Here is a 72,089-nt window from a genome sequence, read left to right on the forward strand (position 1 = left end):
GGACTTTAACTCTAAATCAAAATCACTCCAACCAAAAAAAGACAGCAAGGAGGCAAAAACAAAACCGACAATCGATTGGGACGATCGGGACTGGGGGCTGGCGTTGGGGAGCCGGGACTGGCATCGGGGCTGGGGTCGTGGGTCTTGGAGCCGGTGGGGCTGGGGTCGTGGGTCTTGGAGCCGGGGGAGGTGGGGGCGTGGGTCTTGGAGCCGGGGGAGGTGGGGGCGTGGGTCTTGGAGCCGGGGTAGGTGGGGGCGTGGGTCTTGGAGCCGGGGGAGGTGGGGGCGTGGGTCTTGGAGCCGGGGGGGGTGGGGGCTAGGGTCTTGGAGCCGGTGTCGATTAAAGTCCTTTTATTTTTCAACAAATACTCCGCATCTGAGTCCTCCCTCCTTGCCCTCGCACCCCGCGTACTGACAGAATGACCTCACCTCGGCAGGACTCAGCGGAGTGGGGTCCCCAGGACCCGTTCTGGCGGCCCTCCCCGGATGTCGACCCCTACATTGAACGTCTCCTGATGGCCACTGCTCGACCACGTGCCGTCCTCCAACACCCCCGGCCACAAGACCCACGCCCCCGGCTCCAAGACCCCCGTTCACAGTCCCGATCGTGACCCCTCCCTCCCGCCCTCTTGAGACCGCATGGAAGTCGGTCCTTGAAGGGGGGGTAGGGTCAGGGATTGGGCTTCCCCCCCCCCCCCCTGCCACGACACTGCAGAGGCCCGGCTCGCCCCGCCACAAAACCGCAGAGGCCGGCAACCCCCGCCATGACGCCGCAGAGGCCGGCAACCCACGCCACGACGCCCCTCGCCATGATGTCTGTCAATGCTGTCAATGCGGGGGGCTCGTAGGCAAGGAGGGAGGACTCAGACGCGGAGAATACAAAAATAAAAGGACTTTAATAGTCAAAAACTCTAAATCAAAATCACTCCAACCAAAAAAAGACAGCAAGCCCCAAGACCCACGCCCCCGGCCCCAAGACCCACGCCCCCGGCCCCAAGACCCACGCCCCCGGCCCCAAGACCCACGCCCCCGGCTCCAAGACCCACGCCCCCGAACCCGGCTCCAACACCCCCGGCCCCAAGACCCACGCCCCCGGCTCCAAGACCCCCGTTCCCAGTCCCGATCGTGACCCCTCCCTCCCGCCCTCTTGGGACCGCCTGGAAGTCAGTCCTTGAAGGGGGGGTGGGGTCAGGGGTTGGGCCAGTGCCCCCCGCCACAACACCGCAGAGGCCGCCAACCCCCGCCACGACGCCCCTCGCCACGACGCCGCAGAGGCCGGCAACCTACACCACGACGCCCCTCGCCACGACGTCTGTCAATGCTGTCAATGCGGGGGGCTCGTAGGCAAGGAGGGTGGACTCAGACGCGGAGAATACAAAAATAAAAGGACTTTAATAATCAAAAACTCTAAATCAAAATCACTCCAACCAAAAAAGACAGCAAGGAGACAAAAACAAAACCGACAATCGATCGGGACGATCGGGACTGGGGGCGGGCGTTGGGGTGCCGGGACTGGCATCGGGGCTGGGGTCGTGGGTCTTGGAGCCGGTGGGGATGGGGGCGTGGGTCTTGGAGCCGGGGGAGGTGGGGGTGTGGGTCTTGGAGCCAGGGGGGGTGGGGCGTGGGTCTCGGAGCTGGTGTCGATTAAAGTCCTTTTATTTTTAAACAAATACTCCGCATCTGAGTCCTCCCTCTTTGCCCTCGCTCCAAGACCCCCGTTCCCAGTCCCGATCGTGACCCCGCCCTCTTGAGACCGCCTGGAAGTCGGTCCAAGACCCACGCCCCCGGCTCCAAGACCCCCGCCCCCGAACCCGGCTCCAACACCCCCGGCCCCAAGACCCACGCCCCCGGCTCCAAGACCCCCGTTCCCAGTCCCCCGCTCCCGCCCTCTTGGGACCGCCTGGAAGTCGGTCCTTGAAGGGGGGGTGGGGTCAGGGGTTGGGGCGGCGCCCCCCGCCACGACACCGCAGAGGCCGGACTGCAGAGGGAGGACTCAGACGCGGAGAATACAAAAATAAAAGGACTTTAATAATCAAAAACTCTAAATCAAAATCACTCCAACCAAAAAAGACAGCAAGGAGGCAAAAACAAAACCGACAATCGATCGGGACGATCGGGACTGGGGGCGGGCGTTGGGGAGCCGGGACTGGCATCGGGGCTGGGGTCGTGGGTCTTGGAGCCGGTGGGGCTGGGGGCGTGGGTCTTGGAGCCGGGGGAGGTGGGGGCGTGGGTCTTGGAGCCGGTGGGGCTGGGGGCGTGGGTCTCGGAGCCGGGGGAGGTGGGGGCGTGGGTCTTGGAGCTGGTGTCGATTAAAGTCCTTTTATTTTTAAACAAATACTCCGCATCTGAGTCCTCCCTCCTTGCCCTCGCTCCAAGACCCCCGTTCCCAGTCCCGATCGTAACCCCGCCCTCTTGAGACCGCCTGGAAGTCGGTCCTTGAAGGTGGGGGCGTGGGTCTTGGAGCCGGGGGGGCTAGGGTCTTGGAGCCGGTGTCGATTAAAGTCCTTTTATTTTTCAACAAATACTCCGCATCTGAGTCCTCCCTCCTTGCCTTCGCACCCCGCGTACTGACAGAATGACCTCACCTCGGCAGGACTCAGCGGAGTGGGGTCTCCAGGACCCGTTCTGGCGGCCCTCCCCGGATGTCGACCCCTACATTGAACGTCTCCTGATGGCCACTGCTCGACCACGTGCCGTCCTCCAACACCCCCGGCCACAAGACCCACGCCCCCGGCTCCAAGACCCCCGTTCACAGTCCCGATCGTGACCCCTCCCTCCCGCCCTCTTGAGACCGCATGGAAGTCGGTCCTTGAAGGGGGGGTGGGGTCAGGGGTTGCCCCCCGCCACAACACCGCAGAGGCCGGCGCCCCCCGCCACGACGCCGCAGAGGCCGCCAACCCCCGCCACGACGCCCCTCGCCACGACGCCGCAGAGGCCGCCAACCTACACCACGACGCCCCTCGCCACGACGTCTGTCAATGCTGTCAAAGCGGGGGGCTCGTAGGCAAGGAGGGAGGACTCAGACGCGGAGAATACAAAAATAAAAGGACTTTAATAATCAAAAACTCTAAATCAAAATCACTCCAACCAAAAAAAGACAGCAAGGAGGCAAAAACAAAACCGACAATCGATCGGGACGATCGGGACTGGGGGCGGGCATCGGGGCTGGGGTCGTGGGTCTTGGAGCCGGGGGAGGTGGGGGCGTTGGTCTTGGAGCCGGTGGGGCTGGGGGCGTGGGTCTCGGAGCTGGTGTCGATTAAAGTCCTTTTATTTTTAAACAAATACTCCGCATCTGAGTCCTCCCTCCTTGCCCTCGCTCCAAGACCCCCGTTCCCAGTCCCGATCGTGACCCCGCCCTCTTGAGACCGCCTGGAAGTCGGTCCTTGAAGGGGGGGTGGGGTCAGGGGTTGGGCCGGCGCCCCCCGCCACGACACCGCAGAGGCCGGCGCATTACCAGGCAACCGGTGGTGTTGATTTAGAAGACAATGACATTCGATCCGTTTCGGCGATTAAGTACGAGAACAAGTCGCAACAACAATTAAAACTAACGAAGAGTTGTCATAGAAACAGAACACAGAGGATTGCTTTGGAGGACGAGGTGCAGAAATGTATCTGCGTTTGTGATTAGATGTTTCCGGCTATTTTTAACCGTGTGTTTTCCATCTCATTGTCTTCTATTACTTACAATTTGGACAGAAATCACACTCAAGATAAAAGACGAGAGGGTTTACAAAATGCATAAAGCACTCAGACCTGGAAGAAGCTCTCTCTAATCTTAGTTTAAAGCAGCACAAAACCCTCGCAGAGGTGAGGGATACGCTGCTCCAGGAGGAAGAGGAGGGAAAAACAACAACACAGACGCACAGATTAGAAGACACCCACAGACGGGCGTTTCGATTGAGAGAAAGACGCTGGGAGGGGGGGAGGCGGGAGGAGGGGGGCTTTCAGCCGGGGAAACGGGAAGACGAGGCGCAATAGAGGCACAGGTAGTGAGTAAGTGGGCGAGAGCGCTGGAGGAAAGTTAGGAGAGAGAGAGAGGGGGAGGGAGGGGGAGGGGGGGAGTCCGATTGCATTCCTGTTGCATCAGTTCAGTGTAACAAGATTTGGAGATGTGGGCTCAGACATACTAATAGATTTTGCACTGACGCCCCCCCCCCCCCCCGACCCCCCGCACACACACACGCACACACGCACACACACACAGAGCCACCATAATAGACAGTTCTGCACAGCAACATGGTTTCGCTCACCACTCACATTCAGCCATTGTGACTGTGTGTGTGTGTGTGTGTGTTTGCTTGTGCGAGAGACCGATGAAGACGAGTGACCTGCCCCCCCCCCCCTCCCTACCCTCTGCCCCCCACCATCGCTATCGAGAAAACACCGAGTAATCCCCCCGCGATGGAGGCAGATAAAGGCGGTGACCTTGAGCCGCTGTGAGTGGAACCAATCGGTGGAGGGAATAAACACCGAGACAAGAACACGCGAAAACATCTGCCCGATGGAATCTGATCAAGTCTTCTTCATCTTCTTCTTCATCACCATCATCTCCTTCTTCTTCTTCTCAGCGGGGCCCTTTTTCGCGGTAACGCCGTGGGCCCGCCATTGTTTACGTCCCACAATCTGTTTTGTTAATGGCGAGCAGGAAAAAAAAGAAAAGAAAAGAAAAACAAGCCCCACACGGACGAAAATGCGTTTTAATCCCGGCGTTAAAAGAGATTGTCGAGCAGTTTGTTGTTGTCGAGCGAGTTCTTTCAGGAACGGGGGAGGGGGGTGCCTGCCGATGGCTTTAAGCTCCTAACCCGGACGGCTTCCACAACACATGACTGAAGGGGGGGGGGGGGAAGAGACGTGCTGACGTCCGGTCAGTTTTTCTTTCCCAGGATTGAGGTGCTTGCTTTCAGATGGGGGGGGGTGGGCAGATGCGAGAGCTGCACTGCGGGGGGGGCTTAAAACCGCCGTTCCAAAGCACCGCGTTGAGTTGCCGTCGTGTTGCAGCATCCTGTGTATTTTTAGCTTCGACCCGTAAAAAAGAAAAGAAAAACAGCACATTCTTCCTCATCTTTTGGCACAACACATTATGTAAATCCACAAAACACAACAAACCAGGGACAAACACGGACTTTTACCACCTCTTCAGACGCGGATCGTGTCTCTGAAGAAATTACCCTGCGCTTTTAACAAAATAACAGAATTACTCCAATTCAAAGACATGAATAATTTTTCTTTTTTTCTTTTTAAATCCTAGAGCTACAGAAGCTTTAGGTTGCTCTGTTGTCTTCGTCCCGTACTGAACAGTTAGATTTCATTTCAGCTCGGGTTTAACTCCCCCAACATGTGTTTCCCTCCCAGGACTCGCCCCCTTTCTTCTTTTCTTTTTTTTTTTTTAAGCCTGCAAGTTCTTTCAGGTCGAAACGGAACCTCGTGTGTGAAGAAGAAGAAGGAGAAGAAGAAGAAGAAGAAGAGAGAGACGGTGAATCAATAATCAAAGCTGTGTCTTTATGCCCGAAGGCGAGTGGATCCTCGAGCATCATCCACAGAGAGACGCCTCCTCGTCTTGTGAGGAGAAACACCAGCACCACAAGAAAGGCGGGGGGGGGGGGGGGGGGGTCGATGGCGCGTTGTGGGTTTTGTTCATTTGCCTCACAGAGCGCGGCGAGGGACGGGCCCCCCGCACCCCCCCCCCCCCCCCCGGCTGAAACAGGTAGCGCTTCAGATCTCCTTAAAGCGCAATCTGGTAGCGCTGCGACGATGAGAGCGTTGAGTGTTTGGAAGGGTTCACTGTGGGACACACACACACACACACACACAGACCAAACAGGCCTCCATCACGACTTAAAGAATGATCAGCACTAACGGCACATATTGATTGCTGGAGGCTGACGTAATGGCAGAAGCTAATCGCGGCGCCTGCAAACTGAACTTAAAGTGGTTAAAGGCTCCCTGGGTTGTTTGTCCGGAGCGTTGCGCCTCCTGGACGGCGGCTTTCCAACCCACGGCTTTGAAAATACCATTTTTACTCTTCAAACTTACTCCCAGAGTGTTAGCATGCGTGGCTTAGCGTCGCCTACTGGCACAGTGAACCTTCAGCAGCATGACTCACACTTCATGGAGGTCACTTTGACGCAGTGTCCCTGCTCTCCAACCTTCTTCCTACAGTGTCACACTTTTGTCTGAAGAGGCGCTTGATGGGGTTGCTAAGCAATCGTCCTGTCTCGGCGTCCGTGAACGTACGGTGCACCTGAGGCTCTCTCTGGGTGAAATAAAATAAAACATGGCCGCCATGCATCAACAAGCGTTAAGCTAAAAGCCCGTTTAAGGAGTAAAAACACTGTTAATCATGAACAAAAAGGCCCACATCTGATCCCTGTTTTGCGGTTTTGTGTATTCACCTCAACACCAAAACTCTATGTTGGGTTGCATGATCTTATCGTACTCGGAACTCTATGAGTAATTCATTTAAATAATCAAATCAAATCTCTCTCTTTCCCCCGACGTGAAAGCTAGCGTTAAACTTAAACCCAAACACAAAGCTCCAGCTGTTCCCGCCAGCTGTTGACACAACACAACAACGCCGCGTTTGCTCCAACGGGAGCTGACAAAAACCAACGCCTCTTTGAAGAGAGGCATCGCGCCCCGAACCCTTTGATGCTGCCGAGCGGCCCGTCTGGCCTTTTCCTCCCCCCCCCGCGACCCCAGAGCGCGCGAGTGAGCCGCGACCTTTCACAGCATCCAGGTCATGGGGTCGCTCATGATCTGCCCGTCACCATTCCTGTCATAACCCGTTTGACATTTCGCCGGCTCCGGCCGCTAAATGTCAAGCCATAATCGGCGAGGGGCGAGTGGCCCCTCCCCCCCCCGTTGGCTGCACCGCTTTTCTTGCGCTTTCGGGGTTTTCATGCGCCTTTCGGTTTCCATAAACAGGCTGCGTGTGTTTATGAGATCAAGGTCTGCTCGGGATCGGAAGCCGTCCACCGCCTTCAGAAGAGTTATTTCACGTCCTCAGTAGCTGAGTGAGGGGGGAAGGGGGGGGGGGGGGCGGTCAATGGGCAAATGAGTATTGTTTCTGGAAAGATGGAGGGATGGTGGCTTGGTGGCCGTGTCCCCACTAAGTGGGGGAAGTGGATTGTGAGAGGAGGGAGAGTGGATCTCCCCCCCCCCCTTCGACTCTCTGTTTATTTTGCCTCACACGCGGCGGCCTGCCAAATCCCTGCAGGTGTGTGCACGAGTCACTTTGATCGCTGGAAGATTTGCACGCTCATCTAACTGTCGCAGCAGTGGGATTTAGCTTCGGATGAGCTCATTTGCCGGTTTTAGAGGCCGGGGGTGCGTTTAACCTTGTCGTTGGACTTTGTTTACGATCTCAAATGTTTGACCCCCCCCCCCCCCGCCAAACTCCGCATTGTACGTGTGCTGTGCGTTTTGACCGTAACCTTTGGGGGCGGGATTTTGAAATACTTCCAGTGTAGCAGAACCTAGTTCCCACATCTCCTCGACGATGATATCTGTAAACGTTTCTGACCTTGATGATCGTCGTGTTCTCTGACAGTAATTCTTGGCTCTTTACTCGTCCTCCGTGCAGAGCTTCCAGTGCTGATTCAACAGAACTTTTCTAACAATAATAGTGCTTTGTTATTTCGATGTTTAAAAGCTTTCATCACGTCAGAGCTATGCTGGCGCACGCCTCCCTGAGATACAAACCCAACGCCGCCAGTTTACACTTGACTAACGAAACACTTCCAGTGCTGATTAACTAAAATCACCAATAGCGGAAACAAGCCGCGATGAAACAATCCTTTGCTGCAGCCTCGATGCATCTTTCATTCAAAAGGATCTCTTTAAAATGCAAATAACGTGCGTTGCACACAAAGAATTATCGAGGTACAGCGAAAACAGACGTGGAAATCCCGAATGACAAAGAGTGAGGACTCAGAGCGCCGATCCACTTCAAACGAGCCCTTCCTTCAGAGCCAGCTGACCTCGTTAGGCTTGTGTTCGTTACCCAAACCTCCAAATCCAGACACCACTGAAGAAAGTGGCTCTACGCTACGTCTCGGTGGATTAGGTCAACTGAACCTTTGTAGAAAGCGGTAAAAAGTCATCCTTATGTTGGGAAAAGTCAGCTTTGCCTTAGAAAATGATTCATTTTACGCTTCCGGCCCATCTTCATGTAACACCCATGTGACACTGACACCACTTTTCCTTACTGTTAATGCCTCTCACTTTGATGTATGGCATGAATTTAGGTCATGACGTTTCATGGCAACACTTTAAAAGGTTGGTAAAATCTACCCCTGCAAATAAAAATAAAAAAAACCCGAAGTAAACCCAGTTATTTTTCTGGGTTTGTCCTCCCTCCGCATGCCGTTCCCATTCTTTCATCAATCCGCCAACACCCACCGCTTGTCGAGTGCACGTCACGGCTGTAGACGCCAAATCCGACGTTTATTGAGACACCTGAAGCGCTCTGAGACACTTCAGATCCCTCCCACAGCCCAAGCGGGATGTGCATCTTCCCGGCCCCGAGGCTTCCGCGTCATCTCCGGCGAGGGGGGGGGGGGGGGGGCAGGAGAGAGGGCCTGGGACACCTCGGCTGTGGATCCACGGCACCCCCTTGGCCGCTCTGTACGTGACGATGCACACCCCACCCGGGGCCACCAGCTTGCTTAAGAGCACTGTGACACAAAGAGGTCACTGTGTGTTTAATGGGGTGTGCGTTAGTAAGACATGGTACTGGCTCGGGGGGGGGCGGGGGGGGGGGGCATGTAGATGCGTTTGTGTCAATCATGGAGACACACACATAGATTACGATTCACTTCCCCTCAATTACACTTTCGTGAAAAGAGAGGAGGAGAGTTGAGCGGGAAAAGGGGGAAGGAAAGATCTCAATTATGAAAAAGAAACTTGTCTCAGAGCCTCGAGGGCGCGCGTCGCATTTCGCCCATTTCATTTTCAGATGGTGGAAGATTACAGTCGCATATCTCACGCGTGGTTCCACCAAGACGGCCGCTAACGCTCCGTTGGCACGCGTTCCGCACAGAAGAAGCGGATATCAGCCGGCACGGCTACATTTATTACTCTCCTCCATAATACGACTTTATTGCATCATCTGTCCACCCAACATTTCTCGAGCCCTAAGGCACTCGTAACTGAAGTGACAGACGGCGACTGTTTGTGTGCGTGTGTGTGCTTGCACGCCTGCGTGCACGCCCATATGTGTGCGCAGGCCCCCCCGTGTACGAGCTGGAAGGGTTGCGCAGGTTGTGTTTGAGTTGATGGCCAATGGTTGCGAGTTTGCATGTCCATATGTTTCAACCCGCAGCCACACGCACCATCTGTCCCAGCGTGGCGCAAAACTTAGCTCCCCTGTCACATGCCGCTCTTTCTGCTGCCGCCTGCCGCGATGCCCGCCGGCCGCCTCCTGGGAGCGGGGCTGGTGGTCGGGACGAGGAGCCCTGAGGGTGGCCTGCGTGTTGTGGAGGGAAGGTATACTGGGAGGGAGGCATGTCAGGATGTTCTCCGGATAATCACTCAAGGACGGTTGTTTACCCGTTACTCTGAGCGGAGGGGGGGAATGGGGGGGGCGGTTGACCTACGGAGTAGTTTGCTCAGGAGGTCAAGAGGGTGACGGCTGAGAGAATGCATGTGTGTGTGTGTGTGTGTGTGTGTTCGCACTAGATGTTTGTGCCATTTTGTTACAGGTGAGGGAGCGTAAGCCACAAACCTTTATTTTGAAAAGACACCATGCATGAGTCTGTTGGTCCCTGAGTGACGCTGCTTATCTTCTAAACCCACTCAGAGGGTATTATTGAGTTTAAAAGAAATGTCTTACTACACAACAGAGTGCTGATAGTTGCTGCTGCAGTTAAAGGTTATTGACATCTGTGAAGAAAAGGAAAAAGCCACAAACACCTCAAACTCCCTGCAAGCAGTAAAACAGAAGTTCTGCTTTCGGTCATTTTCGTGACTGGCAGAGCGATCGCCATCATCGTCACTGTATTTCTTACTACAAGTCCACCATCTGTGCAGCACAACTGTCAGGACTGTGTGACGTGCCTGAGGGGACAGATATTGGCGTGAGGCATCAAAGGGGGGAAGGGGGGGGTGTTGAACGTGTCAGCACAGCGCTGGCTCTCATCTACAAAGCTCTCATGCAACCAGAGCTGCGTCGGACACGAACGCAGGTTTGTGTGTGTGTGTGTGTGTGTGTGTGTGTGTGTGCCATGCGGTGAACACACACACACACACACACACTGGTAGAGCAAGAAAGATGAAGACAGAAGGCAGAGGCAGAGGATCAGGTTATTGAGACAAAAGCAGACGCGGGGAGAGTCCAGTGTGACCGGGGGGAGCGCTGAGGCCCGTCTGCCAGCTAACACGTGCTAATGCTCTGGCTCGGCCGCACGGCCACCACCTCGCGCGTTGTCCAAATCGCAGTTAGCGGAACACGGGAGCGCAGCCAGTCGTGGCATCGGTGGGCCCCAATTCCCCTGCAGCCGGTCATCGGGGGGCGGTGCGAGACGCTTCGGCTCTTCCAATCTCTGCTCTCCCCGTCAATCACACATGCAAACAAGTGGACCAAATGAAGGTTCCAGCGGGCTGCGGTCGTGGTGCTATGACGGGCGTTTCATCTTCAAATCCGTCTCAGCTGTGCAAACGTCGTGCGGAACCCCAATGGGTCGGACTCGGTCGCATTCATGGCGGGTCTGCAGCCCGTCCATCAAAACGCTGGCCCGGCTTTTCTTCTTCTTCTTCTTCTTCTTCTTCTCTTTGTTCCTCGAACCGCGACGCGCGCACGCCGCTGGCGCCCCCCGAATAACGTTTCACCCCCTGCTTTCTACCCGTTGACGCGTGTGTGGAGGGACGGTCCGTCACAGGTGATTTCCAACAGGCTTAAATCCCCCAGCGGTTTGACACCCACTGAGGCGTGCTATTGCCTTTTGATTTTGTGTTTAGTTTGTTGTTTTTTTTCACGTGTGTGTGTGTGTGTGTGAGTGCGTGTGAGTGTGAGAGTGGTGTCAGCGGTGTAAACAGTGAATGTCCCCCCCCCCCCCCCCCCCGTGTCTGGAGGTATTACACTGAAGCGCAGCCATGCATACGGGCCTGGGAGGGTCTTTCTGAATCAGTGGACACGAGCGGCGCGACCTTTTCAACACGCATTAAAGCGGGGTCACCTCACCGAGATGCAGGTTGGTGGCAGAGCGACATGCTGAGGGGAGGAAGAGGAGTAGGGAGATGAAGAGGTGGTGGTGGGGGGAGGGGTGTAGCATGTGAGTGCCCTCTTCACTATACCTTGTAAAAATGATGCCCTTTCATCACTGTATTCCCTGCGCGCGTCCCTCCGCGTGTCGCCGCGGCGACGTGCTGTCACGCACATCACCGGGTTGTATTTGTCCGGAGAGCGGCATCGATCAGAGTAGTCCCGCAGACGCCCGTGTTGTCCTTTCAGATTTTCGACTTGTGTACCCCCCCCCCCCCTCCTTATAGGCCTAAATAACACACACGCATGGGTGCGCTTCTCCTACCTCAGCAACAATCTGGACCAAAATGTCTCCACATATCAAACTTGTTTGTGTGTCGTGTGTGTGTGTGTGTGTGTGTGTGTGTGTGTGTGTGTGTGTGTGTGTGTGTGTGTGTGTGTGTGTGTGTGTGTGTGTGTGTGCGCGCGCAAGTGCGTGTGTGTCTCAGTGCATCAGACCGGTGAGGAGAAGAATAACCCAATTATAGAGACAGTCTGCCTCACAGACATACAGTATGTACACGGCTAGAGGAGCGCGTGTGTGCGTGTGTGTGCGTGCGCGCGTGTGCGTGTGAGACAAACAAAGAGGAGCACAGCCAAGCAGACTGATTCTTGATGAAAAGAAGGCAGCAGGAAAAGGGGGAGAACGAGAGGAGAGAACAAAGGTGAGCTGCTGAAGGAACATCCAGCCGGGAGGTTTTCATTCGTCAGGTTTTATTCAAATGAGAGATCCCGCACGCCTCGCTTCGTGTACAAAGTAGCTTCCCCTCCTGCAATTTGCTTCTTTAGGAAAGGGGGGGGGGGGGGGACGAGGAGGGGAGGAGGAGGGGGGGGGGGGAATGTGGCCCTGAACCTGACAATTTGGAGGATGCGGTTGCATAGCAACAGACAGCAGCCGACGTACCTAAAAAAAAAAAAAAAACGCGAGGCTATTTGGCTCGTCGGATATTCTCCGCCTGCCAGGACGGCGCTCAAAGCCAACCGGGTTCACAAATGCAGCGGACAAAACGCGTCTGGATTCACCCACCGTTTCCTCTCCGAAATCTCATTTTTTTCTTCATCCGCCGAACATCAAAGGAGCAACGGCACATCCTTCACTTGCAGAAAAGCACAGTGACACCCGCTTTCCGAGATGGCCGTTTGCTTTTAATATGTGATATAAAGTCATTGTCCACATGGGAAGCCCATGTTGCGTTCACATATTAACTAATAAGCCCTCACACAATAGGGAATTAGCATCTGAAATACCGTGTTTGTGAGCTTATAAGGGTTTTTTTCTTTATATTACAGATAAACACGAAGCAATTTCCCCTTTGAATTTATTAACATTTCACACGTGAATCCTCGATCCTGCGGGGGGGCACACGGAGGCATGCACGTGCACGCGTGCACGTGCATGCCTCCGTGTGCCCCCCCGCAGGCCGGCGGATTTCAATAAAGCAATAAGCTGCGGAAGTTGTTTGTTATCTGTAGATTATGGACAACACCAATTAAAAAAACAAGAGAATCCCCCAAAGGAGCAACAAGCAACGCAACTCGCCTCACCTGAACAACACATACAAAACACATGACGACTTTTTTTTTTGTTAATTGAGTTTGCCTAATCGAATCCGTACCAGCCCTGGATATCAAAAGGGCCCCCTCGTCCGGCGTCTATTTTGCCCGACTTTCGGGTGGCCCCCTCCGCCGCCGGGGTCATCAGGGTTCCTGCTGCCGCCGCCCGGTGACGTGCGTCCATCTCTGCCTCCAGCGACTCGGGACAGCGGTGGAGAAAAGCCGAGCGGAGGTGATGCTGAGGACGCGGCCCCCCCGGCGCAGGCGACGTCTGCAGGAACGCCAACGAGCAGGGTGTGTTTTTTATTATTTCTTTTTCACCTCCATCTCTTGTTATTTTTTTGCAGAGCCGCAGAATGTTCCTTCTTCTCCGTTGGCTCTCATGCATTTATTAATACCAGAGTTCCTTTCAAAACATCTCCTCTGGATAAGATGGATAACACGTTCCTTTTATCGTACTCCCTCACACACACACACACACACACACACACACACACACACAAGCGCGGTACCTCGTCCTGACAGTGATGAGCTGTGAAATCGGATGGGAGGGCTGCAGCGCGGTTTTGTAGCCTTTCGACACATACATTTGGGTCACAGAATAGATTACCGCCCCACACGTGTCACTCTGGCGCTGATAGATGCGCTCGGTCCCCCCCCTCCCCGCTCAAAAACTCCATGTTTCATTGAAAGTGATCATCGTGTGGACTCCTACGGTGTTTCCCTTTCTTCTGCTTTAATATTCAACGCTCACTAACGAGAGGACAGCTTGTTTTTGTGTTTAAAGTACGCTTTCGAATCCGGAGGAAGACCAAGATGGCGCCGGCTGAGAAGGTTCAAGAACAGCAGCTAATGGATTTCACAGTGTTTGCTTGGTGTACAAACTCGAGCCCCAAATAGTTGAAAGACTGTTGTAAGAAAACGGGCTTCGCAGAGACCTTTTGCTCCGTTTTGAACCCGGGAAAACGACCCTGAAGTCAGAGGCCCAGCGATGCTCCTCCATATTCTCGCCACAATGCCTTAAAGCTCACGTGGTGTCATTATTATCTGCCCCCCCCCCCCCCCCCCCCCCCCTCACCTCCTTTTGGGATCAGCCTCTCAGTGCTCAGGTGAAACAGGCCACATCCATGGGGGTCCCGGAGAAAGCTCGCCCCGGTGTGGAAGCATAAACCTGCTGTGAGTTAAACTCTTTGACACCCATCGATCGGCGCTTCCCCCCGCTCACCTCCCCCCACCCCCCCCCTGCGCAAAGAGGGGATTTAGCCTCCCCTTGATGGGTTTAATTGTGTGGAGGAAAAAGATGCAGGGAAGGTGGAAGGAGGAAAGAGGAGGAAAGGAGGGAAAGTGAGCATGACGGCTTCCTCCCACTGGGTTTGGCTGCAGCTGGTGGGAGGAAAAGTGAAGGATCTAAAGAAATGTGTTTCCTGCTGAATGTCTCTCTTCATTCTTTATTCCTTCCTCCCTTTGCTTATTCTCATTACCTTACCTGCTTATTCTTATTTACACCTCCTTCCTTCTTTGTTTCCTCCTTGGATTCCTTCCTCCCTGCTTTTTACCCGTCTTTATCCTTTCCATCTGTCTTCTTGTGTCCTACCCCCCCCCCCCCCGTCTCGTTTTCCACTTGTCTTTCTTGTCCTCCTCCCCTTTCTCACCGTCCTTATCTTAATCCCTTCTTTGCTTTCTGTAAACAAGGTTCCGCAGTTGAGGTCAATAAAGCATCGCCCCCCCTGCTCGTTAGCATCCAACTGTCATGACCATTAGAAGTGCAGGTCGGGAAAAAAAAGCTTTATCAGTGTTTACCCCTGTTCCTGCTGGTATCATCAGCCCCCCCCCCCTCCTCCTTCCACAACACACACACACACACACACACACGCACCTACACACACACACGCACACGCACACACGCACCTATACACCTACTGTTATCTCTGCTATCTGGTGTTTAGCCAACTCAGAGCTAATCCGGTATGAACCCAGGCCCTGGCTTGTACTCAGCAGTTTGCAAACAGATTTGATGAACACACACACACACAAACACACACACACACACACACACACACACCGTTTGGCCCCCGGAGCAGAGAACATCATGCTCCAGTAATGTGAATCTGAGCCAACACTGGTACAGTAGTGTCGCATTAACATGAACGTGCCTCTCTCTGTCTGACTGGTCCTCACGGCCTCACTCTGCGTAGTGCTGCCATCCTAAAGGGAGATAATCTTAGTGAGGGTGCTGGTGAGCGGGGGGGGGGGGGGGGGAAGGGGGGGGGTTACAAGCTCCTCAGGAGTAATAATATAATATAGTAGAGCAGCTCTCTGCCCGTTTGTCCTTGGCGCTTGATAGTTGATTTAGTTGATCTAGCACAAAGCACGAGGGTGACACTACAAGGTGTCCGGTTCCAGCGCATGCTTCCATGGAACATGAAGAACAACCCCCCAATAAGTGATGCATGCATGTGGGCGAGCGATGCGGACGAAGCGGGTTGAGGCGGCGTGGCATTTGATTGGCTGGAGAACCTGTCACATGTTAAACAGGCAGATCCACTTGTGACTGGTTTAAAGGGGGGAAGAAACATCTCGTCGCAGTGTGTGATTGTGCGGAAGCTTTTGCTAGTGTGATGCACAAGAAGTTCTTGTTTAGAGCAGATGTTGCCAAACGCAGCCTTCGGGATCCTTCCGAGGGTTCAAAAGTAAACATGTGTCGTCACAAGATACAGAAACAGTCCGGCTCTGTTTAAACTACCACATCTACACACACACACACACACACACACACACATGTTTATCAGTGCGTTCAGTCTGCATAATAGATCACACATTTCTATGCAAACCCTTTAAATATAATGTGGTGAAGGAGTGTAATTTGCATTTTGGGCCATAACTGGTGTATTATTCTGCACTACATGCGACGGGGTCACCACAGAGGTCACAGACCGAGGAGATTACCAATCACCTCACGCGTTTATGGGTCGGGGCCTCGTGGGTCGGGGCAGTGTGGGTCGGGCCGCGTGGGTCGGGGCCGCGTGGGTCGGGGCCGTGTGGGTCGGGGCCTCGTGGGTCGGGGCCGCGTGGGTCGGGGCCGTGTGGGTCGGGGCCTCGTGGGTCGGGGCCGTGTGGGTCGGGGCCGTGTGGGTCGAGGCCAGCTGGACGTTGGACCAGGAGTCGGCTGTTTGTGTTACAAACCGCGACCACATCACAGTTAAAACGTGATCATACGGTTAAAAAAGAAAAAGAAAGCGATTCGAAGAGTTGACCCGGGGGTTCCCCGTCGTTTGGGCCTCCCTGAACGCGCCGGGCCTTCGGGCCTGGAAGCGTGTTGCGAGACTTCCTCTCTGGCGTCGCAGAATTCCCCTATGCTGAAACGCACGGCCGGGGGTTGGCTCATTTGACCTTCGAACCTGCTTCCACTCGTTTCGCTTCCTCCCTAAATGTTCTCCAAACAAGCGTTTAAAAATAAATAAATAATAAATGTGGCCTTTAAGGGCGGCTTCGCTGGATGAGTTGCTGCTTCCTCTTAGAGTGAAATGATATTCTGAGACTCACGGCAGACGATCTGACTCATTAGCTACTCTGGTGATGTGTTCTCTCTCTCTCTCTCTGTGTCTCTGTGTCTCTGTCTTTCTCATGAGACGTGGTTAGATAAGACCCGCTGAGCTATAAAAGCAACAAAGAGCTCGGGGAGACGAGTCTGACACGCAGAAACACTCAGCGAGGTGTAAAGTACGGAGACTCGAGAAAACACAATGTGCTGTTCAGAGGCAAGGACACACACACACACACACACACACACACACACACACACACAGACAGACAGACACGTGGGTGACGAACACAGACGACACGTTTTCTAATCCTTCTTCCTGCTGCCTCCTCCTCTTCCTGCCTTGTTGAAAGCATCTATTCGTGGACTCCCCCCTGAGGCCTCTGCGTCGTGATGGAATTATTCTAATAGTCTGTGTGGGGTCAGTCTGGGCCGACGTGAACCGCCCGATCCTTCACACACGCACACACACACACGCACACTGTCAATTCCACCTGTTGTGTCCGTGGGCCGGCACTCTGCTGCGTGTTGCGTAACAAACAGACCGACTCGTGTTCCCGCTTCGTTCCAGCAGAAATCCATCTTTTAGACTTTAAAAACAAGTTCAAAGTATCTCACTGTAGCTCCACCTTTATGACACCAGCAACAATGTAAAATAATACACATATGAATAATTAGTACTCTAACTTTTAACAACTGAACTGTATTTTGATGCTTTTACATAAGTAAGAGTCTGAATGCTTCCCTTCCAGTGGCGTGTGTAGTTGTGTAGATATTATCCCGTCTAAGCTCCACTTACCGCAGGGGGGGTAAGTGGAGGGCCTGCAGCTAATATCATCACAGGTTTAAAGGGTCTTTATTTGATATCCTTATGCATCAAATTAGGGAACAAGCTCTTTTATGGTACAGAGCACTAATGACATGATGGGGAAAAAATACCAGAATGAGGCCCTAGTTGTAATAAACCAGAATTACTGTACTGTACTGATACTGTATGACAGGAAAGACTTACAAACATGTCGGTGAACGCACAAACACACACTCAGGGATGGCGGTGGCGGGGGGGGGGGGTGTGACAACAACAACACAACAGGTCAGACTCTGCGAGGGTTCTCTCTTCGTGGCAGTAACGCCGACTCAAGAGACGCTAATCAAAGCAATGCACCCTGGGCACCGCATGTGTGTGTGTGTGTGTGTGGGTGGGAGGGAGGAGGTGGGGGGGCAGTGTGACATGCAGACACACACACACACACACCTCCAAAGACAGCCGACCGACTACGCATCATAACACAGCTGAGCTGCCCGCTGGGTTGACACTGGCTGTCCAGTCGGATCATACGAGGGGGGCGGGCGCCCCCCCCCCCCCCCCCCTCCTTCGTGGGGCTTCCGTCTGTCTGCGCCCGAGTGTCGAGCTTCGTCCAGACGCCGCTGTTGTTTCCGCGGCGCTTTCGGCTGCGCCATTTGTCACAACTCGTAAAGTGTTCAGCCATGAAAAGGAGGGAGGAACGCTGAGGGCAGCAGAATGGCGGAGAAGAAAAAAAAAGTGCGTCATTGATTTTCAGCGTTTTATTTTCCCGAGGTCACTCTGGGAAATACTTGGAAAAAGAACCTCTTGACCTTGAATGCACTGATGCTCACAAACAGCAGTGCGGCCTGAGGCTGTTTGAGGCCGTTCGGGCCAAGGCCCCCGCGGCTCGCTTCTCAAGCCTTTCACATTCAGACCCCCCCCCCGTTCCCTCCCCCCCCCCCCCCCCCCCGCTCCCCACCACGCCAGAAATGGAGCTGGATGCATCCCAGCAGATTCCCGGGTGACCTCTGCAGTACAGAAAAAAGAAACAACAACAATTACTGGCCGAACCTCCCTCCTCCACCGCTGCCTGAATTCCTGTCGTCTGTGATGGGGCAGACGGGGCATAAGAGAAGGGGGTCGGGGGGGTCGGGGGGGGGGGGGGGGTTTAGGGCAGCTACTAGTTTGGATGTCATATGAGAAAGACATTAAGACAAAAGGCCGCAGGGGGAAATTGAAAAGCTTGAAGGATGTGAAACACACCCTGTAGTTATGATCAAATGGTGGGATTTTAGTGTCGGGGGTGGGGGGAGGGGAGGGGGGGGGGGGGGGGGAGCCGGGGTTTATGTGCAGATGTGAGATAGAAGCCAGATGGAACCAGACAGACACGCACAAACACACACTCAGGCCGCGCTGGGCTATTTCGGGAGACGGGGGAAAGAAAAAACGGTCTGACTTGGCAAGTGTGCGTCCGCGCGCCGGTGTCAGCGGCGGGTCCCCGTGCGCACGGGGAAGTGGAGGCTCTGGCACGCGTTGAGTGCCGCGACCCACTTTGCATCTGGACCTGATAACCCCCCGTCTCCGTCTTGACCGGCTTCGGACGGGGGAGTTTGAGCGTCGATCGCGGCTTCATGCTGCCATGAGGGCTTTTTTTTAACCTCTTAAAGGTACAGTGAATTCTGCCGATAACTTCTCTCTGTTGCACAATTCTGAACTGAAAAGCCTCGCTTCCTCCCAGCAGGTTCAGTTCAGTAAGTTACACTTTATCCGCTTCATTCACATTATTAAACCTGATGGCACTTCCATTGAAATGAAAATACTGTTAGCTTAGCACAAAATGCTAAGCAGCCTTCCTCTTTAGTGAGAAATTAGGCTAACGCCACCTCAAGCATATCTCTTGACAAGTTTTTTTTTGGGGGGGGGGGCGGGATTTTTATGCCGTATCTATTTCTTACCGTGTCCAATGATTTCCTTTAGCCAGCGGTGCTGGTTGCCTGGCAACCTCACCTTTCACATTCCCTCAAAACCACACCGCGTCGTTTTTTTTAACATTTCCATCTGTAGTTTCCAGAAAATGACTTTGAAGAAGAAAGAAAGATTTGATTTAGGACCGATAATAGCCACAAATAGCTTTTTTTATTTTTCCTGTTGTAAGTGGTTTATTTGAAGAGAAGCTATTTGGAGGATTCCCGTGTGTGTCAGAGGCAACAGTTTAGCGGACGGGACCGGAGGATTTTCACCAGCAAAGTTGGGCTTGATTGCCTCTGGTCTTTTCAATCTGGGCCGACCAATTTTCCAGATGCCTCCACGGCCGTGACGCACGGAGGTGAGTCCTCCGCAGACCAACTGCGAAGACTGACAGCTTCAAATACATGGGAAGGGCTTCAGAGGAAAATAAAATGAACCAGCCCTTTAAAAAAACGTGGTCATTTTTCAAATGACTTCACCAGGTTCTGACCCGGCTGGACTTCTATGTGCTCGCATTCCTTTTCTCCGGGCTCCCGGGGTCCTTTGTTCGCCTCAGGATGAATGCATTGTTAGTTGAGGTGTGTTGCTCTAGAGACTGACTCCCGGGCCACATGGGGGCCCGGAAGGGAGGGGGGGGGGCCCGGCCCTTGCTAATGCTGGCCCCATCCATCTGCCTCTCTGCCGGTATTGATCCGCGTTTAGTGTCGATGGCGGCACTGGGGAGTAATGATCGCACATCGTCCCTCGGACACACACCGCCGCAGCACTGCAGGGACGGACGCAATCAGTCTAAGCGAGGACGGAGATGGACGCACACACACACACACACACACACATGCCTGAACACAGTAAGAATGTTGTCTTTATACTCCTGCCGCACTGCAGAGACTCTGCTGCTGCATTCCGGTAATAGAAAACACACACTCGCAATAAGCTGAGACGAGCTGATACAGCCGCAAACAACTGAGCAGGCGATGCCAGACCCTCCCCTCCATGCACGCACACACACACACACACACACACACACACACACCACCGCCTCCTCTCCCTCTGCAGCCCACAGCCAGAGCAGGCAGATAAGCGGGCAGCCAGCGACGGACTAATCCTCCCGCAGTGAGCGGCGTTTGTCGGCTGCTGTGTGATGAGAGTCACGCTAAGCAGAAGGAGAGGCAGGGGGAGGCTGCTCGGGGGGCGGGGGGGGGGGGGGGGGGTGCAAATTAGCATGACGATGAGGACATGACGGGATTTTTAAGTGTTCTTAGTTTAAAAGGATGAGAGTTGGTTTTTATTCCTGCCCCCCCCCCTCTCTCCCCATTCTCCCCTCCTCACATCCTGCATCCTGCAAATGTTTCTATTTTGCAAAAGCTCGCCAGTCTCTCAATCACTCTCTCCCATCCTCTCTCTCTCTCTCTCTCTCTCTCTCTCTGCACCCCCCACGCCCCCGCCTCATCCTCCTCTCCCTCTCTCTCCCAGTCTGACGGAGGCTGATGTAGGTCAGTGCGTCTGGAGCCTGTCTGGAGTTGCAGAGAGCCTCAGAGCTCCACGCCCGGTCCTCATCGCCCCCTCTAGCTGCCGCTGCCGCAGCCGCAGCCGCTGCCGCAGCCGCCGCCAAGGACAGCGCTCCCTGGGCTACGCGAGGAGGACACCACCACCAGCAGCAGCAGCAGCAGCAGCAGCAGCAGCCTGCCTCACCTGCCCGCAGGAGGATGTGGCAGCAACACAAGAGGAGGAGTAGGAGGAGGAGGAGGAGGAGGAGGGCGAGGGGGGAGGGAGGAAGGGCGTTCGGGGTGATATGAGGCGCCTGTGTAGCATCGCGAGCTTAGTCAGCGTATGTCGTTTGCATGCACGTCGAGACGTAGACGCGCACACAGACGGGAAAGGCAGAGCGAAAGGAAGAAGTGCAGGAGATGGAGGGGAGAGGGGGGAGATGGGGGGGGGGGGGCGGCGGACGGACATTTTAATGCAATGTTGCCTCTGCATTCCCCTTCCTGCAAACACACACACACACTCCGTACTCCGTCCTCCACTCGCTACCTAACGTCGTCATGATGCTTTGTGTCTCTTTCCCAGATCCGACTCTTCCGTGGCTGCAGCCGCCGTCGACGCTGCTGCAGAAAAACGCGGCCGCTCAGTAGACTCCAAACTCTGATGCGACTTCCCCCCCCCCTCCCCCCCCAAAAAATCACCCAAATCTTCTACTGTTGCAGTAAATCCGTTACCGCGCCACCGCGAAAGGATCCAGGTCTGAGACGACGTCCTCCACCGATGGAGCTATCGAAAAGCGTCCGTCCTCCGACTCGTCTCGCGATGCCCCCTCTGACGCAGGGCGTCGGTTGCGAGGACCACGACTTGTGACGACTCCTGTGTCTCCTGATTCCCCTTCTCCTCTCCTCTCCTTTCCTTTCCTTTCCTCCCCCTCTGCGTCCCCTTTTCCTCTGCTCCCACTCTCCCCTCCTTCTCACTCCTCTCGCTTTTAGACAATGCCTCCCCCCCCCCCCCAAAAAAAAACGATCGTTGTATCAGAGAGTCGGAGTGTAGTGGAGTGCAGCTGTGAGAGCGGCTGAGTGTGTGTGTTTGGTGTGTGTGTGTGTGCTCTGGTTTTTTACTCTGCAGCACGTCTGGGTCCTCTGGTCCTCTGGTGCTCAGCTGGCTCCGTCTCTCTGGTCCTGTTTGTACACTTGTGTGCGCGCGGGTTAACTGTGTGCGTTTGTGCGTGTTTGTTCGTGGGAGTTGCGCCTGCATCGCCGTGACACGGCAATCGTCTGACCGGCCTCGTCATCTCCATCCGGGCCGAGGGATGGGATGGTCATTGCGTCTGTTTCCTCGCCACTTTGAGCAAACCCTCTGGATTACAGCAGCGGCGGAGGGATGAAGCAGCGCTGCACGCAAGGATTCCAAATCATCCAGACCTCCACGTAACGAGACCTTCTTCTGATGCTCCGTCCCCCTGTTCTTCTTCTTCTTCTTCTTTCTGCTGCCTCGCGTTCCCTCTTCCTCTACACCGCTTTCCGTGCGTCTGCATGGAGGAAGACAGAAAGAGAACCTAAAGAATGACTTTTGGCAAAAATGTGTTCTGTTTATGTCCAAACGTGAGCTTACTCGGCGCGGCGTGAAGTTAAGGCCTCAAAAACTTCAAAAGGAGCGAAGGTGAAGCTCGATGTTCATCTGGATGTCGTCCTGTGAGGAGTGACAGCAGTCGGTGGGTGATATGCTGAGACGGCCACCTGCACTGTCTGCCACATGCACACAACACACAGAGAGGACAGACTGTCTGTCGATGAGTCACACCGAGGGAGACAGAGCGAGCGGGCGGGGGTGGGGGGGGGGGGGGGTGTTTGTGTGTAGGCAAATGAGTGCTTAGTCTTCAGTTTTTCGATGTGACTCCAGAGAAGAGGGGACTTCCCAGCGCTTTTTCAAACTTTGAATCCCTGGAAGAGATCTAGTTCAGTTAGCCCCCCCCCCCCCCGGATGACGAGCAGGCAGTTACGAAAGGCAATGAGTACCGTGTTAATGAGTACGACTGTTTGAACACCCCCCCCCCGCCCCCATTTACGACACACTGGGACGGGAGCGAGTGTTGAATGCAGCTCCTTGCAAACACACACACACACAGACACACATAAGCGTCAGCTCTGGATAACGTTTAACGTTATTACTCGAGTCCACTGAGATGATTTCACAAGCATTGCTTTTTACGGACTGTCTGGGTGTCCAATGGTTCCTCAGCGAAGACAATACAAGTACCTCAAAATAAACCAAGGAAAACCCTCTTATTTAGTTTTCTATCTATTAAAAAAACGCTGCAGTATCATTTCCAGCAGCCCGTCCCCCTGCATGCAACCCACCGCCGACCCCCCCCTCCCCCCCCCCCTGTAAGAGAGCCCTTTCTCCCACAGCACTCCCTCATAACGACACCATCCCTCCAGGCGTCAACAGCGCGCCGCTGTATTTGGGGTAAACACGCGGCTCCGGCTGCTCTGGAGATGACAGAGCGATAGGCCGCCGCCGCCGCCGCCGCTGCCGCTGCCGCTGCCGCCGCACACCTGCCGGTGACAGAGTGGAAAGCTGCTCCTCACACATCACATGAGATTACAGCTCTACCTGCCTCACCTGTGCAAGCACACCCGCGTGCAGATACAGAGAGGGCGGCAAACTAATCTGGCGGCAGGTGTACACTTATAATTAGCTCTATGGATGATTTATGTAAGCACCGAGGGGGGTAAATGGGCTTGGTTGTGAAATTTTAAAGAGGTTATTCATTTTTTTTCTCCTGACATAGATCACCTCATGAATTAGGAATATCCACCCACTCGTGCACAGTGGTAGAGTACACGAAAACCTAATCAGAACAACATGAATGTATATTTAGGTGATTCCTGGAGGAGGACTGAATGGCTCAGCAAAGTTCAGCACAGCCCCCCCCCCCCCCCCCCCCCCCCACAGTTCAGTTGCAGGACTAAGCCGATGACATCACCGACACGATTTAACCACGGCAGCTCAAAGCAGCCGATTACAGGACGGAGATAAATCTGCACACACACGCGCACGCACGCACGCACGCACACACTTCATCAGCTCCCTTTGGCTCTAGCCTGACACCTAGCGACACCGGCTGTAACGTGATCCGACATGACATGTGCACGTTAACATGATGGAGCTGTGGAGGAAGAGACTCTCTGCTTGTGCGTGTTCGTGTCTGTTCGTGACACACGTTCTTCTTCGGGTTGGAGAGGTGCGAAGAGTCACCGCCGTTGTGATGCGTCCGGCTGTGACGTAATGCCGCAAGCCGCCGCCGTAATGATGTGTAAATATCAGTTTGCAGGAGCCGCGTTGGGGGGGGGGGGGGGGGCGCTTTAGTGTGCGCCCCAACGCCACACACACACACACACACACACACACACACACACCCTAAATGCAGTCGATACTCATCCGCATGCAAGTAATGAAGTTCCAGGTATAACCTTGACAGCTTCTCCGTGCAGCAGGAAAGGACAATGTGCCCCTTTAAAAGACACGCGCACACACACACGCACGCGCGCACACGTATAACGAGTTCGTCTTTCCTCCAGTGAAGTCTGACAGGAATGAGGTCAGACACAACGATCCTCATTGCACATTATTATTATTATTACCGTTTTTTTTTTTTATTCGGCCAATGGGAGGCCGGGGGGGGAGGGGCCCGGATGACGAAGTTGGTCCAGAGACGGACGCCGATTGGCTCCTACGTCTCGCGCAAACCGTATAAAGAGGCGAAGTTCTCGTTGTTGTGTTTACAGTAATATTACGCAGCGCTCAGGAAACAGGGAGACTATGAGCACGCGCAGCCGCTCCATTCCACCACATGGTTCCTCAACCGCACCGACAAGCTGCGCCGCACACCGCCGGGTTCGCATAAGGGACTTGAACCGCTGTGGCCCCCGGCGCCGCGTTCTGAGGCTCGCAGGGCGCGTTTTCAGCCGCACGGGCGGTTGAAACTTGCTGTTTAGTAGTTTCGGGATATATGGTTTCTTTTTTTTGTTGTTGTCGTCGTTGTTGTGTTTCCGCGAAGCGCACTGGTACGAGTTGAAGAAGAAAAAAAAGAAAAAAGAAGAAGCAGCAGGCGCGTGAAGAGCGAGCTGAGCTGAAAGGAAGAGACTTGGAAGAACTTTTCAGACCGTTCTGGTTTTAATGCGCCCTTTATAAGACCAGCGGGGAGTTACTCTTTTTTGTTTGTTGGTGAAAAGCCTTTGAGAACTGACGCCGAATCTGTGTTCGGAGGACAGGATGGTGCAGCACATGAGCCAGACAGAGAGCGCCCACGCGCATTCTCCCGGCGGGGACTCCACGGACACGGGAGAAATGGACCTGGAGATGGACGTGTCTCCGACCGCCGAGTCCCTCTCCTCCGGGGCGCGGAGAGACGCGGCGTGGTGTAAAACTCCGACGGGGCACATCAAGCGACCCATGAACGCGTTCATGGTCTGGTCGCAGATCGAGAGGAGGAAGATTATGGAGCAGGCGCCGGACATGCACAACGCGGAGATCTCCAAGCGGCTGGGGAAACGCTGGAAGCTGCTGAAAGACACGGACAAGATCCCGTTCATCCGCGAGGCGGAGCGGCTGCGGCTCAAACACATGGCCGACTACCCCGACTACAAGTACCGACCCAGGAAGAAGGTCAAGTCGGGAAGCGGGGCGAGCAAGCCGGCGGAGCGGGAGCGCAGCGCCAAACCCGGCGTGAAAAGAAGCCCCGCGGCCAAAGGCGTGAGCCGGACGCACAAACAGGGGGGCACGAAGAGCGCCGCGGGGCAGGACTACGCGTCTCCCGCTGACCACCAGGCGCTCTTCAAATCCAGGTCAGTGTCTGGGGCCAGACAGATCCCGGAGAAGCGCGCCGGAGAGGCGAGGCGCGGCCACATGTTCGGCGGGGCTGGCAGCCTGGACAGCGGGCCTCCCTCCGTGGGGGTCCCGGCCAGTCCCACCCTGAGCAGCTCGGCGGACGCCAGCGACCACCCCAGCCTGTACGACGAGCCGAGCCCCGCGGCCAGCGAGTCCTCGCACACTGCGCGCCTCAGGTACGCGCGCGCCTCCTCCCCAACACCCTCCGCCTCGCACTCTTCCTCGTCGGTGTCGTCCTCGTCATCGGATGAAGAGTTTGAAGACGAGCGAGTCGAGCTGAACCCGAGCCCCGGGTTTGAGAGCATGTCGCTCGGCGGCATGGGCTTCTCCGACCCGGAGCTGGACCGGGACTTGGACTGGAGCTTCGGGGAGTGCGGGGCGGGATCTCACTTCGACTTCCCCGACTACTGCACCCCGGAGGTCAGCGAGATGATCTCAGGAGACTGGCTGGAGTCCACCATCTCCAACCTGGTGTTCACCTACTGAAGAAGACCACGGTGGCGAGAAGGCACAACGCCCCCACCCCCCCGCCTCCACGTTTTGAACTGTTCAAATACCCAAGACAGGCGCGTGCGTCCAGACCAGAATATTTCCGCCATTCTTTCACTAGATGAGAGTGAAAACGGGAAAGAGAAGGTGGCCTGTGTGCGCGTTGAAGCCCAGGTACGCGCCGCACACGGACTTATAGACAGCGCCGCGTGCGCTTGACGGGAGCGCGCAGAGGTGGAAAATGCTGAGTTTGCATTTGGACACGGAGGAGGAGTGAATGTAAGCAGAGAAACGCACGGACTTCAGCTCAAGAGCTCGAACCAACCCGCAGAGGACTGAGACACAACTTTTGAATCTCAGTGTCTATTTGGGCCGGGACAAGGGACATTTACTGGACCGCTCGTTATGTTGGGCTTTGTCCAAGAAACCGCCAATTCACCTTGACCATCAAGTTGCTATTCAGGTGTAGTTTTTTTTTTTTTCCAAACTCAAAATAGTTTCAATATGAACACGCATGCCCTCTGCGAACAGGAGGATTCTGTTGTCGTTTTTTAATGCGTAAAAAAAATGTTCATTGCTGCGTAATTACGCAATTCGTGTGACCATAGGACACAATTCACTATCACCAGCTTCTCTTTCAACGGCAGGACTTGTAAACTAAGACTGACTCCAAACTTCAGAAGCCCTCTTCTGAACCCTTTTTAAACACTCAGTGCACAATTCAGGACCAACGTTCCCCAACGTGCATCCTTTCTGCCTAGTGCTTCAAACTTTGTAGTTCCTCTGTGTCAGATGACGTTTTTTTTATATCGATGTATTTATACCGGCCAAACTTTTTTACACATAGAAGTATTGTTATCGTACAGGTCTCGTTTGTGTTTGTGCACATACACCTGTCTGTATCCAGCGCGGAAGGGCTAGAAGTGTATCTTATTTAAAATGTCCGACGTTCTCTCACTTTTAAGGAGACTTGAGTGTGTCATGATTTTCTACTTGTATTTTTGTATAAAATCTATAGAAAGGGGTTTTTCCAGCGAGTGGGGTAGCCTACAACATTGTTGTTTTGGATCTACATTGGTGTTTAGACGTGCAGAGGGGGGAGGGGACGGGGGAGGGGGGGTTTGTTTGGCACAATCTGACCTCACACAGTGTTTACAGTATTTACCCACATGCTTCTTAACGGCACAGTGACTCCAGTTTCACCAGCCAAGTAAACAAAGCGCCACTGAGGCTCCCAGTCTGAGTGGTGACTGTTTCCAGTACACATAGACCTGCCGTGTGTGCGTGTACGGTCCCAGAGAGTCACTGTTTGGATAGAGCTGATACCTCTGTGTGCTTTTTTTTTTTTTTTTTATCATGATAAGTTTTATTTGAACCACTGGATGGAATTTCACACTCATTCCACTTTGCCTAGACTTCGGAGGGAGGAAGATGTATGAAGTGCTTCATCTGTTATTGCGCAAATTGCATCAAAAAATAGTATTTAACCTTTCTGTACCTGTTGGCTAAGTATAGCAGGCTAATTGTTTTCCTATATTATGGCATGGCAAATAGCATTTGTATTTCAGATTCAGGTATATGTAGCTATAGCTGTTGTGTTTAAGATTTTTAAAAGAATAATAACATGAAGATATTTATGTAAACTGACTGTACTATAAGCAAAGATTGTGTGTTTTATGTATGATACTGATCAACGACAGGCACTAGAACAGCCATCTTTGGACATCCTTATGTTGAAGATGATTGTGTCCAGGAGTTTCTTTTTTTTTTTTTTTTTACCTTTGAGACATTTTGTCTATTGTCCTTTTTTTCTTTTTTTCATTTGTGCAATAGGCTGTGTATGATCATGTTTTGTCCAATCATGCCAATATCATTTGATGTTAATAGCTCAAAACCAGCCAACGTTTGGGTCAATCACTGCCTCTCAGACCTCTGTACAGATTGTCGTTTTTATAATTTGTTTTTCTTTTCTTCCAAGAAGGAAATAAAATCAGCTGGAACTGAAAAGTACAAAGTCTTTATTTCTTGTGTTAATCATCATCCGCACCCTTTAAATAAGAGCCAAACTCCACAGTTTCATATTGAAGCTCCAAGCAAATCCACTCGCCTTAATTTACTATCACACTCCACCGCTAAGCCTCGTTCGAAAGACCCCAAACCTGATGCCTGATGTTTACACTCTGTGCACGTGAAGATGTGTTTGGCTGTGGGGAGGCGTGCGGCCGCAGACGCGAGTGTCGGTGAATCAATATCCGGGCCGTTCGATCGATAGGTGTGGTCTCTCTCTCTCTCTCTCTCTCTCTCTCTCTCACACTCTCACTCCGGCTGATTCCACACGTGCAGAAAGCGTGGCTGCCATGGAAACACTGTATCCAAGAGCGAGGCTGCAGTCCGATCTGTGTGTGTGTGTGTGTGTGTGTGTGTGTGTGCAAGAGACACAGACTGAGCCGTCGGGGCGGGGCAGGTGGGGTAGATGGAGGAGGGCGGCAGACATTTCTGCGAGGCATGACTGGAATAAAGGAGGAGGAGGAGGAGGAGTAGTGTCTGTCTGTCTGGTGAGTGTGGCAGTGGAAGGGAGGCTAAGGTGCAGAGCGGGGGGGGGGGGGGGGGTTGTCTGTCCTGGTGGATCGTGCAGGAGACTGCTCCCAAATCCAATTAATTCCTTCTGGATGCCTTCATTTGTCTCGTGCATCCGAGGAGAAAGAGGGACAGAGAGAGAGAGAGAGAGAGATCCCTAAGGTACAGTATTTAGAGTGTATCAATTTACGCCCTATTCCACAAGAGACATTGGTAATTATTTCCATCTCTCCGTCTGTCAGGAGCGCAGGGTCGTCCGCAGCTTTCCTCTGACATGTCGTGTTGGGTAATGAGAAAGATAAGGCACGGTCATTGCACACGGCGTCCTAAAGACGGATGTGCGCAGTACGGTCCAAGTACCGTGTGAGGTGTCCCCCCCCCCCTGTTTTCAGAAAAGAAAACCAGACCCCCCCCCAGAGTCTGATGGATAAATAAAGAGATGCTCTCGTCAGACGCACATTCACACACTGACCCACATAGAAGGCATGCGTGTAAACAGATGCATTCGAGGGAGATGCTGCACTCTTGACCCTCACGGCTGATGTGTCTCCTGCGTGTGAGATGAAGTCAACATGTCGGCCTAGAAGACAGGCCGATCATTACAAGTACAGTTCTGTGTACTTTATGTACTCCCGTTCAGAGAAAAACATCTCTCCTAACGCCTCAGGAAGAAAGAAATGCTTTGTACACTCGGTGTGATTTGAGGACCGTCACTCACTTTTACTCTTGATCAACTGTATATTTCACTAAAATCACACAATGCAACTCATGCAATGTATTTTTTTTCCAAAGATGAAAACAACTTTTTGGGCTTATGAAGCCACACATTTTTTTTTATTGTTTTAGCTCAGTTCATCTGTTGGTAATGTGCATTGGTTGTCTAATGTCTCTCTGTCTCAAATGACCCGTCAACATAACCTGTGATGAATATTTCATGTTCGTTCGTTTTACGTTAGCATGTAGCGCTATCTAGCTGGCTAGCGCCGCCGGAGTGTCACAGCAAGTATTTAATGTAGGATTGAGCCTCATATTCGACTGTAACAAGTATTCGGCACCGATAACGAGTGAAACGGCGCGAGACTTGTCCTCATTATTATGGAAAAATGTCTGAAACTCGTGTTTTGAAGTGTATTAAACTTGAAACTTGACTCAAATTAACTCAGTCAAAGCAACAAAATGACTTGACTTGTTGAGTCAACAATTTTTTTTTTACAGTGTATGAGCTTTTTTCTACCTCATTAAACACGTCATGACCCTCTTATTTATCCTGCCGTGACCCTTTGGAGGGGCCCAACCTCTAGTTCGGAAAACCCCCTGAACAAAACTGTTCTTTTAAACTCCCTCTTTTGCAGCTGAAGTAAAGCCACAACGTCAACGCGTTTTATTCTGCACAGTTTTTACTTCTCATAAGTTCATTCTAAATGCAGAACTTTAACTTACAACAAAGTATATCTAGAAGGGAATACTCCAACACTGGGTCTCTGTGTGTTTGTCACATACACTCACCGGCCACTTTATTAGGTACACCTGTCCAACTGCTCGTTAACACTTAATTTCTAAGCAGCCAATCACATGGCGGCAACTCAGTGCATTTAGGCATGTAGACATTGTCAAGACAATCTCCTGCAGTTCAAACCGAGCATCAGTATGGGAAAGAAAGGTGATTTGAGTGACTTTGAACGTGGCATGATTGTTGGTGCCAGAAGGGCTGGTCTGAGTATTTCAGAAACTGCTAATCTACTGGGATTTTCACGCACAACCATCTCTAGGGTTTACAGAGAATGGTCCGAAAAAGAAAAAACATCCAGTGAGCGGCAGTTCTGTGGGCGGAAATGCCTTGTTGATGCCAGAGGTCAGAGGAGAATGGCCAGACTGGTTCGAGCTGATAGAAGGGCAACAGTGACTCAAATAACCACCCGTTACAACCAAGGTGGGCATAAGAGCATCTCTGAACGCACAGTACGTCGAACTTTGAGGCAGATGGGCTACAGCAGCAGAAGACCACACCGGGTGCCACTCCTTTCAGCTAAGAACAGGAAACTGAGGCTACAATTTGCACAAGCTCATCGAAATTGGACAATAGAAGATTGGAAAAACGTTGCCTGGTCTGATGAGTCTCGATTTCTGCTGCGACATTCGGATGGTAGGGTCAGAATTTGGCGTCTACAACATGAAAGCATGGATCCATCCTGCCTTGTATCAACGGTTCAGGCTGGTGGTGGTGGTGTCATGGTGTGGGGAATATTTTCTTGGCACTCTTTGGGCCCCTTGGTACCAATTGAGCATCGTTGCAACGCCACAGCCTACCTGAGTATTGTTGCTGACCATGTCCATCCCTTTATGACCACAATGTACCCAACTTCTGATGGCTACTTTCAGCAGGATAATGCGCCATGTCATAAAGCTGGAATCATCTCAGACTGGTTTCTTGAACATGACAATGAGTTCGCTGTACTCAAATGGCCTCCACAATCACCAGATCTCAATCCAATAGAGCATCTTTGGGATGTGGTGGAACGGGAGATTCGCATCATGGATGTGCAGCCGACAAATCTGCGGCAACTGTGTGATGCCATCATGTCAATATGGACCAAACTCCCTGAGGAATGCTTCCAGCACCTTGTTGAATCTATGCCACGAAGAATTGAGGCAGTTCTGAAGGCAAAAGGGGGTCCAACCCGTTACTAGCATGGGGTACCTAATAAAGTGGCCGGTGAGTGTATATTCCATCACTTTTATATATTTGTGCATTTCCACTGAGAGCCGCAACGTGTTTTATTTACACTGATATCTCACAAGTCCGCAAGGACCACAGAACAAAACCACCCAAGTGATGATATAGAGGAGACACAGACACCATTAAGGCCACATAAAAGGAGTCTAAGAACCCTCACGGTCACTCAAGGAACCACACGGGAGCCTCGCAGTGAAGTTGAAGGCGGGACACGGAGACGTGAGGACAGCAGACGGAGACACACAAACACCGCCGTCGTCATGGCGCGCGCAGCCCAACCCGCGCGCTTTCATTTATTGATTTGCAGCCGGTGGCGCTTCTGCGGTCTCCGCTGCGGCGACCTGGTCGAACCGAGTCGGGTGATTTATCAGATGGAGGTGGAACAGGAAGAAGGAGAAGGCTGAACTTCTATTCCCGATGCGTCGGGATGAGAGGAGACCAAGTTGCATCGGATGTCGACGCGTAAAAATGGGGGAAAGTGCATTCAGCAGCAGCTTTTTGTCAGGTAAACCATTAACAGCTCGACGAATAACGTTCTTTACGACTTCTGCTTCTGTCTCAGTGTCTCAACGCGCTGCTTTATTTTCTTTCAATAGAGATGACTGACACCTTAAAGATCAGAGGGCAGTAAAGAAACCATCTGTGTTGGAGATCCGAGGATGTCTGATGCCAAAGGACTTTACAGGTGACCTCACAGGACAGCGGCTGTCTGGAGAGATGTGTGTGTGCGCGCGTGCGTGTGTGATTACAGTTTGTTTATCTAACCTACTTGAAGGGTGGGGACTTAATTGGACACTAATGCACATTGCTGCACAATCCAATAGAGTGGACACAGGCAGTGCATGGGGTGGGGGTGGGGGGGGGGGGGGGCAGGACGCGTTTGCCCCGGGGCTCCTGTCCAGATAAACAGGGTATGTGCCCCCATTAAACCTCCATCAGTAGATAAACTGTGACACAAATTGGAAAAGCCCCGCAACAGTTGTAAACAAATGATGCGGCTGAGGTTAAAATAGAGCCACATGCGCTCCGTGACTGATGGTCACCTTCATTAAGACTCTTGGGAGGGGGTGACGTTTCTTTTTTTTTTTGGGGCACGTGACACCCCACCCATTCGCTTCCTAGTCCGTCTTCGATAAATGAGTTATCTTTCTCTTGTGAATCGTTAACACCCTTTCAGCAACTCGTGAGGACGCTCGCGAGACAGCATCGCTCCACCTACGTCCTCGGCTTCGGGGCCCCAGCGCTGCAGTCAGACACGGTGTGCTGCACGCGGCGTGCCTCACGCGGAGAACTCGTTGTTGAGCAATGTGCCGAAAACAAACAGTTTGTGATGACGGAGGAGCTGTGAGTCACCGCGGTAGGTGTTGTGCTTGAAGAGATAGAGGGCCCTCTGAGTTCTGAGCGCACACAGAGGCCCGGATCCTCCGTTTCTCGGAGGCTCACGTGGCAGAGGGGGAGGGGGAGGGGGGGGGGGGGGGTGGGGGAGTCTGGTTTGCACAGAAAAGGACAAGTTGTGTCAGTTGTTGTCACAGACGTTGTGTTGACGTTGTAATCTGGATCTCACAGATTTGCAGATACGATCGGGCTGCATCCCGGAGACGGACGGCCTACACGCAGCATGAATTTAAACGCCCTGATAGGAATGTGTCACTCTTACTCTGGCTCAACCTGAATGACATCATCTCATTGGACGGTCGTCATAATTAAAGTGAAATACAAGTCGGGATGAAAAAACAAAGGCTCGTCGTTCTTCCACAGCGGATCAACCGGTTTGACCAGTTTGAGCCTTCCATGGAACTGGAGAGGGTTTGGAAGCCATTGGTCACATCCTTGTCACATGGGCAGCGAGACGACTTTAAGCTCTTTTGGCCTGAAGACGATTAGAAGCAGCAGGAGGCGGCGGCGGCTTGCGCGCTGCACGCGGCGGTCTGGATCCGGCGGGGAGCAACAGTGCGTCACTCTCCTGTGAAAACCACCACTCCGCCGCTTCAAAGCTAAAACTTGAATGTCATGTGGTCTTCTCTGCCCAACGTTGCTTACTGGAGATTCGTTCTGCCTTAAAAACTCAAGTTGGTGCAGGACGATTCACATCCTGAAAAGAGCGAAGGTTCATATAATTAAGCACAGAGCAGCAGGGTGTGAAAGCGTGTACATGCTAATCGGCTCCCGCAGTCGGGTTCCAGCTCCTCTGGGGCCCGGAGGTGGTTGGAAGGATGTTGACACCTGAACAGTTTGCTCAGGTGTTGGTCTGTCTGCCTCCATCTGGTATCAACACCCCCCCCCCCCCCCCACACACACACACACACACTGGGCTGTTTGCTAACAGAGCAGCGACGCGGCGAGGCTGTGGACGGGATGGCAGGGTGGGAATTGATTACTGAAACCCTGGGAATTGGTTTTGAAGCTCCGAGCTACCTGCGGGGTCCTCGGGAAGAAAAGGCCTTTGTTGGGCTTTGGGAGATGGTCCCGTGCTATTTGGGGGACGACGGTGGACTACGGAAACATCAAAGACCAGGCTGGGTTCACTGTTCCTGCAGGTTGTTTTGTGTCCAGCGGTAAGTTTACTATTTCTCCCCCCATAGAGATCGTCCAACCTCCAGATGAATGGATGCAACACAGCCCCCCCGAAAAACATGTTTCTTTCCCGCCATACAGAGAATAGAATGGGTTCAACGCTTTCAGTTAAAAGAAGCATATTGCATGCATCGTATTCTTCTTATACTACTTTCCTGCAGCTTGATGTGACGGTGTCAGAGCGGCACGGTTTGATGCTGCATCAGCAAACATGTTCTATGATTTATTGAGTGAGGAAAAAGGCCTAAAAAAACATACCTGAAACGAGTGAGGAAGAACTCCTCAACCTCAAGGCAGAAAATGCATATTTCTGGCCTTTGGAATGTGAATTCTTATCCACCGTTTCTGTGAATGGAGAATCTAATGAAGGGAAACATGAAATATTCATCCTTGCTTATATTATATAATCGGAACTTCAAATTAAAATATGTCACTGTTTCCAGTGAAACGGATATTCATAGGAATCAGTATTCATAAATGAGTATACAACATCTGGACAGCTGCAAAGCCGTACGGACACTATTTATTTTATGATCATGTGAGCTTAAATGCAGCAGTGGGTCCATTGTTTAACTCGCCGTGGCTGAAAAAACAGTAATAAAGGCCAGAGCTTTTTTTTCCTCCGTGAGAGCAGGGCGGAGAGCAGCAAAAGGTCACTTTTGTTAAACATTTGCAAGGTCAAGGGCCAAAGGGCTGTATACGCACAGCATCTCAGCGCTGATCTATAGTGACTTCTGAGAAGAATGAGCTGTTTCGGATTCGCCGCTGCGTCCTAAATAGCAATTTAGAGTTAAAATGTGGACTTTAGAAGCTCTCTCTCTCTCTCTCCCGAGTGAAGCCCCCGTGGCCATGGACCGTGCTTCTGCCTGAGCACGGAAACGAGTGTAGAAACAGTGAAGTGAAGCCTTTTTTCTGGTGACTCACGGCATTGGGTCTAATCTTCTTCTTCCTCATTTCTGTTTCATCCAAATTGGCTCATTAAAAAACAATCGCGTGTCCCACGGTGACCGCAGCACATTATCTGCAGTCAGTGGTCTGTGGCGTGGTTGTTAGCCTCCCTCTAACAACGCCCGTGTTCACTCGGGATCAGGCTTTCAGACCTGAAGTGTTTGTTAGAAAACACCCTGCACGCTAAACTGTGCAGGGCCTCCAAGTAAATGTGTCAACGTTTTCTCTCTCAGCGGCCTCCTTGTCTCTCGTCCAAGAGGTAGAAACACTTTTGAATAAATGCCTTTATTTAGAACTGGCAAGCGAATCAGCATATGTGTGTGCAGGAGTGAGAATTTGTGTTTGTAATCTTTTCCATTTTCTCATTTGTCGTGCCAATGCAGCGGTGAGGTGCAACGTAACGATTCCTAATTGTGGGCTTCTCGCTGCCCCCCCCGCCCGCTTGCCCTCACGGAAGGGCGGAAAGCGTCCCAATCCGTTCCCGAAATGAGCCGGAGAATTAGAATCTGAGCAGCAAATGGCGGTCTTTTTTGGACCCGTGCAATACGTGCTTTAAGCGTGCATGACCCCCCCCCCCTCCGGGAGGAGATGCCAGACGCGTTGTTGTGACATGCCTTGTCTCCCATTCCGTGTGAAAAAAAAACAAAGACAGTCCGCCGCTGGATCCAGACAGCATAACTAATTAGTCACAAACACACTTGCACATGCACTCGCACACACACACACACACAGCATGGAGGCACGCGGGAGCCCGCCTGTACGGTATGATGTCACCTTCGTAACGGTAATTACCCGTCACAAATCATGCGGCGTGACACCCTGTCACGCAGTGTAGCGGGTGTCCTGTGTGGCAGCCGGGTGCCTCGCTGCCACGCTGCCTCGCTGCCACGCTGCCACGCTGCCACGCTGCCTCGCTGCCGCGCTGCCACGCTGCCACGCTGCCACGCTGCCACGCTGCCACGGACTCGAGCGGTTTCATTGTGCGGCTCTTCCTTACTCGGGCCTCCTGAAAGGTACAAAGCGGGTCTCTGGCGGGTCCCTCGCTATCGTCTAGCAGCAGGCGGCGTGGATCGGGCCCAACAGCGCGTCTGGGATTCGGCCGCCGGGTTCCTGCGCGACAAAGGAGATTCGTTTTCAAGATGTCCGCTTCGCGCCAACTTATTTGACGGTATCCCGAACTTTTTTAAAAGGAAACACAGCAGCGGCGGTTTATTGATTTAAAAAAAAAAAATGTTTTAATTAGGCAATTCTATGGCAGTCACTAATCTCTGTAATCCTCGGCTACTTTGAATATTTGAGGTTTTACTTGATTGCTGTTCTACCCGCCGAGAATAGCCTGCAGCGCCGCGATTAATCACAAAAAGGTTTGAGGCGTGAGGCGGTCCTTCACACGTGTGTACTCTCCCATGGTCTGACCCAGAGTTCTATGGTTATTTGTTCTCAGCCCATATGTACTCTGCAGGGGTCCTAGGCTGCTGCTGCTGCTCCCCTTCTGTACTCTCACAGGGTGCAATGACCAGGCTCCTGTATGCACTTCATTTTGAGATGTGACAATCTATTTTTTTTTTCTCCATTCTCCTGGAAGACACTTTTTAGGGTTCAAAAGGCACCGTGAAAATACATTTTATCTGTTTTTTTATTTCAGGTTCCAATGAGTAATGAATCAGAAACGAAGTGACAGAGACTCATTTTAATACATATTAATGCATATTTACGTGGAATCCAATCAAAATGTCAAATGGGAATTAATTAAATCCGAGGGCGTTCTTCGTCAAATACTAAATGAAATCTATTAAATCATGCACACTAAACGCTGGATGAGTATCTGCATTTTAATTTGAGGCCTGAATCTGGACCCGGGAAAATCTCAGTCATGTTTCCACCTACTGAACAGTATGTAGCACGTGCCCCCCTGCGCCCATGAAGGAAAGTGTCCTTGCTTTATTGAACAACAACACCAGGAGTTTTTATTCCCTGTGGACCGGCACCACACACACACACGCACGCATGCACACACACACACACACATGCACACACGCATGACCAAAAACTGCTGATGGGGCTGAACAGACCAGCTTCCCTGTCACCGAAGCCCTTGAAGTGTGGAAGCAGTTCCAGGAGTCCTTCCACTTCCCACACCTCCTCCCCCTCCTGCAGCCTGCCCCCCCCCCCTCGACTCCCTTTCCGTTCTCACACAAATATTCAATTCATTAACACGACCGCTTCGCCTTTCCATCGGGACGATGCCGGTTGCATGAAAATGTAAATTTCCAGCCGCCAAAACAGTTTACACGTTGAAGCCGGGATGATTAATCACTCTGCCCCCCCCCCCCCACCCCCACCCCCAAACCACAGAGAACGAATGCGACCCCCTGCCTCCTTCCCCCCCCCATCTCTGCCTGTGTGCCTCCTCCCCTCGCTGACATATTGACTCATGCACATCTCTCTTTCCTTCAAAGCCACTCCGCTCCCCTCACACACTCTGCAGAGCACACGCTTGATCAAATATACACAGAGAGCTATTTCCGTCTGCCTCCTCGCCGTGTTTTTTTTTTTGCTTGTGTAATCCTGGCTTATATAAGTGGACTTGAGGCGGGGGGGGTCAATGCGTCTGACACAGTGCGCTCTCTGGTTTGGTTGCTGTGCCACGGCTCGTCTAGACGCCGATCGGGGGGGGGGCGGTCGAATATTGGCAAATTCGCGAGACACGGGGCGGGCGGCCCCTCCCGCAGAGTCGCTGGTTCTCGTTGTGTTATTAGTGAGCGGAGGGCGGGGCCGGTTCCCGACAAACGCCGCACGGCAAACAACTGTGACGAAGAGACACTTTGACACTTTGTGCTTTTGATGGGCATCACGAGGTCCTTGTGTCGGACCTTCAAACGTCGCCATGGATGGGTCTGTAGTTACCTGACAGCCAGGTGGGTCACGTGTAGACGCCAGGGGGTCAGAAAATGGGGGGCCAAGGCAATAAAACGGCTGATTAAATACAATGTAAAAATTAAAGTGGTTCAAGTGTCGACGCGATATTGTGGAGATGTTCAGCTCGATGCTTAACAGAGTTAAAAGGAGATCGTTCCTTCGGTGTCTGAGGTCAAGAAAGGTCACACTTGTCTAAGTTAGTGAGCTCAAACCATTGATTGTATTTGATTAGAGGAAACTGGGCTGGATGTATTGAATCTCTTTACTTTTCCCCCTCCTACGTCTATTATTTTATTATTCTTGGGTTGATACCATTTATTAGCACATAAAGGAACCCTTTTTTTATAGCTCATCCGTTGATGAATCCTACCTTTCTGTAGGTGGTACTAAACTGTCTATGAGCCACAGATGTTTTCAGAAAAAAAATAGTTCTACGAGGTGTTAATGGAGCCAAACTAATTATTTTCCACGTAATAATTAACAGTTTTACAAAAGTATTAATTACGTATGAATGTTAGATTGTGCTTATTGATACATTTTATCTCAAATTACACATATTTTCACACTAAATGTATCCATATCATCTCATTTGTTGTGATAAATCTTCAGAGTTCAAATGCTGCTAGAAGAGAAGACAAGCAAACACGCCCTGGTCCTTATGTGCTTCTATAGTGGAGTGAAGGATATACATTCCAGCTGTATAAGTGCACGCAGGCACAGCGCGAAGTGCAAGGCAGAGAACCATGTAAAGTGAAGTCGGGAGGAAGAGAGCACATCTGCAAAAGCTATTTCTCCGTACGGCACAGAGAGGAAAAAGGGAATAAAGATAAATGTCCTGTGACATTCTGACTGTGGGCCAAAACTGGTGTTTTAAACCGATCCATGTGGGCTTCTGGAGGGACGCTTTAGCATCTCAATACAGTTTGATGTACAGCAGTACAGCGTTAACTGGTGTATGTTGGCTTGTTTTAAATGCAGATTAAAACAATATATGGCACATGTAACGTGTTAATACACCAAAGTATACAAACCTGTGATTTCAGTTCTCTGCTTCTGGGCTCAGTGCACAATCAAATATTCAGAGCTGTTCTCATCACCTCAAGCGTCCACGTGTGGAGCAGCTCCTCTTCGCGGTCACATGTAGTATGACGACCAAGGTAGTCCATCGACAGAGGAGGGCGGGGTCGGAGGTCGGGGGTCAAAGGTTGTGGTGGAAAGTAGCTTCCTGTGCAAAGCCAAGCGCGCGTTGTCTTATTTTACCTTCATTTTGATGCACAACTTATGAACTTTAGTGAGGCTACGTACGTTAGCTCTGTAAAAAACATGCTCTTATTTAACAAACTCTTATATTCCTAAACCTAATTCTACCAACTTATTATGAAAAAGGCACAGTGCAACCTGCAATGGAATAGAGGGGTGAATACAGCTTCATGGTTTGAACCTGTCAGTTTATCATGGTCCTGTTTTTACATTAGCTGACGCTTTCATCCAAAGCAACTTTAACCCTTGGCTTACATTTTGCCTGGGGAGGAATTGGGGGGTTTGGTGTCCTGCTCAGGGGACACTTCCGACGTGGCACATGGGGCAGCCGGGATTTGAACCACCAACCTTTGCGGCTCCCAGCGAATCACACGACTCCATGCGCCACCACGTGCCCGCTCTGTGTTCTGGTCCATCGCATCGGCCCGCTGCATTGTGAGGCTGCAGTTTACAACTCTCAACCTGTGGAATACACGGGACTCTGTGGCTATTCCCTGCACGGCCACATCGACCCGCTCTGCCCGACGGATCACGCCACGTGTGGAGTTTGACCCCAGATTCTCCAGCTTCCAAAGCTCCAGTGACCTCATGGGATGAATCGGCAGTGGTTTGCCCCCCCCCCCCCCCCCCCTCCTCCTCCTCCTACCTCCTACCCACCACTTAAACCACCACGCTTTACAGTTCCTTTTCATCTGCGGTTCTGATGAATCGAATTAGGGATTTCTGCCGTACTGGAGAGGCTGGTATAACAGTTTGAGCTTTTCCTTTGTAATAAAATGTGAAGTGGGTGGACTCGGGTTTTGCCATGCATGTGTGAGAGTTAATGTAAACCAGCTATACTGTCGAGGGGAAATGTGATTTTTGGCAGGCTAAGATGTAGTTTGCAGACTCCCCTCTTCTTCTCGCTCGCACGCCAGCCGGCGTGAGGCGGATATGAGTTTTTGAAGGCCAATGCTGATGTTTTTTGTTTGATATTTTTAGAACATGTGAGTGCAGCTACAGCAGCGACGCGGTTCCTATGGGTGGATTAGCCACTTGGGCGGGATAACACTTCTACAAAAAAATATATAAAATGTGGCCAATAAATACAAACCAAGGTCAAGGACGATCCCATCATGATAAACACAAAGCCTCATCTTTTTATTCCTATAGCTGTTATTGGTCAATGTAATTACATCTCTGCGAGTGCTTCTGTCATCAATCTTCATGAAGAAGGAGACTTCACTCTACCAAGCATTTTCATTTATTTTTTTTTTACGTCAGACTTTTGGCCGTATTTGTTCCTGTAAAATCCTAAACACCAATGAGCGGAAGAGCTCTGTTATTGGAATGGTTCTCTGAATCGATACACAGATGCCTCTGTTAATCCTCCAAGCCGAGACTCGGCACTACAGGGACGTGTTTAATGAGAGGCGCAACGTGGAAGCAAACCAAGAAGTATTTTGCAGCTGGATTAAATGGACACCATCCTGCAACACATTATCCCACCCTCCACATTGTGTCCTTGCAGAACACCCAGAGTACAAAACACTAGCTGGCACCGGCTGCCCCTCCCATTCCCGTGTGAATCAGTTGATTTATAATCAGTTAGAGTTGTCAAACAGGATTAAAATAGACATTCTAGTGTGTGCACACAGGGGGACTTTCCCCTCCTTTTGACTTCCTCCATTTCTTTTTTTCTTGATAGTTAGCTTTAACATGCTGTACTTACAGCTTGTCTAAACTCTCTTTTAGTGGGGGGGGGGGGGTTTGTGCGGCCTCCCCACTGTGATCCACAGGTGGAGACCACCCTCACAGAGGCACATGCACACATACTTCACCAGAGACTTACCTGCACACAAACACGTGGACGTATGATGAACATGCACGCGCACAGACACACACATGCCATGCACCGACGTGGAGATACACACACACATGCCATGCACCGACGTGGAGATACACACACACATGCCATGCACCGACGTGGAGATGCACACACATGCCATGCATACACACACACACACTGGGGAGAAAGGAGTCCTTGTTCTTTTATCACAGCGAGGCCTCCCTGGATTGAGATGACATGGCAAGTTTGCAAATGTCAGAGAGGTTCAACACACACACACACACAGACACACACACACACACAGATATATTCAACCCTGAATGCCAGCAGCTGGCTCATGGAGGAGACCACACACACAACTCGCTCGCACACCGCAAACTGAGTCACAATCAAGACTCCTGATCCCTATCGCAGGGTTCGCCCTCGGCGGTGCCGCACGCTGGTGGCTGCGCGTGGGATCAACGGGAACACCGGTGGCACCGGCAGTAACCTCTGGAGACACACCATTAACCTTGAGAGAGAGAGACACACACAAACACAAAGAGAGAGAGAGAGAGAGACAGCACAGGGAGTGAGACAACTGCCCGATGGCCTGGGTCCAGTGGAGGGAGAGTTTGTCACACATTCTTCACTTTTCTCATGGTTCTTTTCTGTTTCATGCTGCAAGGCGACACAATGCGCAGCAGCAACTGGGTCATTCCCACTGTGGGAAACACAAACCAGCCCGTACACAACCCATCCATTTTTCCTCCTCCTGTATTTGTTCCTGTCGTCTCCCACTGTCTGCTTCCTCTCTCCTTCCTTCTTCTGGGATCCTGGGGAAAGTCCCAGTCTCTCTTTCTCCCTCTCCCTCCCTCCCTCTCTCTCCCTCTTCCCCCCCCCCCCCCCCCCCCCCCTATTTCTCAGTCTCTGCCTGCATTCCTGTACCGAGTGGAAGGCAATGGGCCCCTTCACGTTGTGGGAATTCTTTCTCAGTTTCTCTGCGAATGTAAGAAAGTGTTTGGTCCATTTCTAATTGCAGTGTTGAAAGTGGTCCCTGAGAGCTGTGTCACGAAATCTAACAATAGACAGTTAAGGGCAGGAAGCTGCAGATATGTTGGGGTTTTACATTGTGTGTGTGTGTGTTGTGCTCAATTGCTTCTACAGCTGCGAGCCCCTCACAGGCCCTGTGTAATCAGTACACTTCAGCTGCACTGTTCTCCCACTCTGAACTAAAGCCATTTTGCCCTCCTACTCTCCTCCCTGATGTCTCCCCTTTGAGTTAAAGCAACACGTGGAGTTATTGCGTACATCATGTTTATTGCACATATATTACACTTTAAACGCACATTAATAACCGACCATGGAAGGCCTCAGACACACTTTGGAACGTACAGACGTGAGTGCAACGTCATTACGATGAGCTTTAAACGTTCTCGTAGACGTAGCAGAGGTTAAAGGTTCTTGTAGACATCAGGTTTCAGTATAAAGAGTCAGTGGAGGATGTAGGAGTAGCGTTACATTGTGGATAGCAGCAGCCTGGGAGCTTGGACTGAAGTTCATGTAAATAGACTCAGTGAATCAGTGTCCAGGCTAAGCCTCGGTTCCTGTTTGCACCCCCCCCCCCTCACACCCCCCCAGTATTAACTGCACTGTGTTTCCTCTTAGTTTTCATTAGAGGGTTAGACGTTCATCACCCGTTCACCCTGCTTTTGCTCACTTCTGCCTGTGCTTCAGTGATTGATATTAAATCTCTTCTGTTTGATCAATAATTAAAGGCGCAGTGCCTAGTGTTCCCAGACTAGACTGAGCACTATGAATTATTGATTGTTATTCCTGCTGGTCTGATATCAAAGAATAACAACAACAGCCCCGGTTGAAGCGGTACCAGGACTGACTGTGACACACGGGATTATTATTTCATCTCTCTAATAGTGGTCCTTAATCAGGGTTTGTGTAATAGTCCAAGTTTCTATTGTGGAAGAGAGAGAACCTGGAGAGATGTCCTGAGGGGGGGGGGGGGGGGGGGGGGGGGGAGGATGAATGTCCACGGCCGATTGGATTAAAAGCTGCCGGGTGTCGGTGCCAATGTTGGCCGTAACGCACAAGCGCCGAAATTGAGTATCGTCGCGCTTGGACGATGTTCTTCTGGACTCCGTGATCAAAGTCAGTCGACAGATGAAGACACGCTCGCAGGCTTTTGTTTTCTCTCTCGTCTGGTCGCATTATTTAGTGTCACGGCTTCAGACATCCGGATTGGTTTTCACAAACACAAGTTTGACCTTTGTCGCTCTAAAAATATAAACATATACATGAAACGCTCTGACATCGGTCGATTGTGAAGCTAAGCTAACTGGCTACAGTTAGCTTAGCTTAGCATGAAGACTCTGTGTCATATGGACCGCCCTCGGGTTTGCTTCCTCTGCTGCACATCATTTCATAAGTTTTCTAAGGACAGTTGTGTCATGCGTGTCTTTGCGTTTTTAACCTCCTCCACAGGGAAAGTGAAGCTAGCTGCAATGCTACCAAGAGTCGACGCCCACTGACGGGTGTTTATTTGTTGACTATTTGTTAAATGTTGACTATTTGAACCCCTTAAAACAAAAAAAGGAATCATTTTCATTTTTCTTTTTTTCTTATTGTTTTGAGCGGTTTAAATGAACAAGATTACAGTGCATTACAGTGTGTTCCGTCCTCATGCTAAGCTAAGTGGCTACTTCCTATTGAACAGACAGATCTTCTCGGCTCCCTCATTATTTTGTATTTTCCACTCCAAGTGTAAATCTAGCTTTTCCTCACCTTGTAAGTAACCAGAAGGGAACAACAAGCCGAGGCAACCTCCGGTGACACCGTCATTTTGACCATGAGCAACATTTTGCGTGCGTGCATGTGTGTGTGTGCGCGTGTGTGTGTGTGTTAAACTCAGACAGAAGCAGTCAAAACAGGAAAGACCCCACCAGCCAGCTGCCTTTGTCTGTCAACCCCGCTCACCTCTGGCTGAGGTTAATCTTTTGAGTGTGTGTGTGTCTGCGTGTGTGTGTGTGTGGCCGCACTACGTGTGTTTCGTGCACCGTTAACACCTGGCTGTCCTGTCCAGTCATTAATAGAGTGGCAGAATGGGGTTGAAGCTGCCTATAGTGACAGGGACATTATGTTAGAGACAATGATGTCACCATTACGCTGTGGGAAACTGGTCTCTCTCTCTCTCTCTCTCTCTCTCTCTCTCTCTCTCTCTCTCTCTGGGGCCTATTCATTCATACAGGAAATGCAGAAATACACAAAAGAAATCAGCACATTTCAACACACACATCCAGCCAACCACATTTCCTTTGTTCACACACTGCACCAGGAATTAGTTTATTTGATAATAGTCATGGAGAGCAATGGGATGTATCACTGCCTAATGTGGCTAATTCAATAAGTTAATTCTGAATCCAGAGCCTGTATATTTATATCCGCACCGCCTTCTGGCACATTTTCATTTCATGTGGCAGCCCTCCAGATCTCATCCCTCGTTTTCAACTTTTTGCCAAAAACCTCCAAACCACCTTCCTCTTTTTTCTAATTTTAATTTTCACTCCCTCTCTCCCTGGTTACACCCCCCCCCCCCCCCCACACACACACACGCACGCACACAGACCCCTGCTGAGCCGTGGCTGTGGTAATTAGATACAGTCTGTCTGACTGTCAGACATCAACTGGTACCAGACGCCAGACTCCAACCCCATTGGCCAATCCTCCGGACGCCGCTGCGCGTTCCGATTGGCCCGTCGCTTCCTTTCGCTGCTGTGACTCCGAGCACCAGTAGACTGGCGTATGAACCAAATCCCCCCCCCCCCCGTATCTCCAGGCTGCTCCCAGCGGAGGATACGGCGATCCTCCTCGCCGTGGAAAACAACACCGTTCATATTTTTGACTCCTGTGCCTGTGTGACGGGACGGGAGAGAGTGCGTCGCGTCACTCCGCGCCACTAGTCTGATCCCTGCTTTGGCATCTGAGCATGTGCTGTCACCACATCTGGATTCATGGAAGAAAGGCCAGCTGGACGCTGTCCCCGGGGGGGACGGGGGGGGGGGGGGGACGACGACACACCTCTCGTATCAATGTTTTGCGGGTTTTACAATACATGAAGCACAATGAATGTTAAAACAACAAGCGTCATCCATGCAGCAATATGCAAAACAGCTCCAGTGTCTTCAAAGTTCATGTTCTTACACAAAAGATGTGGTGAATGTACACCTTGGTTCGGTTGTGAAGATCAGCTACGAGCTTCTAGTTCTCTCGAGCAGCTGTTGGGGGAATCCACGCTCACTGATTCAAGTGAAGAGAAGAAAAAGATGTAGATGCCAGAGTCCACCGATGTATGAGGGTCAATCGAGGTCACGTCGCAGCATATTTGATCATCAGATCACGGCGCACGTCGCGTTACGCTACGCCGAGCTTTACCACAAACCGGGAGATCACAGATAGGGAACCGCGAAGCATCGCGTGTGTCCCTCCCCCCCCCCCCCCGCCCGTTGCTCGACGTGTTTGATCAGGCGTCGCTGTGAACTCGTCCACGTACTCGCAACTCAATCATCTCCCCTCGATGGGCTTTAAACTGTGGAGCCAGCAGGCCGGCGGCGTGTGTGATGCGGGGGGGCCGCGGCCATTAAGGCCAGTCAGGCTTGTGCACACGATAACAACAGTGTGATCACAAGTAAATTTATATAATGGAGATCACTTGAGGCTGTGTTTTCAGCAGCTTCCTTTGCATCTTCACCTCAGGAGCTGAAGGCCTGGAGTTAAGTTACTCACTCACTCACTCACACACTCACTGAAGGACGCACTCACACGAGAGTGTGTTGTGTTTTCTCCTGTTTTCGTCGTGTTCATTTTTTGGCAATGACGCCCCCCCCCCCCCTCCCCCGCTTGCTGTTTTGAGCGTGAACTCTTTGCACTCGGTGTCACATGACAACACCGGCATGACGTTGCAAAAGCGAGGACGGTTCTGCCGATTTTTTTTTGCCTTTAGACCCAAAAAACACGCAAATTTCCTCCAGGAACATGAGTCACGTACACGTGTTCACTGACAGTTTAATACCACGACTTGAAAACGATAGCAAAGGTGTTTCAAAATGATCATTTTGGTTGTTTTTTTTTCCAGGGACACGACGAACATTGTGCTGCACAATACAAGTGTGCATTTAGAGGGAAACGAGTGTTAAACATCGCAGACGAGCTTGAATCACCTTCACTACGAGGCCACGTGAGTTTAACCATTTATTTAAAATCAATTGGATGTTTTAAATGAATTCCTTTGCCATGTTGTGTTTGAAGATGCACAGATCTCAGTTGTTAGTTCTCTCTTATTCTCAAAACTTCACAAAGACTAAACTCTGCTTTTAAAACCTCGAGTGTAGTTGCCACCACTTCTTTTAGCTACGTTTTTAAACATTAGCCTTTGATTGGCCTTCTGATTTCTCCGTGCCAATAAGAATATGAGATCTGCTTCTTCCACGTCTCTGTGGAATCAAACCCGTCTTTTTATTCTTACTTTGATCTTGTGTGACAGTAAATCTGATTTTCCGCTCGCTTCCACAACTGAGTGTTCACTTTTTATTTTCTTGTAACTTTTTTCCCCCCGGAGAGCTTATTTCTCATCTCTACAGCTTCGCACATTTTCCGTAACACCAGCTGAACACTCGGATGTGAACGGATAAAAAAGAATGAAAACCCAAAGAAAGAGACCCAGCGTCTCTCTGGATGCGCTCCGCTGCTGTGATAACATCACTTAAGCTGAAGCGCACACCTCCAACTCCTCGCTGGCACCTCTGGGGGGGGGGGGGGGTTAATCTAAAAGAAGAGCCGGTTTAGACCCGTGCACACAATGAGAGTGCAGATTAGGCCATTAGAGATTAGAGAATCAGCAGAATTATAAAGATGATTCAGGATTTTTTACATTTTTTTTTCTCAGAGCAAAAAGGAGGAAACGGGCTAATCTCAGGCCAGACACCTCCAATGCGTCTGTGAGTGGAGGATTTACACCTACAGGGTCGTCTGTCTGACTGAGCGCACGTGTGTGTGTGTGTGTGTGTGCGTGTGTGTTTGTGCGTGTGTGTGTGCGTGTGTGCGTGTCAGTCAGCTTCAGGGTGTGAGCGCCACCCTCTTTCTGGAAGCACGGCCGCTTCTTTGCCAGCAACTGGGCTGATGATTAAGTGACACACGAGCTCATTAACTTCCCTCCTTTGTCCATCCAGTAAAAATGACCCACAAGCAGAGAGGGGGAAGTCCTGTGCGGGGGGGGGGGGGGGGGGGTATTGACGGTGAATGATTAAGCCTGTGTGTGTCCACCATGCCTTCCTCCTCTTTTCCCCCCTCCTCTTCTCCTCTTCCCTTTCCATTCATTCCCTTCACTTCCCGTTCACTTGTTTACCTCCTATAACTCCTTATATGTCCTTTCTCCCCCTCTCTTACTCTTCTTCTTCTTCTCTCCCCCTCTCCCTCCAATTTCTGTTGCTTTGGTCTTTTTCTCTTTTTCCCCTCCCCTCTCATTTCCTCTCCTCTTTTCTCATTTCCTCCCCTCTTCTCTCCTCCCCCCCGTAATAGCTCACGGAGGCATGCCTGACTCCCGGGCCACCCTCGTTAAACCTTATCATTTTGCTGACCCCCACCTGGACTGCGCTGCCCTCTCTCGCTGCTGTGACTTTGAGGAGTTGTGTCAATACATACACAGCCGGGCATTAAGCCCGGAGCTGGGAGGGAGGGAGGGAGGGAGGGAGGGGAGGAGAGTGGATGGTCTGAACTCTCCTTTTCCTTTTGGCTATCGCTATTTTTTTGATTAATGTGCTGCTGTTTCCCAACTTCACAAAGGATCGCGTGGTTGAACCTGAGTATCTCTTTCCATGCATCTGCACTCAAGGTCAAAGATGCCCCACATATGAGCTGTTCTGCCTCTACAGAGGTCACAGAGCAACACTGCCTCTACCAGTCTGTGTGAGGACGTTAGAAATGCGTTTGTCTTCTCTCCATCCTCCATAGCGAGCGGCTATTTAAAGGGGTCGCTTTCATCGTAGTGAGAGATCCCACTGTGCTTCACACGTTGTCATGGTGATGAGGGGGTGAAAGGGGAGGAGAGGGGGGGGTTGACACCAGCCTCCTCATCTCCATCAAGGTGAGAAGTGGTTGTCATTGAGCTGAAGCCCTCGATGAGTAAGATGCAACCGATGACGTCTCCTCCCTCTCCTCGGGTCGCCCGCAAAGATCAGATCTCCACAGATTACGCTGAGGGACGAATGTCTTTCATGCAAATGAACCGTAATGTATTCAGATTGGCTCTTTGTCTCCGTGCTTGAAGCTCCTATAGGTGATTCTCGCCCCGGGGCGTAACAATCATTCAATGTGTTAATGGGTCGCACGCTGAGCTCGTTAGCCATGCACAGCCCTCATTAACATACAAATTCAATTAACTTTCACTGCAGAAAGAGAAGAAAAAAAGAAAAAAAAGGAGGACGAAAGAAAACAAATCTTTTGTGTGATGTCGACGCTTCCTGCGTGTCGTCTTCTGTCTCGCGTCACAGTCGCCAACGACGCTCGCCCGTCGCTTCCTCTATCGCGTTTAAGGTCGCCCTGGGAGGCCGTGGCAGAACTGAACGGCCCTCGCTGCGTTTCATTGAAAGGCAATTTTGATGGCGGCGGCGCGTCCGGTATGCTCCGCGGCCGCGGCCTCCGTCTGCCGTGCGGCGCTCCTATCGCGGGAATTGCTAATTAGTGGCGCGCCTTGTGTCAGAGGACAGAGCAGCGGATGCCAACGGCATTAAAGGGCTGATGAGATAAGAGGAATGTGTGTGTGTGTGTGTGTATGTCTGTGTGTGTGTGTGTGGGGACATCGGTGGAGCTCCTCCTCGACCACGGCGATGCACGACTTCAATTTTACACGTTTGCATATTTGACAATTAACCAAATGGATTTCCTGCGTATGTCGATCGGACTGTCTGTATTTTCAACAGCGCGTCCATCCGCATATCAAACGGATCCAGGGACGGCAGCGTCTCATTTGCATACCATTAATTAGACATTCATATTAAATGGCTAATTAGCATATATAGCGTTCTGTGTTGTGTCAGGGAGAAAGCTACAGCGGGCAATAACTTTTCCTTTCATATGACTAGCGTTTGGCTATCTATGTAAATGTGAGTGGTTTTTATCAGTTAGCGCCGCATACCTTTCTGCAGCCAGAGGAGAGGAGCAGCTGGCTAAAGAGAGAGAAACCAGTGGTTATGTTTTTGCCACCACAGAAAGAAAAAAGAGACTAATGATGCTTTTTTTGGGGGGGTTTCTAGTTGACATTTTCTCTGGAGACTGATGATGGATCAACCCGCCAACCAAAGTCCTCCCAGAAAGCTCTCTAGCAAACGTCACAAATTTGGATGAACCCCACCCGGACTTTGCGTAAAAAACAGTTTCAATCAAAATTTGAACTGGGGCCTCAAAAGTTAGAACGGAATCCTCGGGGCTCTCCGCTTGCTGCTGGTTAACATCACACGTCTGTGGGGTTCAAAGTTCACCGGAGTGATTCCAATCGGTGAAATCGATTGATTCCCATATGAAGACTGCTCAGACCAGGCGCTGTGGGTGATCACGGTCCCGACGATGATGAAGGTCAGAGGTCGCTCCGTCTTGTGAGCCCCGCGGCGTCGCTCTCCCATCAACTGCGGAACAGGGAAAGAGTTCTGCTGCAGCGGAGCCGAATACCAATGGAGAGCAAAGAGGGGGGGGGGGGGGGAGAAAAAAAGAGCAGTTTAAATAAAGAGAGACAGAGAGGGAGGGAGGTGGGAGAAGAATGAGGTAAGCCCTGTGGGAGAGGTCTGCACCGACTCGCTTAACCTCCTCCATCACTCCTCCTTCCAGGGAGGAGAGATTAAATAAGAGGAGCGAACTCCAAGGGGGAAGGAGTGACATCAGCGGTGACATCAGGTGGAAGAGAGGTCACGTGGGGGGGTCACACAGATGGTGCTTTGTTTTGTTTTTTTCCCGAGAGCCGGTGCCTTTGGAGTTGATCGGCGCCGATGACCCGAGAGGCGAAGGAGCTTGGGCTGACCCCCCCCCCACCACACAGGGGTGAGGCAATTTTTAGATGATCTTTAGCCCTCCCGTCCCTCCCCTCCGCTGTGACTGAGCTTAAACACTCGGGGGCCTCTCGGGGTCCCATGGCGTGGGTGTTTTTTTGGGATGGAGTCGGCCCGTCTGTAAACTGTGTCTGACCTTGTGTGTCTGGAGGTCTACTCACACACACACACACACGAGTGGTCCCATAGTGGCACTGCTTGAAGCATAACGTGACGACTTGCTGCTCATTGAAAGGCCTCTTTGATGTGTGTGGGGGGGAGTCCCATCATCATCTCGTGCAACGCCAGCCGAGGGAAGTGGCGCGGAGAAGCAGGCGAGCAGTCCTTGATCCACAGGAGCCTGCTCGGTTGTTTCCTTTCTTGTTGTTTCCTCCAGTTAAGGTGATTGTTTACCACAAGGTTCTGGAATATTTTGTGTTTGCAAAGCGCCGTTTTTTGAGGCGCCGTTGATTTCGCTGCAGCATAATCACTGTGTTTGTTAATGGTCTCCTTAGAGAAAGGCGCGTTTCCCTCCCAGTCCCTAATCTAATAAAAGGCTTTTAGCAACCCGCTTTGAATGCATCAGGACTGCGCTTTTCCCTACTTCCTTTGTATCTCGTTCATTTCCATATTTAATTAGGCTGGCTCATTAAACGCCATGCGCACTGGAATGTATGCGGGAATAATTGCATGCAATGTTATGGACACAAATTATCCATAATGTTCCCGTGTGAGTGTGACAGCAACTGTTGATTAGTCCACTCTAATGGACACGGCACTCGATTTGTTAGTGCGTCGCCGCGTGGGTGTGTGTACCTTCGGGGGCTCTGCATGTGTGTCTCTGCATGTGTGTCTCTGCATGTGGTGTGTTTGTGCCTTGATGTGAGAAAGTCCGTCAAACCCCCAAGACCACGTTGGAGAATGAAATGACCCATCAGCTCTGGTGATAGTGTGGCTGACAACCTGTAATCAGGGTCATAAAGCGGCAGAAAGCAGATCTTCGTTGCATGTGGTCACACACACACACACACACACACACATGGTCAAAGCAAAAAGGTGTATTGGGTCCAGAGACAATCGATGACACAAATACATACACAGCTACTTTTTCCCGATTGTTCCACTTGACATTAAAGCGGGATTCTTACATATATATACTGTATTTATTAGAGATGTCACACAATTAAATGGACCTGTAGGTATTTTTTAAATTGTTTTAATCATGTAGCATGGGAGACACACATGAACAACTCTGACATTCACAATTAGCTGTTGTCAGCAGTCAAAGGCAGTAGTGCAATTTACTAGGTGCACATTACTGCGGTAAGTGGAAGTGACAACACTTTGATGTGTTGCTTGAAAAGCGGCGTGATTGCGAATTGCATTTGGCCCACGTTTTAAGTGGGCCTCCGCTCTCCAGCGCCCTTTATTCAAAGGGGATAATTGTTTTTGTTTTTTTAAATGTTGTTTTCGGGTTAGAGAAAGCAGCGGGGGGCGTGGAGCGACCCTTTGTCGTAGTTGCAGACCGCGCGGCTCTCCCGCTCCTCGCCGTCACAGAGGCATTGTGGGTCGAGACGCCGCTCCGTTATCTCCTGGAAACGCGGCGGTCGGTCTGAGCAGAACTTCTGAGGTCAGCGATGGTTTATGACTCCTGGAGGGTGAGTCAGGACGGTGGGGGGGCGAGGAGGGGGGGGGGGGATTTGGGTTTGCTCTCTTCTGCTCCCTTTGGTCTCCCTCCTGCGGTTCCCCCCCCCCCCCCCCCCCCCCCACACATTTGGCTGGCAGACATGCGCATTGTGCACGGCTCCTCTCTCTCATGTGGCTGCGCGTGATGAGTAAGCACACGTATGATGGACTGCGTGCGTGTGTGTGTGTGTGTGTGTGTGTGTGTGTGTGTGTGTGTGTGTGTGTGTGTGGTATCCACAGCTCTGCCCAACACATGGCCATGAGGAAATGGGGGGAGTGGGTGGGGGGGGGCGTTGGAACGTTACGCAGCGCTTTACAGGCCAAGCGTTGTGTCTAGTGTCTAATTAGAGGACGCGCCGGTTACGTAACCTCGGAGGTCATCATTCATAGTCCGAGGATAAACCTCCCCGCGGTGTTCCCTTCGTTTCATCTGCACGATATTAGATTTAGGACACACTTCGAGATGCACACCACTGATTGTGGCCTCCGACCTCCGTCGTCACGGGTTCAAGAAGTCTTCGAGTTGTACGAACCGATCTCGGAGGGACGTTCCCTTCTGAGATTGCTTCACTCGAATATCAAAAGGAGCCCGAAAGGATTCGAAAAAAAAAAAAAAAAAGCAAGTTGAACACGCCGAGGTCGAGCCGCCGCCGAAGGCCTGCAGGCTGCATTCTTCGTCCAGATGGAACTCACTCGAGGGCCTGATCTGAAACAAATGAGCAATCAAGGCAATCAAATGAGATTACTGTCAATGCACAGGAACCAGAACCAGGGGAACAGGAACAGCTCGTGGGTGTCCAGACAAACCCTGGTGAGAGTTTTAATCAAGACGAGGCACAAATTACATCACACATGTCCCATCGGACTGAACTTTTGGGGAAAGTTTACCACGTTCTCCGTCTTCATTGGTACGCCATCTGAAGCTGAGGCTGCGATGTGATTGGTTTAGCAGGACCTCAGAAATAAACCGTTGCAGTATGTGTTATAAAAGAAGCGTCCCGGTGGGTCACCCGGGGCGGGCCTACCTCCATACCTTCATCACGACCGCCTCATGACGACGCCGTGATCACCCCCTCTCCCTGTGGGTGGTGTGTGTGTGTGTGTGTGTGTGTGTGTTCTTTTAGAAGTGGGATTCAATAGTGCAACTGCCCTTGATCCTTCTCTCTCTCTCTCTCTTCCTCTGCCTTTTCCCCGTGTCAGCAAACTCCCACAGAACTCCCAAGCAGCTCAGATTCAGAGGAAGTCCTTCCTGGGATGAACACACACACACACACACTTCACCCCCCCCTCCTCCCTCAGACATCCTGTTTGTCTCCTGCAGCTCCTCTGCTCCTTCAGACGAACCCGAGCCAGCGAGCCAGTTCCACGACTCCTACGAGCCACCGCAGTCAGTCGGGTCTCCAGCTGCCATTTTTTATTTATTTTTTTTTGCTCTCCTCCGTCACCCGTCTTCTGCTCTTTTTTTCTTTTTCTTCCGTCTACATTTGAAACTCGTTTGACGCGGCGTCAATCAGTTTCCAACCGGGACCTCGCCGCTCTCATTACCGCCTTCGCCTCGTGAGCGGTTGCCTGTGGAATGAGAGAAACCTTGTTGAATTTCTCTGTAATCAGTTTCCATTATCGATGGCCGCCGCGGTAGGCGTCGGCTGCGCGTCCCTCCCCCCACCCCCCCCCCATCCCATCCGCGGAGCGCTCCATCCAATCCATTTCACCCATCTGCCAATCTCCATCACTTCCATCTGGGTTGGTCTCCTCCTGCCTCTTCTCTCTGTCTCCCCTCACTCTTGTTAGGAATTTAAGTAGAAGTGCACCCCTAGCGGTGGGAAGTATGTTACATGTAACAATGTTTAGTATAGAATAGTAGTTGGTGTGATGTTAGATAGTAGATATTACATTTGTATGTTAAATGAAGTGAATGTATTATAGACAATAACAATTTAAAGTCATATAAATCATATAAATACTGTACACATTAACATCCTGTCATGATGTAATGTTAAAACCTGGGGACAGAAGCTAAATTTCTGTCCTGATGGATTTCTCCTACCTTTCCCCAGAGAGGGTTTTTGGTAGGAGTTTTTGTCTCCTGTCAGGTAATAGTTAAGCAAGTGGATGCAAGACAGCCGAATGAGGCAATGTGTTGCACCAGATAAACTGTGATAAACCATTAAGTACTGTGATCTTATATGTTGTGTTGTAATTGAAGTGTACTAGTTATAAAATGAAGACAAACTATGTATGTGATGTTATTTTCACTCTTTGAGGCATAAAGCCAGATGTTTACAAGAGAATGCATTGGAAGGTGAGGGAGAGAGAGACAGAGACCCTGATCCAGAGTCACACGTGGCAGTTCACACCTTGATGTGAAAAGGCTGGACCAGGAGGAGATACATTGAAGGAGCCAATGACATTCGAATACGCCCAGAAGACAACCCCCCCCCCGGGAGCTTCAAATCATCGAACCGGGAGAAGAACAGGCAGATTTTTCCTGCAGCCGTCCTGAGGAGTCACTTTTGACTTGGCCGGGGAAATCTCTATTTCGCGAAATATATCACTATTCACATTGTTTTTCACTTTGTAATTGTAGGCCTTACTCTTTGTTTAGTTATTAAATACTTTTTGATTTTTAAAACCCGAGCTAGTTGACTTTTTCTTCACTGTATCCTGCCTGGACGAGAAGAAAGGGAAGCTGGTCTCCCCTTCGGCCTTCAGAACCCAACAATTGGCGCCCAACGTGGGGGCTCGAAAGGGGAGAATAGACGTTGCTGAGGAGTTCTGGCCGCGAGTACCATTGGGCCCGATGACAAGGTAAACAGAACCTTTTTCATGAAATCTGTGATAGGTAGATTTAGGACAACTTAGAATGGTGCTGGCGGCGAGGCCTGTAAGCTAAAGGTTAAAGCTAGTACTGTAACATTTATGAATGCAATAAGCTTTTATTGCATAACTATAGAGGCATACTTTTGCAAAGTGAATGTGAATGGGAGCCGGCTCTTTTAGAAATTCCAAATCATCGTATTTGGTGCGTTCATGTACACACTTTGAGAGTTAGTAAATTACATCTGGTGTGCTCGACTGCTGTATCATCGGTACTTCAGTGGAGCCTGGGTTATTCAGGGACAGAAGAGACACTGATGGGATTACTCCTGAGGGTTCGTACGATATCGCGACGGCGAGCGTATTGTCCACGGGGGTCCAAATGAGTCTGGAGGTTGAAGTCCCGTGTTGTATTTAGTTTCTTGATTTGCTGGACAATTAAGTCACTATTAAATGGGTTTATGTCCCTTAGTGAGTTCACTATTAAATGGGTTTATGTCCCTAAGTGAGTTGCCACACAATTAAGTCACTATTAAATGGGTTTATGTCCCTAAGTGAGTTGCCACACAATTAAGTCACTATTAAATGGGTTTAAGTCCCTTAGTCAACTATGAGGTCCTGCCTGGGTAGCCCTAGTAAAAGTTTGAGTCTTAAGAAGGTTTAATTCCTGTTTACAAATAAAGTGTTTAAGCAGTGTCATTCACCTAATGAATTGATGTTGCTATGTGTTATGTGAGCGTGTGAATATTGTGTAAATGCAGAATCCGATCAGGAGACGGGCCATCTCCGGCGTTGGTTCACTATATTGTTGGAAATTAAAGTGTTGGTGAAACAGTCTGATCTACAGAGGCCTGCGGGTGCTGATAGCACGGCTGGTGATTAGCCCTGCAACAACGTGGGATAGCATTTAGCTTGATCCATGTGCTCGGCGTTTACGATCCATGTGCTTTGGTGTCGAGGAACTTCCTCTTTGGTGGTTCTTTGTTCGATTGTCAGCTATTGTGCTGACAGCGCTCTGTGTGGTTTGGAGTAGTAAGTGCACGTTGAGGGGAATACCCCTGAGTGTGCCATCTGGTGGGTGAAAGAGGGGAGTTCAATATTTTATCAATATCTTGCTGTGATCGAATGTTGACATTGATGTACACTTGACTTTGTTTACTGGGGTAGTGTAAAGATTAATAAGACAACTTGACTGATATCTGGATTAGTGTTGGAATTTATTTCAACCATTGTGTGTTGTAGTGTGGCGTTGAAATTGGTTTGCACTCTGGGTTTGGATTTGATTTTAAATTAGACTTGGAGATTGACTTGATTTGTGGTGTAATTTGAGAAGCCGTGGTGAACGTGTTTGGTTTTGATTTGAATGTTGAACTGATTCCAGATTGACTGTCATTGCATTGTCTGTGGGTTGGGGGTTGCATCATTGTTCATGTTTTGTCGCAGCATTTGAGGCGATGACTCCGCTCTACGACTGATTAACATCACCAGTAGTTTGACTGTACTTTCATAACTTTGATTAATTTTGTGCTTCAATCATTGATTGGATTGAATAATTTTTAGACAGAAAATTTATTTTTGGTTGACTTTGGTCTTTGGACTTTGATACTAAATTTGAATTTTGATGTTGACATTTATGAATTTTTAATTTTGTGACTTTAATTTTTCCTCCAGTTTTCGCTCCTCTCGTTCCTTTTACTCTTGCCAATCGTAATTATAGTCTTTGAATTGGATGGTTGATTTTGCATTTTCAGTACGGTATTGTTTGATGTTGGTTGTTGAACTTCATTTATTGATTTGATTTTAGATAGACATTTTTCGGATAGGAATAATTTTGATTTGATTTAGCTTGGCGGTCTAACAGGATAGCTTTTAAAATTGCATTGGGGTAGTTGATTTGATGTTGTTCATTTAGTTTCTTTACAGGTTTAGATGTTTATACTGTATTCATCAAGTTATGGTTATAGTTCGTTTTGACATTTCTTCAGACAGGAGTTAGACTTAATTCGTTTTGGATTTCTTCACAGTTAGAATCAGAGTAACATCTTAGACAGAAGGGACTGTTTGTGTTTAGAATACACCAGGTTGTATTATGGTTGTGTTTACAACTCAGGAGTTGTTGGGCAGAGTCATAGAGCAGATGGGGAATCAGATGGAGGCCAAAGAAGAGGAAGAGCATGACCAGAAAGCACCAAGTGAAAACCAGGGGGTCACAGAAGAGCTGCATATCACAACAGGACTCCTGTCTATCAAACTACATGTGCGGAGAACCCATCCACACAACGGCGAAGAAGGAGAGGGTGCTGTTGGAGGACGTCATCCCTACGGACATTCTATCCTGGTGAAGATGGCTCCAAACCGCCACGCAGACTACATTCTCCCTGTAAGAACTGAGCCGCCTGCAGCCTCTTTTGTCACACAGTGCCCACTACTAAGGAAAGCCAACGGTCAGACCGAGTATGTGCCCTGGAGTCATCGGGACATAGTGGCGCTGGAGAAGGGACTGCCACCATTGGGAGAAGGAGCTAGCCCATGGATCCTTCTCTTCGAAAAACAAACAGCGGCTGATAAGTTGGCACTTGGAGATATACGGGCCCTAATAGCCCGTCTAGAGGGAACAGTCCATTTAAGAGCCTTGGAAGTAAGAACAGGAACAACCAACCTAGACGATGAGGATCCATTTGACTGTATAAGAGGAGTTTTCTGGGAAGCCATGCGAACACTATGGCCCACAAAAACAAGCATGACTGTTCTGGCCACACTTGAGATGAAGCCAGGAGAAGAGATGTTCCAGTACTTGAGGAGAGCAGAGGAAGAATGGCATTTGGCCACAGGAGAAAGACACGACAACAACAAATCTACTGCTGTCATCTGGCGACACACAGTGCAGCAGGGCTTGCCCCAGGTTGTTCAAACAGCTCTGGAGGCAGTAGTGGGATTGGATAACATGGATAAAATCACCTGGGAAGACCAACTAACCCACTTCTACAAAATATATCGAGCTGCAGAGAGAAAGGGAAAAGAGAAAGTAGAAAAAATGACACAGCGGCTATTGAAGGTTCGACTGGCATGTGCAGACACAGCAGCAGACAAAAAACAACGAAGCAAAAAACAATTTCCGGTTAGTGATGAACAGACCCAATTCCCTGTTCCTCCACAAGCCCAAAATCCAGCCCCAGCAGTCAGAGACCGTTCAATGGATCACCAGCAACCACCGCAGCACAAAGGCAGAGGGCGTGGATACAGAAGGAGAGGGTTCTACAAGGTGGGAGGAGCAGGAGGAGGATGTTATATATGTGGACAGGAGGATCATTGGTGCAGAGAGTGTCCTAGGAGCTACGAAAGGGACAAGCGACTAAACCCTCCGCCACAGCCGTTCAATCCAATGCAGCCGCCTCACCCCTCATGCCAAACCCTCAAAGCAGACAAAGCCCAACAACTAACTGGTGACACACCGACCCCCGCTCCTTACCAACTGCGCAGATAAGGACCCTAGCCTCGATAGTTTACGACTCACATTCCAGGTGGAAGAGGAAGAATAGAGAATATAGACCACTGAGAGTGTCAGCTGAAAATAGATTTAGAACCCGTAGGGAAGATTGATTTAAAATAAGGGAAGGGAAACAGTCATTGAAAACTAGGAGACAAGGTTATGAAAGATTTAAATGAGGAGTGAAGGTGATGAGTAATGAGGAGAACTTTTTGTGTATAGTGTCGTGTTTTGGTATTAATGTTTGTTGTTCTAGTCTTTTCCTACACTCAGAGATGAGCTGTAAATTGTTGAGTGCTGCCATTGAGTGTATAGTGCACGATACACTTGATACAGTATCTTGATGATGGAAGCAAATGTCTGATCAAGGAACATTGATAGTAGCAGTACAGGAAATATGGGAACTTTGTTACAGACGGTCGTCTTGTAATGGTTCAATGAAGAGTACACGCTACATTTGACTGTGCTAAACATGAGAGATCTGTGATCTATCAGAGTTGAATGAATGAGTGAATGTATGGAATCTAAACTTGGACACGAGCTAAGTTTGAGTTTGCAGGTAACAGACATGCCTCCCTGATCCTCTGCTTTGCTTTTGGGCGGCAGAGCAGTAAAAGTGGAGATTAACACTTAGGACAAAGTAGTGGAGGAGGTCCTGACCAGATGGGTCGGATGCAAATTGATTTCACTATCTCTGGGTGCTTTTCAGGATCAAGGGAATCACTATCTTCCCTGTTGTTTTGTGACCCCGTTTTAAAAGGGTTAGAGAACCTTTTGTTATTTCACTGAGGGGGTTGAGACTAACCTTCTGATACATTGTTTAAGCTGTGGGTTTTAATGATACGACAATACATCTGCGGATGCTCATCCACTAGTGACTGTGGTTTACAAGGTTATAGCAGATTGACTGTAATGATGGGGGACCTCAATGAGGCCATTGGATGGTTTATCTAGATTCATCTATAGGAAGGAAAATAAGGAAGTAAGTAAGTGAAGAAGAGTAAAGAAAGTTGAAAGGTTATGAGAGAAAAGCCCAGGTGTTTGAAAGTATGACAAAGGGTAAGTGGAAGTGGAAAGAAGGTAAAGGATGTTGAATAGTTTAACAGCAATGAGAGAATTGATTGTAGGATGGTGAAATGTGAAGCAGTATTTTTGAGAATCCTAGCGTGAGCAGATCTAGTACTTCAAGGTTAGAATGAACAAAGATGGTTTGGTGGATGAAGTTGATTAAGACATGGAACGGTCATACTACACTTTTGGGATGGGACCTACAAGCGAAAACACAAAGAGAACATCGAACGGGGAATTTAAGACAACAGGGGGTTAATTTTTCTGAGTTGACCATGGGGGTCAATAATCAGTTATATAGGATATTTGAATTTTTGATAATTGAATTGCTCCTCAATTTGGTCGGAAACAAGGCCGTTAGAAGAAGAGTATTTTTTACAAGCAATAGGTAAATACACCAGGGTCAGATAGATTTATGCAGAAGCATTGTTTGAGTGGCATGCATAACATTGTTAATCAGCTGATGTTCTAATCCAAAGCAACTTGCAGGGAGTTTGAGCATGAGGGAACAGGACCAGTACAGCAAGAACAAAGAAGAGATTTTCCTTTAAAGAAAGCAAGATTTACAAGTGTCATCTAGGTGCTAATTACTCTAGTTGTAGTGGGTAGAGAAGTATTTTTTAGCTGAATAGGCTTTATGCTGTCCTAATATTAGTAGAGAACTCTTTCCATGATTTAGGAGTTAGAGGGACTAGCTATAAGCAGATATAGAATTAGAAGTAAATTAGGGACAAGTTTGAGAGGCTGCATTTCAGAAGAGATGCAGAGTCTGGAAGGTGATGGCGACATGGGGGAGTAAGTAAGCAGGACTCCCTGCTGCAACAACAACTGATAAGAGGAGGGATCGGATGGAGCCATAAAAATCCACAGGTTGTATTTCATCTCAGAGTCACACATGCAGGTTTGAGCATCACACACGGTTTGAAAGGAAGCAATCCTTTTCTATGATTTTGACTTACACAATTTTCTTTAAATATCAGTGCATGACAATTGTTAACTCTGTTTTGCTTTTCAATCAGGAACAGGCGACTTCAATGCAAGGAAGTCCAGATGAGGGGGCTTTACGCCTGTGTGAGGCAGAAGGAGGCCTGGTGGTGTTTAGCATTACAAAGGCTGAAGGATGTAACACCTAGAGACTGAACACAAGGACTGATGAGACACACAGATGATACAATTAACTGAGTATTAAGGAAATGATTGGGTAAAATGTTGAGGTCCAGTTATGGTTTAAATATGCACACACTAGATGGTAGAACTGATTTGCTTTAGCAACGGGAGTAGAGCACACGTACATCCACTCTCTCACACACATCTACACACATGCACACATAGCCGCGCCACTTGTGCTTCTCTATTCAACAGCGGATTGAGGAATCTTGTTCTCAGAGCAGTCAGCTCATAGGAACTGTGGGTGTCCGAGGACCAAGGAGGGAGTGTGAAGCTAAATCACACGTCAGGATGGCAGCTACGTGTCATTGGACCAACCTGCTGACAACAACAGATGTTCGAGCAGAGGAACATCAAAGAGAAGTATAGACACACTCACACACAACAAAGAAAATCACGAACACTGAGCTGATGTCACACACAGTAGAGGAGGGCCAGGAGCTGCTGTTACACTTGAATACACTTATGATGGACATGATCAGGAGGCATAGAAACAAATGCCAAGGAGATTAAAGCAGAACAGAAATTGAGGGGTTTGAATGCATTCAGAGCAGCTATAGGGTCACAATGACCATTATTACCGAGGTTAAAATTAAGCAACATTAGACACATCGACATGTGAACTTCAGGGCATACGGTGAAAGAGAAGTTCACCATTTCGTAGAATTGTCCTTAAATTAGATAACTGCAGTATTTTCTCAAGTTAAAAGGATTTGTCGTTACAGAGATAATTGTTTTAAGATGGCGAGAGGTTCTTGTATGTGCTGTTTCCATTTCACTTCAAACAGGGCTGAGATCATTCTTCAATGCAAATGACTCCACACAACAACAGGTGGAGAGAGTGTGTCCATTGGTGAAGGGGGGTAAAACTATAGAGGACAGGGTCACATCCCTTGACCCGGTGGTTATGTTCTCTTCCTTAATGTATAATTTTTATTTTAGAGCACTGTGGCGCTGCCATTATAAAACGGATATTCTGTTTGATGATGATGTCATCCTTCCGGGAACAATCAGGGGGAGCATTCTTTGAAAGTCACATCCTGAGCTGCCCCTAGTGGGGGTAAATTATGTTCCTTATAATACTTGTTCTTTAGTTTCAGATACTTTGTCTCTTGCAAATTGATGTGTGTTAAACCTTAAACAACTAAGTTACTTCACAGATTAAGTTCACAAGGAGATCCAGAGGAACATCTTCAGGAAGATTTTCCAACAGCAGCCATAAGGGGTTAAAGATTGAATAAGATTTTCTGTGAAGAACTACACTGGTTTCTCAGGGGAGAGACTCACGAGGCACCTATAGAGGGTTAACAATAGACACAGTTACTGGTAGTTAAGATCACATCACTGGGAAAATACCATCAGAGAAAGCCTTGAGAAGCATGAATGAACTACATTAGTCTAAAAGTCACATTTATAAGAGAAAGGATGCTATGAAAGTGCCAAGGAGGGTGCCACAGGAGATTGAATTCTAGAATCAGATCGCAGATGGATTTGTGAACAGTAATAAAATTGTTGATTGGATGAAACTGCATTTGATAACAACAGGTCCTACAAATGAAGACCTGCATGAGTCATTAGATGCATGAGACTCATGGCCTGGAATAATAAAGTGGCTTTAGACATGATGGTAGCTGGAAGCGGTAGCTTCGGCAAAATGTTTGGGTTTGTTTGTTGTGCGATCATCTCCAACAACACAGCTCCTGATGACTCGGTGACCAGAGCACCGGCTTGACTGACGGCACCACCAGCAGCTGACAGACAGCTAAGGCGACAACCATCCTCTCACCAACGGGTTTGTCAGTATTTTTGCACAATGGAAAAGTGTGTTCTTGTCTACGTTAACCCTTCTTGTGTTACAGTTGTAATTTAGTCTACTGCGGAAGAAGCTACAACTCCTGCATTTTTGGACTCCAGCAGGGATTCGTCAACATGGGTCAACACTTAGTGAGATTAGAGTACAGGGAAAGCGGTAGCGAATAAATGTTGAAGGACAAGCTTTGCTGATGGATATGACTGTGTGATAATTTTTGTCCCTGAGAGATGCTCACAGTGAACTGTGAGCAAGGAGGGAATTTGTTAGGAATTTAAGTAGAAGTGCACCCCTAGCGGTGGGAAGTATGTTACATGTAACAATGTTTAGTATAGAATAGTAGTTGGTGTGATGTTAGATAGTAGATATTACATTTGTATGTTAAATGAAGTGAATGTATTATAGACAATAACAATTTAAAGTCATATAAATCATATAAATACTGTACACATTAACATCCTGTCATGATGTAATGTTAAAACCTGGGGACAGAAGCTAAATTTCTGTCCTGATGGATTTCTCCTACCTTTCCCCAGAGAGGGTTTTTGGTAGGAGTTTTTGTCTCCTGTCAGGTAATAGTTAAGCAAGTGGATGCAAGACAGCCGAATGAGGCAATGTGTTGCACCAGATAAACTGTGATAAACCATTAAGTACTGTGATCTTATATGTTGTGTTGTAATTGAAGTGTACTAGTTATAAAATGAAGACAAACTATGTATGTGATGTTATTTTCACTCTTTGAGGCATAAAGCCAGATGTTTACAAGAGAATGCATTGGAAGGTGAGGGAGAGAGAGACAGAGACCCTGATCCAGAGTCACACGTGGCAGTTCACACCTTGATGTGAAAAGGCTGGACCAGGAGGAGATACATTGAAGGAGCCAATGACATTCGAATACGCCCAGAAGACAACCCCCCCCCCGGGAGCTTCAAATCATCGAACCGGGAGAAGAACAGGCAGATTTTTCCTGCAGCCGTCCTGAGGAGTCACTTTTGACTTGGCCGGGGAAATCTCTATTTCGCGAAATATATCACTATTCACATTGTTTTTCACTTTGTAATTGTAGGCCTTACTCTTTGTTTAGTTATTAAATACTTTTTGATTTTTAAAACCCGAGCTAGTTGACTTTTTCTTCACTGTATCCTGCCTGGACGAGAAGAAAGGGAAGCTGGTCTCCCCTTCGGCCTTCAGAACCCAACACTCTCTCCGTGGATAATCCATTAGACCTTCTAATGACTGCTGCTGCGCTCTATGAAGACGCCGTGTGTGTGTGTGTGTGTGTGTGTGTGTGTGTGTGTGTGTTCTTCTCCGCCGCCCCACATATACTGCCACTTCACAAATTCATTTAAGCAATGTGAAGGTTTCCAATGCCAGGAGTCAAATGATTTGAGACAGAACAATGATCTGTGGTCACTGTTTCAATAAGGACTCTCTGGCTATTCTCCTTTTTGTTGTTTTTATCTGAACAAAAGGACATTTCTCTGAGTAGGAGCTCTTCCCACATTGATTATTTTCAGCTCTTGTCTTAGTCATGGCATATATTTGGGTCTCCTCTCCACATTTTTTAAAGAAATTCAAAATAATGGATGATATCAAGTAATGTACAGTAAATTTGAAGTGGTCATGTTACTTTTACATTTAGGACCTTAAAACATTAAATATCTGTACTATTATTCACATTGGGTTGGTACATAAATCTGAGTCTTTGTCATTGATTTATATACCATCATTTTCCCATTCAACAGCTTTGAAGCAAGTTTTAGTTGTGGGCAAAAGGTGGAGTTACAACTTCTGGGTCCCAACAAGGCCTAAAAAAAGAAAGATTTCCCATAAACTTAAAAGATGTCTATAAATCAACTGATGATTCTTTTCAGAAATAAACTTTCCAGAGCAAACAAATGAATAACGCTGAGGTTCCCAAACCTCCCAAAAGATGAGGAAATTGCAGCCAAATGCACAATTATTTTACCTCCTCCGCTGTTGTGAGGGATGGGCCCAGAGGGGGGGGGGGGGGGGGGGGGGTATCCAGTTCTCCAGTTCAGCACAAACCATCCACTGAAGGCACACAGACGTGTCGATAATACTGATTGCTGATACAGATTATTTCATTATTTCATACGTTTCCACTGACAGTAATTTTCTTATTTCATACATACGTCATGCAGGTTGTTGCATAAGTGGGTAATGAAGGACGCCCCCCCCCCCCCCCCTACAAGGACACCTGGAGTATAAGTCGTCTTTTCTAGACACAACTCCATTAAACCGGCTATTACATTAACTTTTCAGTCAGAAATCTTGACTATTGGCATTGCTGGCATTCCTGAAGATATTACATCCAAAGACATTCAAACACCTCTTCATCCAACAGTTATGGTGCCCTTTCAAATCGTAAAGGTTCCATTCCGGGACAAATTAGCGGGTCGAAGTCGCCCGCTGGAACCCCCCCCCCCCTACCCTCCCCTCGCTCCCCTCTGATTTAAGATCATGAGCCTTCAGCGTTCATGACACCTCCCTCCATTCACCTGCTTTATGGAATCATCGCTGTCGCCACCCGGCAAACGAGCGCGGCAATATTTAGGACGAATGCCGCCGCCGGATGGCCCCCCCGCCAAACAATGCTTCTGAATATTTCATCACTTTGGGGAAAAAAAGAAAAAAAAAGTATTAAAGGCATAGAGGGTTGGACGAGGGTCGGACGAGGGTCGGATGCGGTGAGGCGCTGCTGCGGCTGTTTGCGTTGCAGGGCGCAGTTTCCTCGGTCCGGCTGCCCGAGAGGCCGCGTCTGTGGAGGCAGAGATAAGCAGCGGCGCGCACACACACACACGCACACACACACACACACACCTCACTCTGTTGACATATACGACGCTGCGCTTTGCTTCGTCTGTTTTTAAGAGAGGGGCTTCTGAGGCGAGATTCCAAACGGGACCCAAGAGGCCAAGAGTTCAGAAGAAAGGCAGGCGGGGACGGAGGGGGAGGCGGCTTCCGTGGATGGAGGTGAAGGGAAGCCAAGGTGTGGATGGAGGTGAAGGGAAGCCAAGGTGTGGTTGGAGGTGAAGGGAAGCCAAGGTGTGGATGGAGGTGAAGGGAAGCCAAGGTGTGGTTGGAGGTGAAGGGAAGCCAAGGTGTGGATGGAGGTGAAGGGAAGCCAAGGTGTGGTTGGAGGTGAAGGGAAGCCAAGGTGTGGTTGGAGGTGAGGGGAAGCCAAGGTGTGGATGGAGGTGAAGGGAAGCCAAGGTGTGGTTGGAGGTGAAGGGAAGCCAAGGTGTGGATGGAGGTGAAGGGAAGCCAAGGTGTGGATGGAGGTGAAGGGAAGCCAAGGTGTGGATGGAGGTGAAGGGAAGCCAAGGTGTGGATGGAGGTGAAGGGAAGCCAAGGTGTGGATGGAGGTGAAGGGAAGCCAAGGTGTGGTTGGAGGTGAAGGGAAGCCAAGGTGTGGATGGAGGTGAAGGGAAGCCAAGGTGTGGATGGAGGTGAAGGGAAGCCAAGGTGTGGATGGAGGTGAAGGGAAGCCAAGGTGTGGATGGAGGTGAAGGGAAGCCAAGGTGTGGTTGGAGGTGAAGGGAAGCCAAGGTGTGGATGGAGGTGGCAGCGGAGGGAGCCTCCTTGTTTGTTATTTTCCGTTTTCCATCGGCTGGCCACAGAAAACCGATTAACCAAAGTTATTATTAATCCAAACATCCCTCCATTCCTCCCCCGCCGGTCTTCGACTTGCCATCAAAGTGGTGCGCCCCCCCCCACCCTCCCACCCCCCCCCCCTGCCGGGCGGCTTCAGGTAATGGCGTGTGTGTGGAGCTGCTGTGGTCTTCCTCCGGGCCCCCACACCTATAAATACGCGCGGGGGGGGGGGGGGTTGGCCCGCTAAAACAAACAACGATGCAAGCTGCCTGAAATAGAAAGCGCAATTCTGCAGCTCGGATTAGATGAAGGACTGCAGTGTGAGTGCTGGTTTTAGACCTAGGGAAGACTAGAAGACGTAATAAGACGGTATTAGAGTTTATTGAGCAGAACTATAAAGGGTGCTGACCCCCCCCCTGCTCTCCATGCAGAATGTTTAGTGGGTTCCCGAAAGCAGCCAGTGTGACGGCAGCGGCGATTTTCTCCCTCGCGATGACGCAATCCGGTCAAACATCTGTGCGTCTCGACCACCGGTCAAACACAGCTGGAAAACGTGCTTCTCGTGTCACCTCGGGTTCACGCGGCGTGCGGCACGCGGCGTGCGGTACGCGGGTGTCCGTAATCGACGGTCCGGGCTTTTAGCCGAGCGGAGCTGAGCAGACAGCAGACAGGACCCTGGAGATGGCAAACGTGGTTAAACTGATGAAACTGTCATCACCGCGTTGGAGGCAGCTGGCGAGGTGCGAGGGGCGAGAGAGAGAAACCAGGAGTGAGAGAGCACATCCCGTCAGTCTCGTTGCTCAGACCCATATCCTGGGCCTCACAGACCTGTCGTGGTTCTGACATTAGAGGTTCCTGTAAGAGCAAATCAGGTTTTTTTCTTTTTCTATTTCAGATCTTGGACCAAAGACTTGCGCCTCTAAGCTTTAAATACTCACGCATTCTCACTCCCGACTCACTAGATGCTCATCTAGTTTCGCTCTCTTCAAGTTTAGGTTCCTAAAACCGTTTTTAGGTGAAGGGAAAGTGAATGAATGAACGGTTAATGCGATTGGTTGGTTTGTTCAAAGTCTAATCTTCCAGTCAAGAGGCCGCATGACGTCGCTAACATTAGCTCGTTGCATGTCCTCATCTTGACTATTTCCATTGTAACTTTGAATCAAAGTTGTTATCATAGAAATCGGGGGAATAAGGAATAAGTCTCACGGGTTTCAGCCCAACTTGGACAGAAATGACGGACAGATGGGAGGCAGCGCCATGAATTTCATCAGTTTTAATGGAGCATTTTCTTTCCTCTCTGCTCCGAAGTCGTTTCACGGGGGTTTTCCTTCACTCCCTGCAAACGTGTCGAAGTGAGTGACTCAGAACACCTCCAGCTTACATACCCAACCTGAGCATCGAGTTAGCTCGTGTAAAAAAACAAACAGGGAGAGGAAAAAGGGGAGCAGCGCGAGGGAGGAGAGTTTTGGGAGGTGTGATGTTGCAGCGCGGTGCCAGGGGAGCTGTGAGGCTTGGCAAAGAGGTGTGTGTTCACATCCCCGGTCTCCCCCCCACTGCTGCTGGGGAAGGAAGGGGGGTGGGAGGAGGGTGCGATGAATGGGAAGACGGTGGGCGGGCAGGGGGGAGGAGGGGGGTGGGGGAGCCTGCCCGAGACGTACGCCAGGGACAATTTAGCCGTCCATCACTCCGCAGAGTCGAGCCAAACGGGTGCCCGTGGGCTGCAGAAGGAGCCGCTGCACCTCGGCTTCGTGGCGACGTTGCACGCGTGCTGCCTCCCGAAATGACAACCCCCCTCAAAACATTTTCATCCCAGGTGTAAATACACCACCCGGCTGCAGGGTATCAGTGCGTAACATTCAGATAGCGAGTTTCACACCGTATTTACAGAGAGACTTACACCAACTCCCCTTTCAGCCACTATAGGCTACTTGTTTTTTGTAAGATTTGCACAAACGCCGCCGTGCTTTACGTTCAGTGTGGACTTTGGTCCTGGCCCGGTTCACGCGTTCTCTTGTTTGCGGGGCACGGAGCGGGTTTTTGCAGCACCGTCCTGCGGGTGCGAGGCGGCCTGTTGTTTCTTTGGATCAGCCTTACCTGAAAGTTGCGCGAGGCGAAGCTCGACAAAGTGCCGCGCTACCGGGGCTTATGCCGTTGATCCGATGTGTGAGATGCCCGAAGAACATTTCCCCTTGTGTGTGTGTGTGTGTGTGTGTGTGTGTGTGTGTGTCTCTGTGCGCGGTGAGTTTAGGTGAGGACGGGAGAGCGGGGTGATGACACACCGAAGTGAAACTGAAGGTGTTTTGGACGCACAGGTTTGGGTCTGCTGCCGTTAAGTGTGATCCGTCTGTCGTGTTGACTCCGTGTCAACCCCCCCCCCCCCCCCCACCACCCCCGGTACAGGCCTCACCTGGTGGAGGTGAGAAGGCGCACAGACAGTCTGGTGTTTGCTGGCCACGCCCACCGCCGCATCCACGTCCGAGTCGTGCTAGTGGGTTTATTGTTTTTATTACTGACTAGTGCAGTAAGTACCAGTAGGAAAAACTATAATAGTCTGCACACAATCAAGAATTAAAATGTAAGAAATAAACAGAATGGCAATAATAATAATGAATATTGCACCTTATTTTTATTCATATTTGTAACCGAGTCCAGGATCACACACGGATCCCCCGAGGTCTCCATCACACTCAGCCTCCTTAGATCGTCTCCGCGGCTTTAAACCGTGTCCATGTTGGGACACGGAACCACTTAACCGCGTGGCCAGTGACGGCAAAAATTATCACCAGTATTTGCCTCGTGCATGTAAACCGTGGCGAGAGGGTTCGGGTTAGTGACCATTGTGAAAAGATCCCGACAGAAAGAGATTTGAGAAGAAGATATCTGCGAGTACTAGTGACAGAGAGCAGCACATTTTCAATTTCTGCTTTGAACTGCATTAAAAATCGCAAAAAGACGCCTTTGGAGTTTCAGCTTCATTCGAACTCAGCGTGTCATTTTGTATTAAAGTATAGCGAGAAGGAAACCAGCATACGAGCACATTGTGGCCCCCCCAGGACCCATGTTTGAGCCGCTCCATCAGCTTAGTAAACGTGGTCTTCTGTGTTTTAAGCCCCCCAAAACCCAGAGGGGGGGGGGGGGGCGCCTTCCGGCAAACAACCTGCAACTTCGGTTCCAGTTGCGACTCGTCGAGAGCATTAAAAGAAGTTTAAAAAAAAAAAAGAGTCCCGCAGACAGCAGGAGTCGGGTTTGTTATGTGATGCCAGCTTGATTGATTTTGGCATCGCGGCCCCCCCCTCCTAATGATGATGTTTCATAAAATAAAACAAACTAAATGTGCGAATGCCTTCCCTCGTCTTGGCAACCGTTGTCCTTTGGCAAAGGCCCGCTGCGTTCGGAGAGAGAGAGAGAGAGAGCCTCCTCGGCCAAACCCACGCTTACGATGGACCGTCCCCAGATGGGACGTTGCAGATTGGTCGCGTGATCCGGCCTCTGCTGGGACACTTTCACTTCCCCACCCCCCCCCCCCCCCCCCCCCCCCCCCCCCCCCCCCCCCCCCCCCCCCCCCCCCCCCCCCCCCCCCCCCCCCCCCCCCCCCCCCCCCCCCCCCCCCCCCCCCCCCCCCCCCCCCCCCCCCCCCCCCCACAACAAATGATCGCTTGTGAACAATATCACAGTAGTAGATTTCATTTATTTTCACCTCCTCTGCAGCCCGCTAAAGATAACCGAGGACACCATCCGCGTGGTCTTCCTCGACTGCGTGACGAGGATCCCGAACCCACACCTCCTCTCACGTAACGCACTCGTGATCGCACGCACGCACGCACACACACACACACACACACACACACACACACACACACACACGAGAGAGGGATCACTCATATCCGTTCAGACGTTTACTGCAGCTGTTGATGTTTGCGGCGCGGCCTAACTGCAGCGTTAATCATCTCCCCGCGCGAGGGGCGGAGGAACCCGGGCGCCGTCCCCCTCGCCCCCCCCCCCCCTTCGCGACTAATCCACATCCTCGGCGCTCGGGAAGGGTTAACGCCTGCGAGGCGAAAAAATTATTCCCAACCGCCCGGGAACCCGTGTAAGTGCCTCTCCGGCTACACGCCGATTGATCGATGGCTTTGTTTATCAGTCATAAAACTATTAGCCATCAATCTTTTTTACACCCCCCCCCGTCCTCCCTCTAAGCGGGGTCGCTTTTTCCTCCTCTGCGGATGGTTGTTACGTTCATTAATGCACGGGTGGTTGTGCGTTTGTCAAACGGTCCGTGTGCGACCGGGACGCAGATTACTGCACGGGTGCCTCATGTCGAGGAGGCCTTTTAATTAAGAAGCAGGCTTCACGTCTCGGGGAGGCCCGCGAGTGAAGGATGGAGATGGAGAAGCAGGGAGTGACCCAGTTCTCCGGGGGGGGGGGGGGGGGGAAACACACACACATACAAATGTTGGGGCGACAGGATCCGTTCAGCAGAACTTCCTTCATTCAGCTGCTTCTCGGCACCGTGGATGGGTTTCCATCTGTTGCGCAATGTCTCACCACACGGCAGGAAGACCAAACTAAAACACAGTTGTTGTGTTTTTTGTCTGTGTTTTTCGTGCACTTTACATCTTTGAAGGACATACGCTTGGATTGTTTTTTTGTATTTGTTTTGTGTCCACCTCCCCCCCCCCCCCTCTCCCCCCACCCCTCTCCCCGCTGCCTGAACCTCCACCGTTGAATAATACATCCAGACATGCTGTCAGAGATCAGTTGACCCTGAAACTATTGGATTTCGCATTAAAAGCGATGAGCGCGGGGGTTCTGCAGACAGTTTTGTCAATCCATGCCCGGACCTTGCCTGGGGGGGGGGGGGGGGGGGGGGGGGGGGGGGGGGGGGTACGCGGTGCCGAGGTAAACGTGGCCCGGGTTATGGCACACATGCCCATCCAATTACTGAACCTCGGTGTTTTGACCGTGTAAATGAAGGCTGAGGGGTCCCTGCCCAACAGAAAACACACCGTCCGGGGGGTTAGAGGTTATTTAAATAGATATAATACGAATAATAAAGATCGGTTTAAAAAAACTAAACGCTTCCACCGGGTGATCCGGCCTGCGAGGCCCTCCATACGGCGCCCTCATTGGACGCCGCCTTCCTTTGGATTGCATCAATTATTGAGGCTAATGCTCGAGCCTTTGCCTCGGTGTCATAATCATTGGGTGCAGACGGAAATGAAAGATTCATCAGCGTGGTGGGGCCCTGATGAAAAGCCCGCTCATTGAAGGTAGCATGCCAAGGCTCTGTTTAGGAAGAGCCAAAGAGGGCCGGACGTGTGTGTCTGTGTGTGTGTGTGTGTGTGTGTGTGTGTGTATTCCAGTCGGGATTAGATAACATGAGTTCATCAGGTTTACCGTTATGTTTCCTCCCCGAGGCGGGTGTGCCTGCATTTGTGACTCTCTCTCTCTCTCTCTCTCTCTCTCACCACACTTAACCACATGACCTTCGTCTCTCTCTCTCTCTCTCTCCTGCCATGCTGGCAGCAAAAACACAACAGATAGCATGTAACGTCCATTGCCCTCCGCCCTTCCTCCACCCTCCCTCTCCTGTCCCTTTTAAGGGTGTAGATTCAGGGGAAAGTGACGATTCGACGATGTGATTGTTGCAGCTTGTTGTACTTTGTTTCCTGGGAACTGTTCCCACTGTGTGAGATGGGCAAAATGCACTGAACTAATGTCCTATAAAATAATACTACAATCTTCTTCTTCTTCTCCGTTTGACGCGCATCAATCGGGAGGGGGTGAGACTGGAGGGAAGTGATGGAGATGAAGGTAAAGAAGGCGGCGGCGGGTTCGCTGAGCATCACAGAGCGAAGGGTCCGAACGGCGTGATGTGTTCTCCTGCTGGTGATTAAAAGCACGGGAAACGGGAGGGATCAACAAGCGCCATGGGGGGCCGTACGGGGGGGGGGGGCGAGTCATCTTCTCTTCTTGCTTTTAGATGTTTTTGCTCTTCTCTTCTGCCCTGAAACAACAGCTCATCCTCGGGAACCTGACGGCTGGGCGGCGCTCAATGGCGCCGATCGGTGAGACGCAAACTCCTCACACCAGCGAGATTTCAGCCCCCCCGGCTTAAGGGCTTCGGGGGGGGGGGGGGGGGGAGGGGGGATGGATTTGGACGAACATCACATGAAATTGCTTCTTCAAAGTCTCCTTATCGAGGCACAGGGGGGGGGGGCAAAAAAATAATAATCTCAAAATGTTTTTTGCGAGTGGTTTTACCGCTAAAAAACATGCAATCGCGTTTCACGCTTTTAAATGACGTACTTAGCTATTTTCTTTTAGCGGGGGCGAAGGGTCAAGTGCTTAAATAGTTGTCCCCCCTTTAGACGTTTTCGTAAAGTTAGCAATGTTCGCGTTATCTTACTTTTACAGCCGCGCGGCCATTGAAAAAAAATGCACAAATTTTTCGGGGCGGATGAATATTGATGAGCGTTGCAGATACACATGAACACACACACACGTACACACACACACACACACACACAGTGGGAGGTCTGGTTCCTGTGCAGAAAAACAAACCCTGAAAGAGA

At 50.4% G+C, this 72,089-nt stretch overlaps 1 protein-coding gene and 1 long non-coding RNA gene across 2 annotated transcripts; one reads left to right on the plus strand and one right to left on the minus strand.

The window, feature by feature from the left end:
- Positions 1-23,967: 23,967 nt before the first annotated feature.
- sox4a (SRY-box transcription factor 4a) lies at positions 23,968-27,062 on the plus strand. The gene has a single exon (XM_037473833.2). It carries the CDS (start codon positions 24,853-24,855, stop codon positions 25,951-25,953), a length of 1,101 nt encoding a protein of 366 aa, XP_037329730.2. The 5' UTR covers positions 23,968-24,852; the 3' UTR covers positions 25,954-27,062.
- Positions 27,063-35,720: 8,658 nt separating this feature from the next.
- On the minus strand, positions 35,721-39,434 carry LOC119219061 (uncharacterized). Its single transcript, XR_005120459.2, has 3 exons — positions 39,317-39,434; positions 38,806-38,933; positions 35,721-35,899 (listed from the first exon to the last, which is right to left on the minus strand). It is a non-coding gene; the product is annotated as an uncharacterized LOC119219061 (long non-coding RNA).
- Between the last annotated feature and the right edge of the window lie 32,655 nt (positions 39,435-72,089).

The sequence above is a fragment of the Pungitius pungitius genome, chromosome 17 (assembly GCF_949316345.1).
Source record: "Pungitius pungitius chromosome 17, fPunPun2.1, whole genome shotgun sequence".
Taxonomy (NCBI): domain Eukaryota; kingdom Metazoa; phylum Chordata; class Actinopteri; order Perciformes; family Gasterosteidae; genus Pungitius; species Pungitius pungitius.

Bases quoted from the DNA above. Each gene is read 5' to 3' on its own strand.
- sox4a (XM_037473833.2), top strand. From the start codon at position 24,853: ATGGTGCAGCACATGAGCCAGACAGAGAGCGCCCACGCGCATTCTCCC.